Consider the following 72,089-nt stretch of genomic DNA (forward strand, 5'->3'; position numbering starts at 1 on the left):
CTGTCCACATCACGGCTCTGAATCCTGGAGGTTGGTGAATTATTTTCACACTGGTCTCACTCCAGAATGCAAGCAGTTTGTTCAGACTATGTGCAATGGAGAATTCTTTAGCAAGGAACCTGATGAAGCATTGTCATTTTTTTACTATCTTACTGAGAGCACACAACAATGGAACACTCGCACTGATCGAGTTTCATTGACAGCACAACCACTGAGGGCTATTGCTGGTGGGGGCAGATATGACACAGATGGCCAATACACTTCAACAATTCATGCAGATTTAGGCCACCACAAACAATCAGAACACTCAGGCCATAAATGACTTGTAGGGCATCATCAATAAAATAAACACAGCATTGAGCACTCAAGAGAGAGGAAAATTTCCAGCACAGCCTCAGCCTAATCCTTAAGTATACCAGCAACAACAACAACAAGTGCATAATGTCTCAGGGAAGGTTTTTGAGGCAGTGAAGGCCGTTCTTACTTTGAGAAGTGGAAAGGAAGTTCCCCAACCAAAGATGACCATGGACACACAAGTAGTTGCTCCTACACCTGTAGAGGCAAAAGAGACTGATGAAGCTGAAAAAGAACCAGAGGTAGTGAGACCAGAGTCGAAGCAGCCTGTGAGTGCAGATGTTGAAATTAGTAAGGGGTACCAACCTGTGGTTCCCTATCCTCAGAGATTGGCAGCTGGCCAAAAGAATAAATATCACACTGAAATTCAGGAGATCTTCAAGCAAGGAAAGATTAATATTCCACTCTTGGATGCCATACAACAAGTTCCTTCATATGCAAAATTTCTAAAGGACTTGTGCACAGTGAAGAGGAAGCTGAATGTAAAGAAGAAAGCTTTCCTAATGGAACAAGTCAGCGCATTGATATTGAGTGAGACTCCTCGGAAGTTTGGAGATCCCGGCTCTCCCAACATTTCCATTATGATCGATGAGTCACGCATTGGGAGAGCTTTACTTGATTTGGAGAGTAGTGTGAACTTGCTACCATTCTCAGTGTATGAGTAGTTGGGATTGGGTGAGCTGAAAAAGACCTCCATCATGCTATAGTTGGCTGACAGATCAGTTAAGGAGTTGAGGGGTATTGTAAAGGATGTGCTGGTCCAGGTGGACAAATTTTACTACCCAGTGGATTTTGTAGGTCTTGATATGCAGCAGCCAGCCTCCACTATTTACCAAGCTACTGTCATCCTTGGAAGACCATTTCTAGATATATCAAATGCTTTGATTAATTGTAGAAGTGGAGTTCTGAAGCTTACTTTTGGGAACATGGCATTTGAGTTAAACGTTTTCAATGCTTGCAAGATGCCAACACATTTTGATTATACAAGTGATTTGAATGCGGTGGAGAGTTTGACACCAACAAAATTTATTTGCTCAACTTTTCCTTTCTCTGATAATGATTTTATTTTTTAGACACCTGAATTTTTACTTGATGAAAAAACTGACCATGTTGATGAAGATGTCTTTGAATTTTTGGACTGTTTTGCAGATTCTTCTTTACCACTTGAAGTACAATTTGCAGGCGCAAGATGGAAACCCTAGTTTGAAACTCTACCACCACCAGACATATTTAAATTTTCAGAGGAAGAAGTTCCCCAGTTGGAACTGAAACCACTTTCTCAAGATTTAAAGTATGTGTTTCTTGGTCCTGAAGAAGGCACTTTTCCTGTTGTGATTTCCTCAAAGTTAAATCAGAAGGATGAAGCCCAGTTGATTGAAGTCTTAAAAAAGCATCGAGGTGCAATTGGTTGGACAATAGCCGACATCAAAAGTATTGATGCTGCTGTTTGTACCCACAAAATCCATCTTGAAGATGATGCTAGGCCAGTTCATGATGCTCAACGTAGGCTCAATCCTACCACGAAGAAAGTTGTTAAAGAGGAAGTATTTAAGCTGCTCGCAGTGGGTATCATTTACCCAATCTCAGACAGTAAGTGAGCAAGTCCAACTCAAGTGGTACCAAAAAAATCTGGTTTAACTGTTGTAAAAAATAATAAAAATGAGTTGATTCCAACTAGAATACTTACTGGTTGGAGAATGTGCATTGATTATAGAAAACTTAATTCAGCCAGTAGGAATGATCATTTTCTTTTACCATTCTTGGATCAAATTTTAGAAAAAATAGCTGGTAATGCATTTTATTGCTTATTGGATGGATACTCTGGTTATTATCAAATTGCTGTAGTGCTTGAGGACCAAGAGAAAACCACTTCACCAGTCTTTTTGGCACCTTGGCTTTTACCAGAATGCCTTTTAGTTTGTGTAATGCTCCAGCTACTTTTCAGAGATGCATGATGAGTATCTTTTCTGACATGATTGATGATATTTGTGAAATATTCATGGATGACTTCTCTGTTTTTGGAAAATCTTTTGATAGTTGTTTGCATAATTTGGCACGTATTCTCCAGAGATGTGGGGAAAAAAATCTGTTACTTAATTGGGAGAAATGCCAATTTATGGTTACCCAAGGCATTGTCTTGGGACATATTGTTTCTTCCGAAGGTATAAAGGTCGACAAGGCAAAAATTGAATTAATATCTAAACTTCCTATCCCTAGGATGGTTAAGGATATTCGTTCTTTTCTTGGTCATGCTGGCTTTTATAGGCGGTTTATCCAAGGGTTTAGTTCTATTACAAAACTTTTGTGCACTCTTTTACAAAATGATATTGAATTTGTTTGGACTGATGAGTGACAAAAAGCTTTTGATACCCTTAAAAAATCGCTTACCACTGCCCCTATTATGCAACCCCTGCAGTGGGACCTTCTCTTTGAAATCATGACAGATGCAAGTGATTATGCCTTAGGAGCTGTTTCGGGGCAGCGTGTGGATAATAAACTTTTTGTGATTTATTATGCCAGTAGAACCTTGAATGATGCCCAAAACAATTATACCACTACTGAAATAGAATTGCTTGCAGTGGTTTTTGCACTTGATAAATTTCAGACTTACATTCTTGGTTCTCCTGTTACTATTTTCACTAATCACTCCACTCTTAAGTATTTGTTGGCTAAGAAAGATGCAAAATCACGCTTGATCCACTAGATTTTATTACTTCAAGAGTTCAACATCAACATTAAGGACAATAAAGGAGTTGAAAACATGGTAGCTAACCACCTTTCTAGATTGCCATCATCCTCCTCTTCAAATGTCAGCCTTCCTCTTAGTGATAGCTTCCCAGATGAGCAGCTATTTGTGATTAATAGAGCTCCCTGGTATGCTGACATAGTCAACTATCTGGTGACTGAGCGAATGCCTTCTGAATGGTCCACCCAAGATAAGCGTCGATTTCTCTCTGAGGTACGACACTTTACTTTGATGATCCATACATTTTCAAATATTGTTCAGACCAACTGATTCGAAGATGCATTCCTGATGATGAGTTTTCTTCTGTGTTGAGATTTTGTCATATGCGTGCATGTGGTGGTCATTTTTCAGCAAAGAAAACAGTCGCTAAAATTTTGCAAAGCGGTTTTTACTGGCCCTCCATGTTAAAAGAGGCTTATAATTTTTGTAAGACTTGTGAGCCTTGTCAAAAATTGGGATCCATTAGCAAAAGAGACATGATGCCTCTTTCCCTTATTCTTAGCTTAGAAATTTTTTGTTGTTGGGGAATAGACTTCATGAGACATTTTCCAGTTTCCTTTGAAAACACATATATTTTATTAGCTGTGGATTATGTTTCAAAATGGGTGGAGGCCATCGCTTGCAAAACAAATGACCATTGTGTTGTCTTAAAATTTTTGCAATCTTTGTTTGCTCGCTTTGGCATGCCCAAAGTTATCATTAGTAATGGGGGTTCTCATTTTTGCAACAAACCATTTTCTACACTCATGAATAAATATAATATCACACACCGAGTTTCTACCCCATATCATCCTCAAACAAATGGGCAAGCAGAGTTGGCAAATAGAAAGATCAAAATCATTTTAGAGAAAACTATCAATCCTAATAGGAAAGACTGGTCAGTTAAGTTTCTTGATGCTTTGTGGGCTTATAAGACAGCTTTTAAAACAAATCTAGGGATGTTCCTTTATCGATTAGTTTATGGTAAAGCTTGTCATTTACCTGTTGATATTCAACATCGAGCTCTTTGGGCTATAAAGCATGTTAACATGTCACTTGATGAAGCTTTAGGGTTGAGAAAATTGCAGATCAATGAATTGGATGAAGCTCGTCGGGATGCCTATAACAACGTTCAGCTGGCGAAGGAACGCATGAAAATTCTACATAATCAAAAAATTCATCCCAAGCATTTCACACTTGGCCAGGAAGTTCTTCTTTACAACTCTTGCTTACATATTTTTCCTGGTAAATTGAAATCCCGATGGAGTGGGCCGTACATTATAAAGAAGGTTCATCCTCACGGGGAGGTAGACATTGTCAATCCGAAGAATGGCAATAGCTTCACTATCAATGGACAACGTCTAAAACTGTTACTGAAGGTCTTTGATCCACACGAAGAGATCTTGCTTGTGCAAGATTCCAGGGAAGTGTTTTGATCTTTTCACCCTTTACAGCTTTCTTTACTTGCATTTTGTTTGTTTTTATTTGTTGTTTTGCTTTGATTTTATATTTCATGTTAATTTGCTTTTTGTTTTGCTTTCTTATTTTTGTGCACTTTGTTTTCTTTCGTTTGATTCATTGAGGACCATGTCTCTCACTAGTTGGGGGTAGCGTGTGTGCACAGATTAAAAAAAATTGCATTATATAATGTGCATTGATACATATATGATTGACACACACTCCATTTCTAGTATTTTGTGAAATCTGAGCATCTTGGTAGAGTAGTTGAGTGGAATCATTTTGTGAAGATTTATTTTCAAGCTTAAGCATAGAGCATGATTTTTGATGCATCATATTTTGTTGATGTGTAGCTTCAAACATCGGGATGCTATACTCATTGAGATGAGACTTGATAAGATTTTTGTAGAACAAAGGGCAAATTTTGAAGGATATTTTGCACATGCTTACACTTGTAGTGTTCCTTATTTATTGTTCACTGATTTAACACAGGAGAAGTAAACTGCAGGACTTCCGAGCCATGCTTTCTGAAAAAAAAATCAAAAGAAGGATAAATGCGACTTAGTGAACTTTCTTAAGTAAAGGGCTAGAAACAGTTACCCAAGATTTTAGCGGTTGAGTGTTCAACCTTTGAAAACAGAGTTGGCGTGAAAACTGCTAGTCCACTAGGTTTTAAGGTAGTTAGAATCAGCAATGATTAATCTTAAGATTAAAAAATCCTATGACAAATCATGGCTAGTAATGAGAAACACACAGTCAATTTAGCTCCACACACACATTTGAGTTCTGAGTCATTTGCCTCAATTCTATGTGAAAGATTGTTGAGATAGTCTTGGTGGCTATAACCTCTGGGGGTTGAGTAGTAACATGTCACTTTTGTGAGAATTCAGAATTGTGTTTGATTGTTTCTGTTTGGATTTCGATCTTTATGCAATATTCATCTCAATTAATTTTCACTATTTTGCTCAAGGATTAGCAAAAAGCTAGTTGGGGAGTGTGATTGAGCTAAGTTATTGCATATTTTATACATTTAGAATCAATATATTTAATTTATTTCATTACATTATTATTGGTTTTAGATGAAAAAATGATTAAAATGAATAAATCCGAGTTGTGATATAAATTGGTTAATAACTTGTGATTTAATTGGATAATTTTCATTCACATGCACAATATATTTTTGAGATTCTATTATTCTTTTTTTTATTTTTATTTTATTTCTAATTTCTATTGTTTTTATAAGTCAAGAAATGAAAAGCTTGAGAAAAGTCAAGTTTACAGAATGGACATACTTTAGTATTTTAATCATAAATTTCTGTTCAAATATTGGAATGATATGATTCTTGATGTTGGAAAGTTATCTTAAAGGGATACAAAGTTATCTCTAATAAGTATTTCCAAATTCGAACTCCTGAAGTGCGTACATGGCTATCAAGTTGAGTCCTAAAAATTGAGCGATGTTGTGTGCGAGAATATGAAGATATTAGAGTTTCTTTCCTACCCTATTTAAGCATATCATTAGCATGAAATTGGGGGCCTTTTGCAGAGCAGCACCTCACATTTGAAGAACTCTTCCAGGATCCAATTGCCGCTCCAGCCGCCTCCTCCATTGCCTACCACCTCCATCTCCATTCATTTGGCTTGCTCTTTTCACTCTCTATTATTTATTTAATTTTAGTTTAAAATTTATGGAGTAATTTTGAGATTTTTGGCTTAGAAATTTAGGCAATTTATTTGCTATTTATTTTACTTAATGTCGCTATTTCTCTTGCTCTTTTAAGGTTTCATTGAACAGTGATTACAATTGTTATGGATTAATTTTGAGAATTTAAGATTTGAATACAAGGATGAACTCTAGAATCTTGATTTTGGGGCTTTTCAATTTTCAGTTCATATTTTGTCAATTACTTTCTAATCTAGTTTAATTCTTAGCTTAGTTTTATTAATCTCTTAGTTCCATTGCATATTAGATTGATTAAAGTTTAATTAGGACTTAAATAATTTCAGTTTTATTGTTTAATTTTCAGATTAATTAAGATTGTCTAGTTTAGTTGATTCTTTAATTGTTAATATCAATTTGTTAGTCTTTTATATTTCATTTCGACACTCAAAAATCTAAAAATATGAATCTAGTCCATGACTAGTACCATTTTCATTCTTGTTGCACTCTTCTATCCATTGCACATACCATCATTTTTATTTTCTCTTTGTGAATATTTTCACCATTTTAAAAGAGTTTGATTTTTAAGTAACTTTTCCTGAGGAGACGATCTAGGAATTTATTCCTAATTATTACGTGACACCCTCTTGCATTTGAGATAGCCTTTGTGCTAGTTATTTTTGAGTGAGTCATTACTATTCCATATTTAATCAGTCAAGAGTGGACAAAAAAGTTCCACCAGGATACTTCTTCATCCTAGCCTTTAGGATCGTGATAAAAATAATTTTTCATGCAATTCTTAAGAAAAAAAAAAAAGAAAAAGATTTCATGATATGCATAAATGTGGCACATTAAAAATGATAGTTGTATGCAAAATGACAAAAATGGAACATAAGATATGACATTTCATGCTCAAAATGACAGTTATAAAATGAATGCAGCATTTATCAATAAATCGTAAATAATCATCAAAGTGTAAGTTATAGGCCAACTTATAGACTTTGAAGTTGGAAGTGAGGTAGCGGCTGGGATAAAAATTGCACTAAGTTTGAATCTATACTGTCTTAAATAAAAATAAAATCTTCTAGATAAAGAAAATTTATGAAAATACCCCTAACTTCCAAATACTGCTACTAATGTAAATGTTCTCCATACTTAACCAGAATCCATAGCTCTCCTATCTTGCACGTTCTAAGATCGTCTATGCCTTAAAAATCAAAAGCATCTTAGCCAATTCATCCTCAATTCATGACACGCTTTCTAGTTGATGCCTATATGAAATTTTGACTATTGATCCTTATGAATGCAGGCATGAAAAATTCATCCAATAAAAAGATGATCACCAAAAATCCTCAATGAAATAAAAGCTTAACCTTGAGCAAACTCATCCCAACACTTAGTCATTCCTAGTAAAATCCTAAAATTCTAACTAAATCTCAAGGGATGCATGATAGGACCTCTCTATCAATGGCATGCTAGAATTAAATCATGTATTCTCCTTATCCCAATCAGAAGGCTTTCTAAATGCTCATATTTCAAGCCTAAGTAAAAGAAGTTAATTTCCTCAAATGAAGCATAATTAAAAGTAAAATCATACATGCTTTGAAGATCAACACAAGATAGAAATTAAAACCTATTATGGTATATTTCTAACCTCAAACTAAACCTTCAAAAATTATTCTAGGACATACTCGAATCATATTAGGAATTGCCAAGACATGCCATAACTAATATCTTCACCAAAAATAATTTGAACACTAAACCTATCCACCAATATTTCGGCTTTTAGCTAAACATGGTATCTCATTCTATATTCAACAAAGCTTAATTCTAACACTCAAAGACACAACTTAACACATAAATTAAGATCTAGAGAGAAAACATTACAATGATTTTGTGGCCCTCCTAAGCTTCCCACTCAAAACTCACAAGCTCAAGAACTCACTTAGAACACTTAAGAACACTTAAAGAACACTCAAAGGTTAACGGAAGAGAACTCTCAAGAGCACTCAAGGAAGGCTTGAGGAAATGAAGTGAGGAACAAGTAAAGGGGAAATAAGTTTATATAGGGTTCATAGGGGTGGAAGGGTGCAGTAATGGTGGCTTCCCATTGGGGGGTTTTGACGGTTAGTGATGATGTGCATAGATCCTCCTTGCCGTGGGGTGTGGTTGGTTGTTTTCCAACATGATGACATCTATGTAGGCTGATTCGGCTAGGGAAGAGGGAGAGTTGCTGTGTGGGAGTGGAGAAAAGGGTGGTGGAATAAATGTATGGCATGAAGGCATACCATCATGCCACCGGTTAGGGTGTTTTCCCAAGCCCAATTTTTTTTGTCTTATTCACTTGGACTCTTCTCCAATGCTGTTATGCCTATCTTAAAAGCACTCTTAAGTGTCCTACATAGGCCCAATGAATAAGGTGATTTAATGGTGGTTGCTGAGATACTCAAAGGTGCATTCGGATTGGTTCAAATTTCTTCATGATAATTGGAGGGGCTTTTGATGAATGGAAGTAGAAGTGGGTGGCATGGGGGTGGTGCATCTCCCATTACAAAAATTTTAATAATAATAATAAAATGCCATTTGGTTGCCTAATACTTGGTGCACTTGGTTTGGGGTTTCGGCTAGGGTTCTTGAAATCAATGTTACCAAAACTTGGTTGTATTTTAAGAAAGGAAATGAGATGTTTAAAAGACATAAATGACTTTGAGAAAATGGCACAAAAAGGTTAGAGCTAGGTGCACATTAGTTCATTGTACACAAGAGTACACATGGGTGCTGATTGGAGTGAATTCGAGTTTTGACATGTCATTATCTTTTAATGACATGCATAAATGTCCAACTAAAGTCCTAATATGATCTAAGAATAATGGAAATGGATACCCAAACAAGGAAATTTTAGAACAAAAAGATGAGAAATGATAAGAATAAAAATCAAGTTTAAAACATGGTTTTAAGATCACTAATTGTGCAGTGATCGATCAATGCTCTTAAACAAAATTTTAAACTTAATTTAATTCTTTCTAAAGCTCTTAGAGTCGTGGACTACTCTAATGAGCTTGTCTTCTAAATTCTAGTAATGATCTAAGAGTTCATCTATAAGGGTAAATAGGCGGGGTGTTACAACAGCCCCTACATGTGTGCCGAGAATCTCCATGACGACGGAGTTCGAGAACCCATAGGAGCCCTTCCCTGAAGATAGAATTGCAGAAGTCACCTCGAACTTCCAGTTGGAACCTTCGAAGGACAGAGATGCTTCACGAGCTAGTGATGAGTCGTCGTCACTAGGGCGTCGAACAACAGGACAAGAAGTGTTCTTAGCAACCATTAGAGTAGGAGAATAAGACTAGGGTCACGAAGGAAACAAAGAAGGAAGTGCAAAAGTAAGGGAACAAGAAAACGAATTCTATGGCATCGAAAGAGAATAAAGGCAGACAGACCAAAAATGGGAAAGGAGGGGGGTTACATTGCCCCCACATCAGTTGAACTAACCTAGGTAATGGGCAAGACACACACTGCATGAGGGAAGGTGGACGGGTGTAGGCCCTGTTATACACGCTACACGAAGCGATGTGGTAGAGGAATCAAGTGCCCACACAAGGATAGCTCGACAGTCACAATCGAGTGCACATCAGATCTGTCAGAACTGTGCCGCAAAAAAAAAAAAAAAAAAAAAAAAAAAAAAAACAACAACAACAACAACAACAATGGAATTGCTGCTGCAGGAATTGGCGAGGTAACTCGAAGTGGTATTTCCCACCCAACCCATCCTAATTGAGCCTGGGCCCAACACTGGGGCCCATTTCAGCCCAAGTCTCACCCTTCAAAAGCCCCAAAGTCACCAAAGGGGTTTAGCCCTCAAGATTACATCGGAGGAAGGAGGATGCATAGCTCAAGAAGCCAGATACAGGCTCTAACATCCCTTGCTGCCCCTAGCATTAAAGGACTTATATCAGTAGGTAAACTAGGACCAGAAGTGACCACGCCACCCACCCACCATCGAGATACGCTCTAGAAGCCATGTTGCATTAAAAACCCTGCCTCAGAATATCATGTCTCATTAAATATCCAGACTAAGGTAGACGCGGGTGAGACGACTAAGTCTTGACAAGGGGAATTGAATGTTCCCTCATAACTTCGTATAAAAGCTACATCTCAAGTACAAAAAAAAAAAAAAACTCTCTTTGAACTGAATTATTCTAAGCCAATGCTAAGAACGCATGAGACTAAATTAGGAGGCTCCCTGGACCACCCCGAGCCAACCTTTTTCTCTATGTTTGCAGGTGAAGACCCCGGCCCAAGTTGCTAGAACCATGTTCGGGTATACGAAACACGACATCAACAGTATTTATACATTACATTACAAAACACAAAATTAAAATATATGATGTGCAAAATTAGTAGCATGGTCTTCTGGGGCTCGTTTGTTTTCGCAGATGAGATGATATGAGATAAGATGAGTTGAGATTAAAGTTAAAAAGTTGAATAAAGTATTGTTATAATATATTTTTTAATATTATTTTTGTTTTGAGATTTAAAAAGTTGAATTATTTATTTTATTTTGTATTGGAAGTTAGGAAAGTTGTAATTATTAGATGAGATGAGATGAGATGTTTTCTGAAAACAAACGAGGCCTGAATCTCACACCAAAGAGTTTTGCTACATATAGTCACTTTTGCGTACTCCTTGCGCACTTTACTGATGTGAAATGCCAAACAGTTATTTTATATTTAAAAAAGTGACACAGCCAATCACATTAGTACAGTGTGCAAAAGTGATTGCACATAGATTTTTTGTATACCAAATAGCAACTTCAAGTAAGCAAAAAGAGATGTTCGGCCATATAATCCATTGTCGGTTCCTGCAGCCAAGAAGTCCAACCAATTTTGTGCTTTCTTTAATTCTGCCATCATAGACTTGAGACAAGAAAGACAACAAAGTTAATACATTATTTTAATCAAACTCTAATACACAACAGCAAACATGAACTAAGTAAAAGCATTTATCCTCACAACGCATGGTAGTGCTACCCTGCAATCAGGCTTGTTGGAAAATATATAAAAAAAATCAAACACCATAGCATTAATAGTAAAGATGCCTATTTTATCATATTCTAAATCACATTCAAGTATTATTTGATACATTTTAAGCCATTCAAAACGAAAATATTGAAAGAAGATACATAAGTGGAATTTATCTTACTTAATTAGTTAGTTAATTCTACAAAAAAAAAAAAAAAAAAAGGAAAGAAGATACTGCATAAACAATAATATTGGAGATTTTGGGGTAGAATTTGTTTGCTTTGTAGCTTTATCAATGCTTACTCCAAGATTTGCAGCCAAAGATTGTATTATAAGTCCAAACATCATTCCAATGAGTGCAACCCATAGTAGCTACAAATTCTAAATAGTACAAACATTCATATATAGTACTTTGCCTCTTCTATGAGCTGAATTAATTTTTCCAGCTTACTACTGAATAAAAGAGCATTAATATTTTATGCTTTCAAATTGTTATTAAATGCTTGTTCTTGAATGTTTTCCCTTGCTATTTGATTTAGCTCATATTTGGTAAGAATGCTAAACCCTCCAGTCCAAAAATATGGCTATTTTAGATATACATAGTCTGATAATTTAAATTTGATAGACCATTGTAAATAAAGGCTATTTGATGTTGCGCCCACCCTGATATGGACTTAGATAGTGGCAAAGCCGTATAAAGCAAAATTATGACTTACAAGTTTAGGAACTCTTAAGAAATACACACACACATGCAGATAAGCATTAACAGTCCCATGAGTGCAAAAGCTTACTTCCTCCCAGGCAGCTAATAATGGACAAAGAGATGCCCCAACGAAACTATTGGAGCATGAGATGCAACAAAGGAGGGTACAACACAGAAGGTGGCCTCGACAGATGCAATCACCTGAGTATAATGGTCCATGGTTGAACCAATGTCAAGGACATTTTTTCTCTATATATTCATTCTTTGTAGTGGAGTCATTAGTGCTTTGTTTAGACTTGTTTGTATGTAGAGCTGGCTGCTGCATAGCAGCATACACAATTGTTTTCTTTGTATAGATAGCTATAGGTGCCTTTGATACATGTTTCTCTATATATTGTATTCTATAATTTCATTTCAATTTCTAATGAGAAATTTCATAGCTTCCTCTTCCATTCGGAGCTATTTTCCCTTCTCCTATTTCTCTTCTTATCCTTTGCTTCTCAAGTGCTACTCTACACCTTGATTTCTTACATGGTACCAGAGCAGTAGTTGTTGTGAACAAAGGATGACAAATTAATCAACCAAAATAATCAGTAACATGTTTCACGATTCCTCAACTTCTCAGATCAAAGTAATCCCTATCGGATAGAGAATGGGGATAACACAACGGCTAATTTGGTCACTGATCTCTTAACCACATAAAACAATGTTACTTGGTCTATAGCCATGCGAAGAGCATTCAGGGCCAAGAACAAGATTGGCTTCATTAATGGAGACATCAAAAGGTCTACAAGTCAGGATGATGCTCTCATGGAGGCTTGGGAACACTGCAATGATGTAGTGGTGTCCTGGATTCACAACTCAGTAAGCAGCTCTGTGAGAACTAGCTTAGTCTTCATTGATGATGCTTATGCTATTTGGAATGAGCTGCAAGACAGGCAATCACAACATAGTGGGCCACATATTTTTTAGTTGAAGAAATCTTTGGCAAGTCTCTCATAAGGAGATGACTCAATAAGCATCTACTTTGTAAAACTCAAGACCATTTGGAATGAACTAACTCTTTATAACCCTATGCCTGAATGTAGTTGTGGTCAGTTGAAAATTCTGAGGGATAGGTACCAAAGGATTGTGTCATCCAATTCCTTATGGGCCTAAGTGACTCCTACTCTAATGCTGGGGACCAGATCATGTTGATTGAACCTATGCCTTCATTAAACAGGGTTTTCTCCATGGTTCAACAGCAGGAGAAACAACACCAGATGATTTCTAGTACCTCTTCCCCTGACCTTATGGCCATGCTCACTAAAAGAAATTTTGGCAACTTCAAATCTGTAAACAGGCGTGATAGGCCTTACTACACACATTGTAAGATACAGGGACACACTTTAGAGACCTTTTTTAAGGCTGGAATTGCCAAGACTCCTATATGTAGTCATTGTCATATGAATGGATACTTCGTTGACAAATGCTACAAGCTGCATGGGTACACACCAGGGCATGAACTGCATAATAAAGGTAAGGAGTCCAGTGCTTTTGTTACCCAATCGAACATCCCAGTTGAAGTAGATCAAGATATAGGGGATGGTGATAAAATGGCACTTACTAAAGGGCAATATCAACAATTTCTTGCTTTGCTGCAGCAAAAGGATCACTCAGTTAAGTCTTCTGTAGGGCAACATCATACCATTTTTCCCACTGCAGCAAACACAACCAGTATTTCCAAGATGTCTTGTATTTTTTCTTGCCTCTCAGCCTATACATAGAGACCTTCTAGTTTTTCTAGTGTTCCTTGGATTTTGGACACGAGTGCAATTGACCACATAATTTCCAACCCCTCATTTTTCAAGACAGTCACTGCAAATGTATTTTATTCAATTAAGCATCCCAATGGTGAAAAGGTACCTATCACACATATAAGAACTGTTAGAATACTGATCACATTATTTTACAAGATGTGCTTTATGTTCTATCATTTTCTTTTAATTTATTGTCTGCCAGAAAAATTGCTAAGGACCCTGCTTGTTGCCTTGTATTTCTGTCAAACTGTAGTTTTCGTCAGGACCTTTTGTCATGGACCACGATTGGGATGGGTGAAACCAAGGATGGGTTGTACCACTTGCTAACAATGAAAGTCTCTCCCTCAACATTGATGACTACTGAAAAAGCTTTCCAAGAATGATAGTTTTGTTTCTGCTTCTGTCATGAATAGTATTTCTGTTTCAGACCTTTAGCATTGTCGCTTAGGCCTTGTTTCAGATTCCAGGTTATCTTTGATCAATTATCCTATTGTACAAAACTCCTTACCTTCTAATAATAAAATGCCTTGCTATATTTGTCCTATGGCCAAGCAGCATAGGCTACCTTTCTGTCAAAGCTCTCATTGTTCTTAACATCTTTGAAATTGTTCACATTGATCTTTGGGCCCTTCATAGATTGCTTATGATGCTACTCGATTTTTCCTCACTATTGTGGATGAAGTTTCTCGAACCACTTGGGTTTTCCTTCTTAGGAACAAATATGACACAAGACAGTGCATAGAGTCCTTTCCAACCTGGTTGAGACCCAGTTTGGAACTAAAATTAAGACTGTTGGGAGTGACAATGGTTCTGTGTTTCAAATGAAAGAAGTTTTTGGTAAGAAAGGTGTAATTCATCAAAGAAGTTGTGTCCAAACACCTCAACAAAATGGGATTGTTGAGAGAAAATATCAACATCTTTTGAATGTTGCACGGGCTATAAGATTTCAGTCTAACATCCTTCTCAAATATTGGAATGAATGCATCCTTACTGCCATCAACATCATAAATAGAATTCCAGCCCCTTTGCTTAACAATAAAACACCTTATGAGACTCTTTTTCAGACCAAACCAACCTATGAACACATGAGAGCTTTTGGTTGTCTTTCATTTGCCTCCACTTTATCTTAGGGCAAAAAGCAGTTTGATCCTAAGGGTAGGAAGTGTATTTTTCTAGGCTATCCCTTTGGAGTGAAGGGTTAGAAGTTACTTGACCTTGAGAGCAAGAATGTCTTTCTATCTTGGGATGTCATTTTCCACGAGTCTATTTTTCCCTTTCAAAGGGATTCATCTCCACAACAGTTATCCATACCTACCACTGAGCAAGTTTTTTTATTTCTCTTTGGCTGAGAATTCTCCTCACTCTACTAGTCCTTCTAGCCATGACTAGCCACCAACTCTCCAACCACCAAATTCTGAACACCTCCAAACAGAAAAGCACCATTTCTCTCTCCATCAAGACCATCACATTTTCCTGACAGCATTTGCAACCCTGATGTTACCACTTCAGAACCCTCATCTATACCTGAAGCCTCTGAAGACAACCACCTTATACACTCTCTTGCTTATACTGATCAGGTTTTGGCATCTCCACCTTGAAAATCAGCCAGAACTAAGAAATCACCTCAATATCTCCAAGACTATCAATACCAGCAGGTCACTCTTGGTTCCTCCTCCCATTCTGTGGATCAGACAGTTCCACCCACTTCAAGTACACCCTTTCCTTTGTCTAAAACTTTGTCTTATCAGAAATCATCTCCTAATTCTCAAGCCTTTTCCACCTCCATTTCCACCCAAACTGAGCCACAAACCTATAGCCAAGCTGTTAAAGATCCTAATTGGTGCAAAGCTATGAAAGCTGAGTTAACAATTTTAGAGTTGAACAGCACTTGGGTCATTTCTAACTTACCATCGGGGAAGGTTCCAATTGATTGTAAGTATTTTTATAAAGTAAAGTGCAACTCAGATGGGATAGTTGAGAGGTTAAAAGCTCGACTTGTTGCAAAGGGATATACGCAACAAGAAGAGATAGACTATCATGAAACATTTTCCCCTGTTGCTAAGATGGTTACAGTGAGAAGTCTGCTTTCCATAGCTAGGATTGGCAATTACATCAATTTGATGTAAACAATGCCTTCCTCCATGGAGACTTTGAAGAGAAACTTTATATGCAAAAACCTCCAGGATACAATAGAGGGAAACCAGATCAGGTATGCAAATTACAAAAAAGTGTGTATGGCTTGAAGCAAGCCTCGAGACAGTAGTATTCTAAGCTTTCAGCTGCATTACTCGAGTTTGGTTTTAAGCAACAAAGGCTAACTATAGCCTTTGAACAATGAGAGGAACTAACTCATTTACTGCACTATTAGTATATGTGAATGATATCATTGTAGCTAGTGACTATTCAAAATCTGTTGCCCTCATGAAATGCTCCCTGCATCAGAAGTTCAAGATTAAAGACTTGGGTCAATTAAGATACTTTCTTGGGATAGAAGTGGCTCGATCCTCCAAAGGAATCCACATTTGCCAAAGGAAGTATGCACTTGACATCCTTGCAGACTCGAGCACCCTTGGTTCAAGGCCTATTAAGGATCCTATGGATCAAAACATTAAGCTAAGCAAAGACACTAGCCAACTGTTACCTGACCCTACAATATACAGAAGGCTCATTGGTCGATTGCTTTATTTAACAATTACATGACCTAACATCTCTTATAGTGTGCGTGATTTGAGCCAATTCATGGACTGTCCAACCAACATTCACCTCGCTGCAGCACAAAAGGTTCTGAGGTACATAAAAGGAGCACTTAGTCAGGGGATTTTGTTATTTTCCTCAGCTGAACTTCAACTATCAGCTTATTGTGACTCTAATTGGACCTCCTGCCCTGACACTAGGAGATCAATCACTGGGATTGTGTGTTCCTTGGGAGTTCCTTGATATCTTGGAAGTCTAAGAAGTAATCCATTGTGTCACGATCTTCTGCTGAAGCAAAATATAGAGCCGTAGCTACAACTTGTTGTGAAGTAACTTGGCTAAAGTATCTCCTCACAAATTTACAAGTACCTCATGTACAAGCTGCTACTCTTTACTGTGATAATCAAGCAGTCTTGCACATTGCATCTAATTCTGTATTCCATGAACAGACCAAGCATATTGAGCTAGACTTTCATCTCATCAGGGAAAAGATATTAGAGGGTAGTATTCTAACTACTCACATTTCTAATAGGTTGCAGTTTGTTGATGTGTTCACAAAAGCACTTCTAGCTTATCTCATCAACTCACATCTCTGCAAGATGGGAGTAGTCAATTACTACTCTCCATCTTGTGGGAGGCTACTGGAGCATGATAGTGAAAATGCAACAAAGGAGGGTACAGCACATGAGGTGGCCTCAACAGATGCAATCACCTGAGCATAATGGTGCCTGGTTGTGCCAATGTCAGGGACATTTTTCTCTATATATTCATTCTTTATAATGGAGTCATTAGTCCTTTTTCTTGCCTTTTTGTTTAGACTCGTCTGTATGTAGAGCTAGCTGCTACATAGTAGCATACACGATTGTTTTCTTTGTACAGATAGTTACAGGTGCCTTTGATACATGTTTCTCTATATATTGTATTCTGTAATTTCATTTCAATTTCGAATGAGAAATTTCATAGCTTCCTCTTCCATTTGGAGTTTTTTTCCCTTCTCATATTTCTCTTCTTATCCTTTGCTTCCCAAGTGCTACTCTGCAGCTTGATTTCTTACCAAAACCAATACCATCTATACATGAAATAATTCTTTCAAACTGCTTCCTATGCACCTGTGAATTAAAAAAAAAAAAAAAAAAAAAAAAAGAGGAGATTTTTCTATACATTAAATGCCAAACATGAGCATACAAATAAATTTAGATGAATTCTATGCATCAGTGACTATTCACTTTCACACCCCACATCTATAGTTTATTTTTTTACAGGATGTGGGGATGTTTTTCACAGGGTGTGGGATAGTGAATAGTGGCTAATGAAAATTTTTTTTCATAAATTTAATTCTCTATTTAAAACACAAAAACAATAAATAGAGCATATAGGCATTGATAAAAATTGGACCTCCCATTAACAAAAAAAATACAAAAAATATTATCAAAATTGAAAACAAATAGGTGAACAACTCTGGAAAAGTTCTGGAAAAAGTGCAAAAATTAATGTTGCAACGAATATGGGAAAATTTTGCTTTTTTGAAACTTGTGAAGGAAAATCCCTAATTTTGAAACTAAGCAACCAAGATGAATAAAAATACATAAATAATCTATACAAATGAAATCGTTAATTTGGTCATGAAGGCAACCATGATAAGATGCCAATTAGAAATCAAACTAGAAATCAATCAATAGACAAAACAATTGGGTTCATTTTGCAACGAAGATGGGAAAAAACAACACAACATCACTAATCATATAAAAAGGCAATCGAGATAAGGAAAAATTAGAAAATCATATATCAACAAAATGAAAATGGAATCCAAACATATTATAGACCCGAAAACCCTCAAAAACTGGGGAAAAAAAAAAAACCTGTTTCAAAAAAGAGAGAGCAGATCGAGCAAAAGAGTTGCATATACTTATATTCACATAATATTTGTTCAAAGACGAGCACCACCAATCCTTTCCAACATGCTCACATATTATCATGTTTATCATTGCTCACAAATCGGGAGAGAGAGACATACTGAAAGGGTGGCGACGAGAAAGAAATAGCAGTGATAGAGACGACAACAGAACCTTGAAGGCTAGGATTTCACTATTGCAGCACAAGAAAGAGAGAGCAGAGAAGAGAGATAGAGACAGATCACTAGGGTTAGGGCTTGAAGCAATTAAACATTAAGCATCAAACAATTTAATTTTTTATACTGATTTAATTTTTTTTGTATAAAAATGGGGTACTAGGTTTTAAACCTACTACTCAGGTTTCATAACCGTACTGGGTCTAGGTAGGGTTGGGTTGGGTGATTAAGTTTTTGGCCCGGGTAGAACCTGAACCTAAAACCGCATTCGGGACTTGGATAACCAAGTCAAGAAAAAATCTAACCTGAATGAACAATCTGAATATCAATATAAACAACCCTGAAGATCTATGAAGGACATTTAGGACTTGGTCAAGACATTTTATCGTAACATTGTGTCTGAGTAATAAAAAATAAATTTAGATCCTCTAGTAGATCTAATCTCTCATGCACGAAAATTTTAAGGTAAAATTCCCGGCATGTAATGAGAATGTCCAATAAATCTTGAGGTTATTTGGATCCATAGCACTAAGGCCTAGTTTGGATAGCAAAATCTCTTCCCATCTCATCTCATTTGAATATCTAAACACCACAAATAACAACACTTTTCACTTTCAAATCTTTAACTTTTTCATCTAATCATTACAACTTTCTCAAATTTTCAAACAAAACACAAAAAATAACTTTTTCAAATTCCAAAATGACCATAATATTAAATAATTATATTCTAATAATATTTTAATTTTATAATATTTTTATTAAACTTTTTCCTCTCATTTCCCAAAATCCCATAAAATGTTTTAACTTAAACCATTTCACTACTATTTATAAATTATCTTATTTCATCTCATCTCACTATCCAAACGAGATCTAATGGCTATGGAGTTTTTAAAATGGTAATGGTTTAAAGGGGCTGTGCATCTGAATATGGAAATAGATATTTGGATCCGTACCCTGATTTTTAAAACCAGGTAGAGACCCGAATTGTAATCAGTATTCGGTTTTAACTCCACTTTTTTAACTCTAGTTTTTGTACATGCAAAATGACACATTTACAAAAACAATGTCATTTTAAAATAAAAATTTTGATTAAAAAAAAAAAACACTAACCGTTAAATAACCGGATCCATAACTAGATCCAAGTGGGTAGAATAATCATCCAATCAAGACAAATAACCTCCTAAATTCACCTGAAATTTTAGGTTCCGAACCAAACCCGAAAAAAAATGTAACACCCCAACCCCAGAGGTCCAAGAAGTTAGCTCTGTCCTCAAATATCATGTCTCCCAAAGCAAATTTAATTTGCAAAGGCTCCAAAACAAAACATAAATTTATATATTTCAACCAACTACATAAATTCATCTACAAGGTCATCAACAAAATCATCCAATAAAATAAATCAATTGTTCCACAATCTCCCAATAACCTCCACATAATGAACTAGCAATTGCACAAGTTTCAACAAACCAAATAAACATAAGGAAATCTAGTCTACCAAATCAAATTCCTCTAATAGCAATAGTACCCCTTGGGTACTCAACTCCCTATCCTCAACTATTCATGCCCACACTTCCTATTTCTAATTCCCAGTTGAACCATCAAAATCATCTTAAAATACTATAAAGATAAGGGATGAGTTATCAACAATTCAGTAAACAGAGAACATATACTAATATATAAACATGAGCATTTTCACAGACTTTAGAATGAAGAAAAAAAAATTAGTTTCAAAATGTAGATCCAAAACATGTTATCAGAATATCAGAGCGATAGTTCAAAATGTTCATACTCAAAAGTCCTTTGGCAGAGCACAATTAAACATCATTATCTTATCATATCATATCATATAATATCATATTAGAATAGAGACCATTTTAACTCTCGTGGTAAAGGTGTGCTATCTAGGAGTGGCAATATGTGATACAATCTATTAAACCAATACGAACAGTACACAATAAAAGCAGGTTTGAGTTCAGCCTTAATTGGTTCGGATCAAAACGAGTTGAGCCGTTAAGACATGATTGCTTAACGGGTCAACCCGTTATGACCCGCTAAGAAAGTTGAATTTACATTTATATCATATTTGGGATTGTAACATTAATATTTTACAATGTGTATTTATCATACTTGGGATTGTAACTTTAATATTATTACAATGTTTATCATATTTGTGTAATTGTGTGTTTATCATATTTGGTACTGTTGAGATTTTAATGTCGGTGTTTTGATATGATGTGGCATCTGAAAATGTTTGGCATGATATTATGATTTTGTATCTGGTTTTGTTTTTGCTATGACCTTACCACAGGTATAAAATTGTGACCTCCGTTATATGGTTATTACCGACATCTCTATTTATGAGTGTACTCACTTTGGAAATAAAGTAATTTTTCTACATGGTCTTTTCTATATGCACATTCGGGGTTTCAAGAATGATAAGAGGAAGATTCACATTCTAATACTGCCTAATTTGATCATCAGGGATCATAACAGTGGGGGTGTCAAATTGTGTTAACGGGTCATGTTCGTATCGTGTAAAGACATGTACATTATACTTAGTGGGTTAACCCGAACACAACTTGTTAAGAATTTCGTATCAAAATCTCAAATCCTAACACGAACTGTTAAGATAATAGGTTGACACGACACGACTCGTTACTGAATACGAAATAGATTGACACGATACGACACGACCCGACCTAGCTCGTTTCAACTAGTTTACGATATTGGGTTGAATAGTCTCGTTTCAATCTGTTTGACTTGATTGATTTTATATAAATATATAAATATAAAAATATATCAATATCTATAAAAAATAAAAAAAATTAACTATAAGTCCAAAATTACAATATATTAGTATTGAAAAAAATCATATCGTTTTCACATAATCAAAACAGATTTAGAGCATATTCACATAACATGCAAAAACTTTCAGATTTCATATTCACTCTTTTTGCATAGTTCAGAAACAGAATGCCAAAATTTTTGCACATGTCTACACCAGTCCTGATAAAAATATTTTTCTCTTTTCTTATTAAGATACAATGAGTGATGTAGAACAAAATGGCCGAGGTTGTTTCAAATTTTCTTTTCATAACAAAAAATGCATATTTTTTTATAAATCAACCTCAGTCCATTTTTTTTTATGCAAAGTCTAGCATAGAAATTCCGCTTAGCTGAACTCTTTATTTTTTTTAACTTCTCTGAACTTATCGAAAATCGTGCCGAATGAATATCAATCATCACCTATACGGATTACTAAACGTTAATAAAATTCTAAACATACGTTCTAAAATTATCCATTTAATTAGATACAGACTATGGAAATAACTTTAATAATTATTTTCTTATATACCAAAATTAATATATACTAATATCGTTTAGATTCTATAATAACCTATCTACACTTTCAATTTACAACTTAATAAAATAATTATATCAAATTCAATTAACGTAAATAATGAAAATTCGTTCAGAAAGATAGATTTAAATCAGATTTAAAGTATTTAAAGTAAAAATCTTATTATTTACTACAATTCTTATATTTAAAGTAAAGCCCACACAAAGTAAGTTTAATATAAAAATCAGGCCTAACATGGAACCAGCCTAATGAGAAGGGCATTTTGGGGTTTAAACATAAAGATGCATGGGCTCTTTGAGAAAGCTGAAAATACAAACCCCTCCAAGACCAAACCTTGTAACAAAGAGGAGAGTTCCATGCCGAGAGAGACAAAGAGAGCGGCGAATTGCTGGCTGGGCTAAGGTTGAATGTGGTGAGCGCGGCGGTAGAGCACTGAGAGTGAGAGCAGTGGCTTAAGGGTGGTGAAAAAAAGGCAATGGTTGCTCCTGATGGGACTGCTCTATTTTGGCGAGAGGAAACAGGGGCCTCTTGGACGTGTGATTGTGGCTTGGGGTTCACGATGCAGGGTGGCGACAGTGTGAAGTTCTCGGCGTGAAGCAGTGGCTGGAACCGATGGACATGGGAGAGACTTGCGTGGTAGTGCTTCAGTTACTGGAAGACTATTGGTGTGGGAAGCATGAGGCGGTGGTCCTTCGCTTGGTTTTGCTCTGGATAATGGGATGTGGGGCACGACTGTGATGTTTTTGTTTTGGCCGTTGGCTGTGGGGGAAGAAACCAAGAAGGATTTATTTGGCTTACAACGATGACAGATGGCACAACACAGAGAGAGAAAAATAGAAGAGAGAGTGGAGAAAGTGGGAAACCAAAGAAAATCTGTGGGGATTGAGAAAAATTGTGAGAGTGGGCAGAGTAAAATGGAGAGAGAGAAGCGAGAGTGAGGAGAGAAACACGTGGAGGAGAATAACGTTGGGGGGAAAAAAGAGAGGCAAAAGAGAGTAGAAATTCTCTCACCAAACGACATTGTTTTACAGGCGGATGAGTTTCTCTGCGTGCTTGGGCCATATCTTGGAGCTAGGTGCTATAAAAAATCTGATCTGGATGTAAACCCTTAAGTTTAACCAAGACTTACCCAACAATTTTCGAAGAAGTTACTTATGTTTTGGGCCCATTGGCTAATTCCCGGCTTTGTTACACATGTTCGATGAAGCAAGCCCCAAAATGTCTGCCAGCACCAATGAAATCGAGCAAAGTCATAGCTTCTGATATGAATCCAACGTTGGAAACCCTAGCAGAGAAGAGAATGAGTGGCTGTGAGAGAGCTAAGTGAAGAAGAAGCAATGAAGTGTTGGGTTTCGAAGTGAATGTAAGGGGCTAGAACTGGGAACGACGTCGTGCGAGAAAGGAGGAAGTGAGATCGAACGGGGCGTTGCAACTTAAAGGCAGATAAGTGTGCGTGTGTTTTTGGGTTTTATTCTGGGTGGCACTTTTAATAATGTAATGCTCACCGTTCGAGTTATAAACTCCAAACGGTGCGTTTTGACATTGGGTTTTAGAGTCTAGGGAGTTATACGCAGCATTTGGCCTGTGTGCCGGGTGACACCTGCGTATCGTCTTTCATTTATTTCTATTCGTAGTTTGTCAGTTAGGTCTAAGTTTCTCAAGGTCAGTTTAGCAAATGCAAGAATTAGTTACATGTAAGAGAAATGTAAGAATAAAGAGGAAATCAGAGAGGAAGTGAGGCATCGAGAATATTGTAGTAGTGGAATTTTAGGAGGTTAGGGAGCCCCGTAGCAATCCATTATCTCTTTTGCATTTCATCATTCAGCTTGTGGCCTCTGTTTTTCCTTGCAGTAACAGTATACTTCCATTGCCATTTCCTTCCTCATTACACGCTGCATTACAAAGTCCTACAACTACCATCATTCCTCCATTCCCATCATCTCCATTGTTGTTCTTGTAATAACAATTGAAGGCTTAACAATTGGTACCAGTAGCCATACGGTCCTACCTAGAAAATCCCATCCAAATAGCCACCACATTACAACCAAACAGCCACCATTTCACACATAAACATCCACCAAACTCCATATAAATAGCCATTTTTTTTACATCCAAACAACCACCACACCACACCACACCACACCACACCACAAATTCTACCAAAAATCTATCTCATTACACCATGGCTGACAATACCTATTCTAAACATCAACAGCAGCAACAAAATGATACTCTACAGGCTCAAGTGGACCAGACTAAACAGGAACTCAGCGAGGTCAAAGCTGATGTCTAGGAAATGAAGGACATGCTACGAACTCTTCTCATCCAACAAAACAACCCTGCTCCTCCCCCTCTTCCTCCACCACCACCCCCACACCATCAATTCTAACTGGAATTTGAAAATCAGGACCCAAGAAGATTCAATTCCAGAGGTGTAAAACTGGAATTTCCTCATTTCCAAGGGTCCAACCCAGCTGCTTGGCTTTTTAAATCCAACCACTACTTTGAGTTCCACCAAACCCCACTCCCTCATCGTTTATTGATGGCATCTTACTACATGGAAGGAGAGGCACTTGTCTCGTTCCAAGAGGCTACAAATGGTGGTTTAGTCTGTGATTGGGAGATGTTCTCCAGGGCCTTACTTCTTTGCTTTGGTCCCACAGTGTATGACGATCCAATGGAAGCATTGACAGGGTTGAAACAATCAGGCACTGTTGCCGTTTACATGAGTCAATTCGAAGCACTGTCCAACCGCATGAGAGGTCTCTCAGATTCTCACAAGTTGAGTTGCTTCCTTAGCGGCTTGAAAGATGAGGTTCGCATTCCAATCCGCATGCTTAACCCTATAAATTTAAATGGAGCATATAGATTAGCAAAAATGCAAGAGAAATATCTTTATAGTACCAAAAAAGTAACTAAACCTATGGGAGGGGGAAATCCTTTCCAAGGTTCCTACTCTAGAAATTCATGGAAAAAACCTATGGGGGGTACTAAACCTGTTTACTCAACACAAATGGATGAAAAACGTTGCAAGGGCTTCTGTTACCATTGCGAGGAGAAGTGGAACCCGCTGCATAAATGTAAAAGCCCTAAAATCTATTTGTTGCAAGGAGATGAAGATGGGAGTGATGAAGAGAAAAAGCTGGACAGTGAAGAAAAAGCGGAGACAAGTCAGCACAAAGAAGAGCATCAAATGGGTGAAGTACTGCCCAACCATAAAGAAGAGCTAGAGATTTCCTTGGCTGCCATTTCAGGAACCCCCACAGTGAGAACCATGTGCCTAGTGGGTAGCATAAAGGGGGAACAAGTGGTGATATTGGTGGACTTGAGCAGTTCACACAATTTTATTGACTCTACTTTAGCCATGAAGTTGAAGCTGGTTGTCGATTACTCCATCAATTTGAGGGTGAGAGTAGCTAATGGGCAAGGCTTACACAGTGAAGGGATATGCAGATCTGTACATTTAAAGGTCCAAGGTAATTACTTCAACCTCCTCTCCATTTATTAGATCTTGCTAGCTGTGATATTGTTCTTGGGGTCCAATGGTTAGAGACCTTGGGCCTATAATGTGAGATTTTGCAAAACTATTGATGAGTTTTGTGTGGGAAGGGAAGCCAATAGAATTAAGGGGGCTGAAATTGAATTCCTCAGTGGTGGAAGATAGTGAAAAATTGTTGAGGGCCACTATGACTAAAGGGAAGGGCATTCTTTTACAAATTGTGTGTGAGGGCGGAAGGGAACCAAAAGAGAAGAAGTTGGATGGGAATGTTTCTGAACTATTGCAGGAATTCAAAGAGGTGTTTAATGAGCCTAAAGGACTACCCCCACCTCGTACCCATGACCACAGAATAATCCTTAAGGAGGGCACCCAACCTATAACCAATCGACCTTACCGATACCCCTACTACCATAAAAGGGAAATAGAGAAGATTGTTGCTGAATTGTTAAAGTCAGGAGTGGTGAGGCCCAGTTCTAGCCCATTTTCCTCACCTGTTTTGCTTGTTCGAAAAGCCGACGGAAGTTGGAGGCTTTGTGTAGATTATAGGTCCCTTAATAAGGAAACGATGAAGGCAAAGTTTCCTATTCCAGTCATAGATGAGCTGTTGGACAAACTATTTGGTTCGGTAATTTTCTCTAAGCTCGATTTAAGGTCGGGTTATCACCAAGTACGTGTGGTGCCAAGTGACATTCCCAAAACCGCATTTAGGACCCATGAGGGTCACTATGAGTTTTTGGTGATGCCTTTAGCCTCACCAACGCTCCAGCCACCTTCCAAGGGTTAATGAATGATGTTTTCAGACCCTATTTGAGGAAACTTGTCCTTGTGTTTTTTGACGCCTAGTAAATCTCGAGAGGAGCACTTGGAACACCTAAGGGAAGTCCTAAAGGTGCTTAAATATCACTGTTTATATGCAAAAAAATCCAAGTGCAGGTTTGCAGTGAATGAAGTGGATTATTGGGCCATGTAATCAATGATAAGGGGGTGATGGCTGATGCTTCTAAAATTGCAACAATGTTGGAGTGGCCGGAGCATAAGAATGTGAAGGCCTCAAGAGAGTTCCAAGGGCTCACAGGGTAGTACGGAAAATTCATCCGTAATTATGGGCTGATTGAAGCCCCTCATACCTTGTTACTCAAAAAGAATTCTTTCTTGTGGAGTCCAGAAACCAGCGAGGCTTTTGCAGTGCTAAAGCAGGCTGTTTCTCACCCCCCCCCCCCAAGTGTTGGAATTGCCTGATTTTAGCAAGCCGTATGTGATCGAATTTGATGCTAGTGGGAGAGGGATCGAAGCTGTGTTAATGCAGTGTGGGTAGCCCATTTGCTTCCCGAGTCAGGCCCTTAAAGGAAAAACACTGTTACTCTCAACCTATGAGACGGAGCAGCTAGCTCTAGTCACAGCAGTGCGAAAATGGAGGCCATATCTCTTAGGGAAACCTTTTATTTTTAAAACTGACCAGCAAGCTCTTAAGTTTTTGCTGGAGCAACAAGTGGGCACAAAGACCCAACAGAAATGGATCACCAAGTTGATGGGTTACGACTTTTCTATTGAGTACAAAAAAGGGAAGCAGAATAAGGTGGCCGACGCTCTTTCTAGAAAGGAGGAGGAGTTAAAAGGGGCTGAGTGCTTGGGTATGATTTCATTTCCAATAGCTACTTGGATAGAAGGATTAAAAATGAGTTACCAAACCTCCTTGGAACTTGCTGACTTGTGCAAGCAGCTGCATACTAACCAAGGAATTCCAAAGGGTTACTCCTTACAACAAGGTTTAATTATAAAGAAGGGAAGACTAGTGTTGGCTCCTGATTCAGATTTTCAAAAAAAGGTTATGCAGTAAATTCACCATAATCCTCAAGCTGGCCACTCCGGGTACTTAAAAACTTATCAACGGGCCAAGCGTGATTTCTATTGGAATGGAATGAAGAAGGATATTAAGCAGCTGGTTAGAGAGTGTAACACTTGTCAAGCGGTGAAAAATGAGACTACACATCCAGCGGGATTACTACAGCCTTTACCCCTGCCAAATCAGCCCTAGACTGATATAGCCCTTGATTTTATTGATGGGTAACCTAACTTTAAGGGATTCAGTGTCATTTTGGTGGTGGTGGTTCGCTTTTCAAAATATGCCCATTTTATAGCTCTAGCTCATCCCTATACATCTCAATCAGTAGCTGAGGAATTCATGAAGAATGTGTTCAAGTTGCACGGGTTCCTAGGTCTATGGTGTCAGATAGGGATCCCATTTTCGTAAGTGCCTTCTGGCAAGCTCTATTTCACTCCCAAGGTTCTTCCTTAGACTACAGTTCAACTTATCATCCTCAGACGGACGGCAAAACTGAAGCTCTCAACAAGAGTCTAGAATGTTATATGAGGTGCTATGCGAGTGTGAAACCTAAGATCTGGTCCCAATGGGTGCCTATAGCAGAATGGTAGTGTAACACCACCTATCACACCTCTACTAAAATGACACCGTTTGAGGTTGTGTATGGACACCTTTCCCTGACCTTAATATCCTATGTTCCGGGTACCATCAGTAATGCCACAGCAAATCAAGTTTTGAGAAGTAGAGATCAAATAATTCAGTTGTTAAAGAACAATCTCAGTGAAGCATAGAATCGCATGAAACAGTTTGCAAATAGAAAGAGAACATAAAGAACATTCGAAGTAGATGATTGGGTTTATCTGAAATTACAGCCTTATAGACAAAAAAGCGTGGCAATGAGACACAATTTAAAATTAGCCCCTAGGTACTATAGGCCCTTTCAGATAGAACGAAAGGTGGGTTCTGTGGCTTACAGATTGAAGGTTCCAGATTCTTTTAAGGATCCATCCCACTTTTCATGTCTCATGTCTGAAAAGAAAGTTGGGACCTAATTCAAGTCTTTCCCTCCTTGCCACCCACTAACCACATGGGAGAGGTGAAGCCGGAGCTTGAGCAAGTTCTTGAGCGGTGAATGAAACGGCAGGGAGATCGAGCCATCACGGAGGTCCTTGTGAAATGAGTTGGAATACCCACGGAGGTAAATAGTTGGAAAATTTTGACGAGTCTTCAAGCCCTATACCCACACCTTGTGGGCATGGTGCTTTGATGGAGGGGATTTTGTTATGAAGCCGACGTTAGAGACCCTAGCAGAGAAGATGAGTGGCTGTGAGAGAGCTAAGTGGAGAAGAAGCAATGAAGTGTTGGGTTTCGAAGTGAATGTAAGGGGCTTGAACTGGGACGACGTCGTGCGAGTAAGGAGGAAGTGAGATCAAACGGGGCGTTGCAGCTTAAAGGCAGAGACGTGTGCGTGTGTTTTTGGGTTTTATTCTGGGTGGGGCTTTTAATAATGTAATGCGTACCGTTTGAGTTATAAACTTCAAATGGAGCGTTTTGACAATGGGTTTTAGAGTCTAGCGAGTTATACGGCGTTTGGCCTGCGTGCTAGGTGACACCTGCGTATAAAGTCTTTCTTTGAGTCTATCAGTTAAGTCTAAGTTTCTCAAGGTTAGTTTAGCAAATGCAATAATTAGTAGGGGTGTAACTGGTCCGGTCCGGTCCGGTCCGAGTTTGGATAAAATCTAGGATTGAATCGGTATGTAGCGATTTTATATTTTCTAAAACCGATTACGCACTGATTACCCTCCTAAACCGGTACTTTCTGTTTTACCGGTCCAGTCCCATTTTTCGATTTTTTTAAAATGTAAGTTTCACAATTTGTCATTAAAAATTGATTTATAAAAAAAAATTGATTTAAAAAAATATGTTTTATACTTTATATTAGACTATTGGTATAGTTATAAGTTATATATTAGTATTAGTTATAAACCATATATTTAATATTAGTATTAGTTATAAACTTTTAGTAAAAATTTGTAGTATTAATTATAAGTATAACTATAGTCATTAGTTTATGTTAGACTATTTGTATTAGTTATAAACTTTTAGTGATTTAGCATTAACATTTTATGTAATAATTTATAAATTATAATAAGGAATTATTTCATATATGAATATATAAAATTATATATAAAAATTTATAATTACACATAAAATATAAAACTTATATATATTAATATATATATAATATTTTGTATAAAACTTATATATACAATAAATCAAATATTATTTTTTATATATATTTTTTATCAATCGGTCCGGTCCGATATGAAAAATCTTAAAATCGGAATCGGACCAGAACTGACCAGTTTTCACATTCTAAGAACCGGTCCCAGACCGGACCGATTCAAAATCAATAAAACCGGTCCAGTCCGGACAGGTTTTCAGTTTGAATTTACACCTCTAATAATTAGTTACATGTTAGAGAAATGTAAGGATAAAGAAAAAATCAGAGAGGAAGTTAGGCATCGAGAATATTGCAGTAGTGGAATTTGTAAGAAGGTTAGAGAGCCCTCCAAGCACTCCCGTAGCAATCCATTATCTCTTTTGCATTTCATCATTCAGCATGTGGCCTTTGTTTATCCTTGCAGTAGCAGTATACTTCCATTGCCATTTCCTTCCTCATTGCACGCTGCATTACAGAATCCTACAACTACCATCATTCGTCCATTCCCATCATCTCTATCGTTATTCCTGTAATAACAATTGAGATCTTAACAGCTTTGATCAAAATCTTTGTCAGACATCATTAGCTAACTGTAAATAAAAAAATTAAAGAGTTTTGCTAGGCAATTTAAAACGGGCCTTTTGAGTTTTGTCAAGTTCCTCCGGCCTGGGTCGATTCTTTTCCTTCTCGTTAGTGCCGTACGGTCATTTTTAATGGTTAACGCTGCGTTGAAGAAAAGTTGTCTCATCTATATTATTAGGTGCACGTGTTGACCTAACTCACCACTTCGAACTGTATACCAATTATAATAATACAAACAAAAACATTTGGAAGTGAGAATCCCGCTTCCAAAAGCTCCGAGTAAACCGACCCCGTTTGGGCGCCAGCTGGCGCTTGCAATTTTCTTTTATGGGAAACGGCTTTGGACGTTTGGAATTGTATTTTCCTTGTCGGTTTTGCTCGAATTGCTGAGTCATTCTTTTCGACTATAATAATAATCAAACCTCTTTTTACTTATCATCTTATACATTATATATTATACATATTTTTATTTATTTTTATTTTTATTTTATTTTATTTTATTTTATTCCTTCTAAATTAATTAAATTTTTCGACAAATCATTCAAAAAATTATATATAAAATGTGGATGATAAATAAAATTTTTAATAATTAAAAGGCATTAGAAAAAACTTATCCAAAACCAAATAAAAATTATCCATAACCAAGTGGTTAGGTTTGACCGAACTAGTTAGTTTTAGCTACCCCTCTCTCCTCACCTGAACACGGGTAAATTGGTTGGTGCCTGAGTAATGGAATGGTAGATTATCTATCTATCAAGCTTTGAAAACTCCCTTCATATGCACAGCCGAGTGACATTTCAGCTCATTCAAAATATCAGGCGAGTGTGCAAAAAAGACTGCTGCACGCTCACTCTTGGGGCAGCGAACCATGGGCTCTGCAGAATACCAGCCGCTATTGCTTGGGCTCGACTCACACGCTCGGATTCCCGACTTGTCGTCCGTCGCAATCGAAGAGTTCTTGGAGCACCGACCTGTTGCAAAACGATGGTGGCCTCGGTTAGTAGGGTGGGAGTCGAGGCTCCTCTGGATTCTCTCAGGGGCATCGATTATTGTTTCCATATTCAATTATATGCTAAGCTTTGTGACCCTGGCCTTTGCTGGGCACTTGGGGTCGTTGGAGCTTGCTGGGGCCTCTATTGCTAGCGTTGGAATTCAAGGTCTCGCGTATGGGATTATGGTATATATGACTTGCTAATTTTACTCCATAGTTCAGGACTGGCATTGAAACTATTAAAAAGAAAGCCTTTCTTCATGCATAAATTCTATCTTCTTAATTTGTTCTAGCCCTTTTAGGTCTGTTTTACTGTTTCTCCGTTTTATAAATTTTTTTTTTCCCCTCTCAAACCACAGTTGGGTATGGCCAGTGCTGTGCAAACTGTCTGTGGACAAGCATATGGGGCCAAGAAGTACGCTGCAATGGGTGTCATATGCCAAAGAGCAATAATTTTGCACCTGGGAGCAGCAGTTCTCCTTACTTTTCTATATTGGTTCTCCGGCCCAATCCTAGTAGCAATCGGGCAATCGGCCAGCATAGCTGAAGAAGGCCAGATTTTTGCCCGCGGTTTGATACCCCAACTGTATGCCTTTGCAATTAGCTGCCCGATGCAGAGGTTTCTCCAAGCACAGAACATTGTAAATCCTCTGGCATTCATGTCTGTTGGGGTATTCCTCGTCCATATTCTAATAACATGGTTAGCAGTTTACGTTTTGGACTACGGGCTTTTGGGTGCTGCTCTGACGCTAAGCTTCTCTTGGTGGCTTCTGGTCATTTTAAATGGGCTTTATATTCTGTTAAGCCCCTCCTGCAAGGAAACTTGGACTGGTTTCTCAATCAAAGCCTTCAAAGGAATCTGGCCTTATTTCAAGCTTACTGTGGCTTCTGCTGTCATGTTGTGGTGCGTACAAAAAGTTTCCCTCTCCCTTTTGTCTTCCGTCATTTATTTTTTTTCTAATTTCAATAATTTAATAGAATTTAATCATAATGTTAAATGCAGTTTGGAGATATGGTACAACCAAGGATTAGTACTTATATCAGGGCTCCTCCCCAATCCTACAATCTCACTGGACTCTATTTCTATTTGGTAAGTCAAACCTCTATCACTGCTTCCTCTTTTTTATTTTTCCCTTTTTGAAAACATTGTCAACTAACTTGAATTTTTCTAATATGTCAATGATTTCAGTATGAATTACTTGAACTGGGACATGCAATTCATGTTGGGCCTCAGCGCAGCAGCCAGGTCTGTCTGAGACAATAAAAATGGTTTAAAACTAGAATAGATGTTTTTCCTTTGCTTGTCCTATATTTTCCTTTACCACAAAGATGAGCAGTAAAATTACAATGGAATAAGCATGTGTTTTCGTGTGCCTGGTTGCAGTGTCCGAGTCAGTAATGAGCTTGGAGCAGGACATCCAAGGGTTGCAAAATTTTCAGTACTAGTGGTGAATGGAACCAGCATCCTCATTAGCATAGTTTTCACCATCATTGTTCTAGTTTTTAAAGTTGGATTGAGCAAACTCTTTACAACTGACACTGAGGTTATCGAGGCAGTGTCCGAGTTGACTCCATTGCTTGCCATTTCTGTTTTCTTAAATGGCATTCAACCTATCCTCTCAGGTAACAAATCTAACATGCTATCCTCTCAGCAGATGAAATAGAAGCAAACATGATGGGTTTTTTTTTTTTTTTTCTTTTTTTCTTAATCTTCAAAATCTCAGGAGTGGCAATTGGGAGTGGATGGCAAGGTGTGGTTGCTTATGTTAACCTCGCCACATACTACATAATCGGTCTTCCAATTGGATGTGTTCTTGGCTTCAAAACTAGTCTTGGAGTAGCAGTAAGTTGAATCTCACGCTCAGTTCTCCCTAAATCTTATATCTTCTGTTGTCGTTTAGTAAATATATAACAATGGAGTGGGATGATGCATGATGGCATTGTTCAGGGGATTTGGTGGGGCATGATTATTGGAGTTCTTTTGCAAACGATAACTCTAATTATTCTTACGGCCAGAACAAATTGGGATGCTGAGGTACTTTTATTTCTTTACCATTATGTCATCGATAAGTACATTTATCATCAGATTTGAATTACCTTTGCAAGTGTTTTCATAATTTACAATGCTTGTGTAGGTTCAAAAGGCCGCGGACCGGTTGAAGAAATCAGCAGACGAAGATGCCTTGGATTTGGTGTCCGACATATAAGACGTTTCAGTACTGATCTATGTATTGCATATGCATCAATTGACCACAATTTTAGCCCCTTTTTTTTTTTTTAAACAAAACTTCACCTATAGATTTCTCCCTCTGTTGAATTCTGTATTAACCCCGAATTCCAAATTTTGATCGTCGAAGAAAGAAATCGCTCTTGCTCTATGCCATTAAGAAATCAATGTGTGGATTTGAGGAGAGATGTTTTTCCCAAAACAGAGTCGCTCTAGAATGGGTAAGGTTTTTTTTTTTTTGTTTTTTTTGGATCAAATATGCATTAAAATAAGCCAATGGTACAAGGGGTAAGCTGTCCTAAACATGTTGTATATAATATAAATCATACTAAGAATAAGAATCACAATCATTAAATCATAGTCTAGAAAATATATCTGTGGAAGACATCTTGAAAGCAAATCTTGATACTCCACATATGTTAGCAACCAAATCTCTCTCCTTACTCCTCACAAAAGTATTAGTCTATAAGAGGTTAGTCTATAATGGGGCAAGTCAATAGACACGTACGGAGAGGAGAGGAGAGGAGAGGAGACCTAGCCTTATATATAGAAAACTTATGGAGTTCTCCCATTAAAGACTCGAATCTCAGTAAGGTTTAAGAAATTTTCAGAATAAAACCTTTAAGCTTTCCCGTAAGGTTTAGGAAATTTCCAAAATAAAGCATTTAAGCTTCGTGGCCTACATACGTAATTTACCACATTAAATAGGATATAATCCTATATTACTAAGGTACAAAAACCCCAAATGATTATTCAACATATTGGGTTTAATTAAAGTACCATTATGAACTATATATCTAATCCGTTTCTATAAAATACAAAATATGCAATCAAATGAAGTCCACATTTTGAAAATATTCTAACAAAACAAACATCCTATTACAATACTTGCAATGAAATATAAAAATAAACAGGATATGCAATTGAACCTTAAAACTAAAGTACATGCACTCGGAATAATAATAATGAAGAAAATGCGCTCCTATACATGCAATGTAACTTTATATATCTAAGTAGGACAAGTACTACCAATCATCTTTAATGGGTGAATGGTACAAAATCCAAACTTTCCCCAACTCTAGGTACATGCTAATGAGTTGGATAATCATGTTTTTCTAACTCATGCAACGGACTCGTTTGTTTTTACAATATATCTCATCTCATCTCATCTCATATAATCATTACAATATTTTTAAATTCTCACATAAGATAAAATAAACAATTCAAAATTTTCAAATCCTAAAACAATAATAATATTAAAAAATATATTTTAATAATATTTTATTCAATTTTTAACTTTTATCTCAATTTATCTTATTTCATTTGTAAAAACAAACGAGACATTAATGCCTTCTTATTCGTATGTAAAAGAATGTCCTAAAAGGAAAGTGAATTTTGTTCCTACTATTGTTGAGGGGCAAAATTGTTACTGTCAATGTTCCTATATCTACGGAAGTAGCCCCACTTAAGAGAACATCATCGAAGGTTTGCCTCTTATTGTCGTCATTGTGGCAAATTTGGCCATATTATTCAATCTAATTACTTTAGGTTTCACCCCAAACAGCACAAAAGAGATATTTTTTGATGAATAATCTCAAGGGGTTGGTCAAGAATATGAGTGTGATTGCTGGCTTTCCGCTTAAGACTAGACTACCTGAGTACTCGAATTTGTGAGCTTACTAGTCAACACACCCATGCTTTCGACTCTGTATGGTGAAAATTCTAATTTAAGAAAGTTAGGTGGACCCTAGGATTAGGATTTCTATATTTAAAAGCAAATTTTGGATTTAGCCCAACAACTAGGGCCGAGCCCACTAAGACCAAGAGAGGGTATGCTGGCATCCCTAGGATAACCTAGTCTAAATCTAAAACCCTAGGATGACCTAGTCTAAACCAAAAATCCCAAGATGACTAAGTGTGACACCCCCAACTTCTGCTTGGGATGGAATGGAGGCTTAGAGCGTCGGGACATGTAATTCAAGGTTACATACCCATGTACATGACAATTAATATGTAATGCATCTTATAAATGCAACTAGCAGAACGCAATATTCACAACGGATTAAGGGTGAAAATATAACTTTATGCCAGAATAACGAAAAATATCCTCAATGCATTAATGATCATCATAGGTTCAAAACCACATAGTAGCATAAGCTAAGCATAAAAGTCTCTAAAGTTAATTTAAACGCTTCATGCATTCTAGAGTATGAAGAACTAAGGTTACAAACATAGGGGTCAAGTCCAGTCTCTCCTTGAGGTCTAGTTCCTCCTCAATCTGTTGAATCCAGCACTTCATCCACTCCGTCCTCTTCAAATCCTAGCACAACTTCTATCATTCTAAGTGGAATGATAATGAGTCTACAAGAGGTGAGATTTATATGAAATATCAATAAGTTAACAACCAACTTGCACAAAGATAAAATATGCATAAAGAATGATAAATATGAAATATAGGAAATGCAGGAAAATGTGCTTATCTCCCATCCAGGTTCCTCATCATTTTCAGAAAAACTTTGATGCACTTTCTCTTTCAGAGAACATTTTCACTTTCTCATTTCAAAAACATGACATTTCTAAAGAGACATTTCATACCTCATTACTTTAAAAAATTATAACATTTCATCATTATTAAAACCCTCATTAACATACGTATGGTAGCAACACAGTTCCTCATATGCACCGTGAGCACATGTCGATGATCGTAGCACAACTTATGATGACAATACGTCTTTGTCTGTAGCCATCATTCTCAATGTATTGATAATATAAAATAACATAATTATAACATCATAACATATACACCAACCAGTATTAGGTGTCATAACATTTGACTTCACTCTGTCATTCTTTAAAAAGAACTCATTCGAAACTCGTTGACTGTTCTTCGTTAATCCAGGAGTTACCAATCCATTTTTACTCACTCCAAAGTGGACAGAGGAGTTCCATTAGGATAATTCTCCATCCTAGCCTTTGTGGTCGTGAAAAAATTTATTTTTATGCAATGCTTTGAAAAATATATTTCATGACATATGCATAGTAATCTTCATGAAAAATGATATTTATATATGCAATATGCTAAAATGGTAAGAATTTCATATGTCATGTAAACAAGTAATCAAATACTCAATGATGTATCATATGATGTTTCATGCTTAAAATGACATTTAATATGAATGTGACGTTTAACACAAGAATCATAAATAAATTATCTAAGAGTAAGTTAGCTTACAAACTTTCTGAGTTTGGAAATAGACGTAGCGTTTGAAATCAAATTCATACTATGTTAGGATTAAAACTACTATGGATGAGGTTCATAAACAAAGGTTTCAAAAATGGATATTTATAAAAATACCCCTAAACTTTCCAAAATTGTCATTAAGGCCCTAAATTTTTACTATTTGCAAACAAATCTCAAATTTAACCATACTTCATGTACATCATATTTTTTTATATTCTAAAACCATCATACTCTAAGAATTATAAAATTCAAAGTGGAACTAACTCAAACAATCCCAACCTGTGGCATGCACTCTGGTTGATGTCTAAATGTGATTTCAACTATTAATCCCTATGAATGCATGCATATGAAATTCTCTTTAGTCACAAAAAATCACTATAGTTCTTAATGATATGATAAAGACTAATTATTAGATAATCAAGTTCATCCCAACCCTTAATCATGGCTAAGAACCTTAATCTTCATTAATCTTTCATCAATCAAATTTGATGTTCTTAGTGCAAATCATCAAAGTATGTTTTCAAAACTTAACCAAAATATGGAAATTTCATTCTTATCCCAATCAGAAGGTTTCTATATGCTTAAATCATCAAGCCTAGGTGGAACAAATGAAACTTCAAGCCTTAATCACAATTTACTTAAAACCTATGAATATTTTGATGATCAAAACAAGATAGAATCAAAACCTATCATGGCATGCTTCTAATAAAAAAAATCAAACCTTCCATGATCATTCTGAGACATTAATAAATCATATTAAAACATACTTAAGACATGCCATAGCTAAATTTCCACTTAAAATAATTGAAACACTTAATCCATCCTTAATGAACCCGATTTTGAATTAAGCATGTAACATTTTCTAAACTCAACCAAAATTCACTCCAATACTTGAAATCAAGGCTTCAAATGTAAACTAAGATCAAGGGCAAGAAAACTTACAAATTTCGTAGCCCACTCAAGCTCCTAGCACAAGAACTCTCAAGAACTTCCAAGAATACTCAACTCACTCACCTTTAAGTTTTTCTCAAGAGCAAAGAGGGAAGATTGCTCTCTATGCTCAAGGGGAAACTGTAGAGGAGGTGTGAAAGAATGAGGGGGTGAATGGGCCTTTTATAGATGGCCAAGAGGGTAGAGGCATTGGCCTTGGTCCAACGAGATTGGTTGAGGTGGGAGGTGGTGTAAGGGCTGATTTGTTTTTTAGATTTCAGTCCATCAGCTTGTGCAGACCAAAACAGTGCCCTAAACCACCATGATTTCACCTTTATAGTTACTACATTGCTCCTATGGGGGCTACTCAAGTCATGGTGCAGATGAGAGATGAGAAAATCATCAAAACCACCCAAAGGGGCTGGCAGGTTCAAGTGGTTTCCATGGGTAGATTTGATCATTACTTTGACTCATTTCCTTGGCTTTTCTTCAAGACAGAATTGTGCAGAGGTAAGGTCATTTCTTGAAGGCGTTTTCAGGTGGTAGAAGATGGAGAATTGGCTATCATGTGATCATGGAGGTGCAGCTCAAATAAGGTGATGCAAGGGAAGTGGTTGCCAAGTGGAGTGGTCTTGGATGCCTTCAATTTTGTGTCTTCTTTGGGCCAGAAAACTAAGTCAAATGGTCATGATGACCATGAGGACCTCTTGGGTATTGGGTGGTGTTGGAGGTGGCATGGGGTGGTGGCTTAACCATGGCAGATGGGTTGTTGAAACTCAACCAAATCAGTTTGCAACCAGCTAGCTTCCTAGGTGAAATCGGTTTGGTATTTTGGTTTGGTTCTTAAGACCAAACTCATCCAAGGCTTGGTCTGGGTTCAAATGGGTATCATGAGGTGTTTAAGGACCATAATGACTTTGAGAAAAAGGCACAAGAAGATTGGGCTTAAGGGCAAAATAGTCCATGCACACAGGGCACACATATGTGCCGATTGGTGTAGTTTTGGGATTTGATATGTCATTTCCTCCAATGACATATGTGGAGGTTTATCTAGGGTCTTAGTATGATCTAAGACTAATATAATTGAGTAATAAAATAAGAAAATTTCATATCAAAAGGTTAAAAAAGATTAAGTAAGAAAATTAAACTTTAAAACATGGTTTAAAGATCACTAATCTTAGGTAAGTTGATCAATGGTCTTAACCCAATTTCAAAACCTAATTTTGGTACTTAGGGTATGACATGGGCTTGAGAAAACCCATGGTATGATGTATTGGCCTTTCAAAATGAAGAGTGAAATAAAACAAAACACGGTTTTGGGCCTTGTGGGCTTAAAAGGGCCTTTAGTGTGGGTTCATGGTTCATGGGCTTTTGTGTTTGAGTGAATGGGGGCCTTGTTTCCAGATTTTGAGGGATTAAAAGAGACCTCAAGATCCATAAAGACGGGAGTTGAAAGGCTCACATTGATATAATTGGGCTATGAGTCAAATCTATACCAATCTTGGCCTAAAGGCCTTATGCCTTCCTCATACTTGGGCCAAGTCTATTCTACCAAGTCTTGCACTCATATGAGACTTGTTTTAGGGCTTCTAAGGATTGACCCATAAATGTCCTAAGGTTCTAAAGGCCTTAATAGAATTACTAATGGGCTTATTTCTCTAATCTTTCATGCTTAATAAGTTGGGCCTAATACCTTTCACTCTTACTAAGTTAGGCCCAATAACCTTATGTCCTTTTCATTGGGCTTACTTTCTAGTGTCCTCCAAGATAGACTTAAAACTTTATATCTTCCAAATTGGGCCTAAGACTTTTTAACATCTTAACCTTAATCCATCATATCCTTAGCGCATTAGGGCCCTTAAGTTTTATTGCCTCTTTTAAGCCTTTATACCCAAAAAGCTTGGGCCTTTAGTAAACCACTCTTTGGGCCTTCTCCAAATCCATCAAATATTCAACCCAAATTGCTTAGCCCATTAATGTGTCATTCTCTTATGGGCCTCTTGGCTTCTTATCCTCAAAATTAATAAAGCACTAAAAAATTCTCCTAAATAATATTACTAACCAATCAAGCTCTAAAAATTTCATTTTTCCTCAAAAATCAATATTGCACTAGAATCTTATACTAATTCTTCTAAACCCAAAGTATACGGTCCTCTTATCAACTCAAATATCCAAATTTGTTCTCATTCTCAAATAGTCCAACTCCTAATTAATTGGGATTGAGGCTACTAAGGTTAAGGCCTAAGGAGCTTTTTAGGCGGGGTGTTACATCAAGACCCCAAGCCTATTCTAGATTCCTCACTAAGTCAAAACACTAGGAGTCTCATCTCACTTGGACTTGCACCCTACAAAATCCTATTTATAGAACCCTAGAACTCACTTTACACCTCAAGATTTATGTTGCACCCTTGCACCTCTACAAGTCACTCATTCGGCCACCACACCCTAGCCTCCCCACGTTGTGCATCACCCCACTTCGTCGGTAAGTCTTCTTTCTTTTCCCTCACACCCTCTCACACACACGTCACAGGTTAAACCACCACACATTCGAGCACTCACACACACGCCTAGCACACCACACCTGCCACCAACACAACCATCATAGCACCATGGCCCTCAACCACACATCCAATATATGTCTCAGCCACCAAGGTTGTAACACTCTGCTCCTTCCTTCTTACATACGCTTCTTCTTTCTGACGTAAGTAAATTTCGAGGACGGAAATTATGCAACAGTCTGCTCTTCTCTCTAATGATTGTGAGCCTTGTAATGCGTACTGAACCTCGATGGCGTGTTTCAAAAGATATTATGTGATTTCTAAAGTACGCCCAATGTTTTAAATGCATTGAAAATATTTAAATGAGGTATTTCCAGTGTTACTGAACTAAACTTGATTTTAAATAAGACAATTATAATATTTTTGAAGAGCTCCAAAACTATTATAATTGTTGAAAATTATTTTAATATTATTATTAAAATGATTTCAGTTATTTAAAATATTATGACATTTAAATTATGTTGAAAGCTTTAATTAATTAAATAGTTTATTCTTTTAAAGATATTAAATTAGACTTCATCATTTTATTAATGATGAAAGAATATTATTTTATAAACTAAAGTTTAGTTTAAATAATATTCTACCTTATTTCCTCTCAGTGCTTTTAAATAAGTTAATATTTACACATTTTCAAATCAGTGTTTTAATCCTCCACTGTTAGATCGTTTTGAAGATCCCAAGATAAAGGGATCAGGATTAAAATCCAGACTCTCTTTCTTTCTCCCTCACTTTTCCCTCCCCTCTCTCTCTCTCCTCCCTCTCCACTTGAACCCGATTGAAACCCCCTCCCCCTAGCCGAATTCTTTCTCAGCCCAGCCCAACCCAGCCCAGCCCAGCACCGCCGTGCCCGCTTCGTCTCATTGCCACAACCACCGGCGTCCCCTCATGCTGGCAAGCTCCTTCCCTCCACTGGTGAACCCCACGCACAGCTCTCCCTCTCTTTTCAAGATAAGTTAGTCGAAATGGGTAAAACCCATTTCTCTTCCATGCACCACTGTGCGTGGCCACCCACGGCCACCCAAAGCCTCCATGAGCTCCTCCTTCCCTCCGCTTCCTCCTCCCCTTGACTCGAGGCCCATAGCCTCCCTCACACGCAGGGGCTCTCCCCTCCCTCATGCACGGGTTCTCTCCTTTCCACCGCCGTACGCCGCCACCCATGATGGCCAGCCACCATCTCAAGACTCCTCTGGCCACCATCAGCCTACCCCAACCACCCATAGCCCCGATCTACCCCTCACGCATGCTCACTCTCTCTCACTTTCCCACGGCTCCTCTTCGCCCATTAGCTTAGATTCGCCGCCATAGGCTACCGTACCGCCTCCACCTTGCCACCACAGCTCCACCAGCAACCTCCTAAGCTCCCCCATGGCCAGCCACGACCATCCAAGCTCTTCCCTCCGACTTCCATGCCTTGAGACCCACGGGTTTCCCTTGGAAACCCACGGCTTCGCTGTGCTTCGCCACCCCAACCACCACTAGGCCACCATGAGCCCTTCCAAGAGCACGACCCAGACCTTTTACGCATAGATCCGCACTCGTAGCCATCTCCAATGGCCAAAATAGCCACTATACGTGGGTTAGCCACCACATAAGTCCCTTCCAATGTCATCAATCGTGATGGTTAGCGAACAATGCACAACTCAACCCCGTCGATGGTATAACCCTCTATCCCTCATTAATTATGTTATTTGTTAGTTGATTAGGTTGTGGACTGTGCTGTTAGTATTATGAAGTTTGTTATATTCTGATGTGCTGTGTAGTGAAGTGTTGGGCGTAGTTGGGAAGTGTGTTGTGGACTGTGTTGTGTAGTGTGGTTGGGGAATATGTGTTGTAATGGTGACATGGCGTTATGTGGATTGGGAAGAGAGTGTGTACTCTCATGGTGTAGTGTGACATAAGGAGAGTATATGTAAAATATACCATCCTGGTGTAATGTGGAATGGAGGGAGTACACGTGGAGTGTACTCTATGTGGTGGAGTGATGCACCATATGGCGGGTATGCCATAATGGTTATATGGCATAGCATGTGTGAAAGGAGTACACGTGGAACGTACTCCATGCGATGGAGTGATGCATCATATGTTGTGTATGCCATAATGGTGATGTGGTGTAACGTGTTTGAATGGAGTATACGTGGGGTGTAATCCATGAGGTGCAGCGATATAGCGTGTGGCGTGTCACAGAGATAAGGATGGTTGTGGGGTTGATGGGTGTAGAGCATGATGAGTAGTGTCGGGAACTGTGGAACAGTATCCTGAAGTAGCTGTGATGTGACCTGTAGTCTGAGGTGACAAGTGTCATGGTGATTGACTTAAGGCTAGGAGTATGTGTGAAGTGGCAGAACAAGTGTAAGAGTGCGCAGTGGAAGCATGACTGGGAAATGTCACGAAGTGACATGGTTACTGGCAGTCGTGCTTGTGATGGGTAAGGAGTTAGTGTTGGAATGGTGTAGCAGAAACATGACGAGATGTCACGATGTGACAGGAGTACGCGAGGGACTGTACTCACGATGAGTTAAGAGTTGGCATAGAGATAGCGTAGCGGAATGTCAAGTGACGTGACACGGTCATGGTGTAGCTTAGAAGTAGTCTCGAGCTATATGCCGTGATGTAAGGCGTAGTTGTGAATAGAGTCTTGTCGTGTTAATTGTTGGGATGAACTGTCAAAAAGGGACGGGTAGCATGAAGAGTCATGCTAGCCAGGTTAAGAGAAGGTTGGTATCAGAGTTTGACGTTGTCCCTACAAGCATGTGATCAACGTGTTATGTGTTGATCTTAGGTGATGAAGGGGTAAGGTACATGTGTAGTCTGGTGAGACACATGTACCGGGCGCTTCACCATATGTAATGGGTAATCTGTTCTAAGCATAGTTGCATAGTGCTTAAGCCTCAGAGTTGGCTTGGAGCCGTGTGGCTTGCATGGATGAGAATGAGGATTAGTGTGAGCTAAGATGCATGGAGGCAGTGACGGGTGTATTGTCTAGGATTGAGATGCGTGATTCAGTCAATCGGAATTATACGTCTGAATGTGGTCAACAGGAAGAGTAAGACGAAGGTCCTAGTGTATTAATCCTAAGGTGAATCATGGGTTCACTTTAGTGGATGAGCACTCGAGGCAAGACCTTGAGTTTGGAGGATGTAGTGACCGTAAGTAGATCCCGAAGGTTTTAGCATAGTAAAAGACACGTAAGAGCACGGGATAGAAGGAGAGTGTTCCAATTGGAGTGTAGCTCTATTTCTAGTTTAAGTTGCTTATGCATTAGATAAAGTATGACGTCAAGGTTATGTGTATGCATGTAGGTTGCCATCTGACACGCACATGAATGGACTGCATGATATGAAAATAGCATGGAGTCTAGGTAAGTATTGCATTCATACTCTTCTAGAGTTTCCTAAAATAGATGAAAATGAAAACGAAACGCTTTTCTTTTACGATGCCTTGCAAAACGACGTTTTTGCGAAAGCATGTTAAGTGTTTGTTCAAATGTATAAGTATGTAAAGGCCTCTCCTTGACGGCCCCTTTTTAAGCACCCAAAAGTATTAATTGTACGCATGTGAATGGATGACTATATGCAGTATCTATTGTATGTATTTTTCAAGAAAAGAAATGTCGAGGCTTGTGTCTGATGCTTTAAATGATGCAAAGAAAGTATGTTGTTTTAAAAGGTCCCTACGAACTGATACTTTTATGGATGCCATGAAATGATGTTTTACGGATGCCATGAAAGATGGTCTTTAAGCCCATGCTTTTAAATGACGTTTTCCACGAACGAACTGTTAAATGAAAGAAAGAGCTTAAATGAACTAAAAGAAAGGATTGAACGTTTAATGTATGAAAATACGTAACGGCCACACGAATGAATGAAAAGGGTACCAATGAATGGGCAGATTGCAATGACAGGTAAGTGGTACTGGTAGTGCACCCAGTGCTGCCTCCTGACTGAAAAGGGATTCCTAACCCGTGGCTTCGGGCGGAGTCCGAGTCTAAAGGAAGACCGCTAATCCCAACACATGGGGTGTAACAGTGTGTACATGCCAATGAAAGTGATAAGAAAGAATGTATGAATGTATGAATGTATGAACGTATGAATGTATGAATGCATCGCACTCTTGAAGAAATGAAGGCATTGACGAGAGAAACGTTTTACAAAAAGAATGTCCATTTTTAAAGAAAAACCCCATCTAGTGACGTTTTGAAATGAACGCACGCATGCATGTTCGATTAGTATGTATGTATGGAATGATGAATACATGACTGAAAACCTATGTTATTATATTTTAACTGTATAAAGTAATGCTTACGAGTCATCGACTCATTTTAGTTTTTATATATACCCCTCTCCCACAATAAATAAATGAGCAGTACGCATTAGGACGGACACGGCCCATGGAGAAGAGCACGGAAGTCTAAGCATGAGAGTTTTAATTGCATGAGAGGCCTCTTTTATTCTCAAAGTACATTTATTTTATAACGTAGAGTCTTGCACCCTGGGTATGGAAGTAAAAAGTTTTAAATCGAACGGTAATTACTATCGTCTTTTCTAAAATCATTTTATAAAAAGTCCCACCACAAGGACGGGCATTACAGAAGTTGTTAGAGTACTTCCTCCACATGCCATACAGACTTGAGGTTACAAACACTAACCCTCTCGGCCTCCACCTTTCCTTTGTATGACTTGGTTTGCCTTAGTTAAACATCCTCTTCACTAGATGTATTAAAACCCTAAGCATGCCATGATATATTAGTGTAAATAGGAGAGAGAGCGAGAGAGAGAGAGAGAGAGAGAGAGTCACAGGGGCCCTATACTAAGCAAGCATTTCTGGGCTAAGCCCTAAACCGAGCAAGCATTGCTCAGGCTAGCCCTAACCTGAGCATGTCACAAGCCTTAGATCGAATATGTCATAAGCATTAAACTGAGCATGCCATAAACATTGCACCTGATAGGTGAGGAATAGTGACCGCCAGGAGACTTCGACAAATCGAGAAATCCATACTTGAAATATAGTATGCATAATGATTAACAATCGATAGGTTTGGCTGAGAGATTTGGAGAAACACATGATTAGTTTAGATTGCATAGGGCCTGAGGTAAATAACTACAATCATGTTTTTCTACACATTGCTTTATGGTAAACTATAAGGTCTCTTCCAAACGTACATATGTAGTACATATTTTATAAAAGTATTTATGCATGTATGAGCCCTTCATTGATAGCCTCGTTTCCCAAGCCCTATTTAAGATCAAATATGTTTTATGATTTTAGAACTACATGACTGATGTGTGACTAAATACCATATAGTATGACTATCTATTTCTTTTAAAAGAATGAAAGTTAAGGCAAGGTTATAGAAAGACAAGAAAATGAATGATATGACTACATGTGTTTGATTAAGTTAATGAACTGGCCATATGAGGTTGGGATGTATGACAATGTCAGAATGCATCACTGGCAATGACTATGGCTATGGCTAGAACCATTGATCGCAAGAGTCGCTAACCCTAACACGTGGGGGTTAACAGTGTGTAAATGACCATTAAGAATGAGGTTACAATAAGAGTGATTAATGATTGAAGTTAAGAAAATCAATGCTTATGTTTCGAGGTTGGGTAAAAGAATGTTTCTTAATGCTTAAAGGTTAATATTTCTGTATGCTTAAAATTAATGGTATTTTAGAATGTTAATGTTAAATAAAAACCCAATGTTTTATATTATGTTTACTGCATGATATTGTTCTTAATGAGTATTTGACTCATTTTAATTAGTTTTAAATATTTTTCCACCTTAGGTGAGGAGGATTTTGAGGATTCTGCAAGCAAGAATGTTGTCCAAGAGAGTGAGATTGACAATGAGACTTGAGGCTTAGAAAAAAGATTTAGATTTTTATTCTTTACTATTAATTGATTAATATTTCCGCAATGTGTAGCGCAAGTTAGACTAGTATATTTAAATAACTCCTATTGAATAAATGTTTGTTTTAAGAGATTTCTTTTATTAAAATATTCAGTGAAAATCTTATTTGTGGGATCTTTATACCTGGCACAAAGAAAGTATATTTTAATATTAGGAACATCCGGTTTCTCTATCTTTACAAGCCTTAGTGGGACGGGATGTTACAATCTAGGTATATGAATCAGACAAATTTATAAGAACAAACAATATGTATCTTAAATTATCACAAGCAACATGAGAATCAATCAATTCAACAATGAATTTTATTTTCCTTTTTCCTTTTTTTCTTCATTCTCATTAAGTAGTTGAAGGTATTTTACTCAGCCTCTTCGGTTTAGTTAATTTCTCAAAGTGATTATTATAAGCTTCCATAATGTCATCCTTCTCCCCAGAATCATCATTAGATTACTCATGTCTACTAGCATTGGAGGCGAAAAAAGGCCATAAAATCCTATTCTTCATTGCTGAAGAATCGTCACTTGACCATGTATCAGTGAAAGTATATTGTATGGAACTCTTTTCTTTGGACTATTCATAACCAGGACATTCTTCAAGACCAGCTACACCCTTCAACACGCGCCCCACCGGGATGATGCCTAGCCTCCGATCTTCAAGAACATTGAATCCAGTGTCCATCGGAGTGGAGCGTAGCCCGCACACAAGGGAAGAAGTTCCAGATCTCGTTTGCGCTTGGCCATTAAGCGACACGACACCGAGGAGCCTTCTGCTGATGCCATAGTCGGCTTCTTTGGAATCCCTGACTTCGGGACTTCTAAAATTGACTGTTGACTTTCCTTCCAAAGTGATCAGTGTACTGTACGCGCCACCACTAACGCTATGTGCACTGTTCATCACTTTCATTTGTAGTATTTTTGTTGTTGTTCTGTTTCGTCATTTTGACCGAGTGAGGTGTTGAGCCTTTGGGTCGGGCACAATCTAGGGCAAGAGATGTTCGAGACAGGCTAGCGATGCTATGGTTGGTGGTCGTACTACCAGTGCTCGTGCGTAGGTGTTGCCTACGCAATGGAGGTTGTTTGCTCATGTGTGAGCTGGGTACTCGTGCCGTCGGGGCTCGAGTTGTCGATACTTGCAGTAGGTGTGACGTCCAAGTTCACGCAGGTTCTTGTGGCTTTGTAGTTGGTTGTGTTTTATTTGTAGTTTTTTTGTTAATTTAGTTAGTAATATAATAGAAATAGGCTATTGGTTTTGGTGTCCATAGCAGGATCCCATACTCTTCCTCCCTGGGAGGACAAAAGGGACCGTGAAGTTTATTTTACAGAGCGTTTTCTCTGTTAGGAAAGATTTTTTTAGAAGCTAAGACAATATTTGCCACAAAGGAATTTGTGTGTGGGGAAGCCCCATAGCTGATGAATAATTTGGCTTATAGTCTGGATTTTCCATGTATTGATAAGTCACATTTGTAACTTCGGTTCATTAATGAAATAAGTCTGTTTCCATAAAAAAAAATAACCTGGACATTCTGCCATAGCGTATCTAAAAACATAAATGACATGTAATTTTCTTAGGCTCTTACTCCCCTCTTGCTCACACCAGAGTCACCTTCTTATCAATTTTTTTTCTTAATACTTCTAATATTTGCTACTTTCTTTGTCCTAAAGAATTTCTTGTACTTTTTAGTTGTTAAAAATTAAGGTCATGCCCTCGTCATCCTTAGGCCTGGTTTGGATAGCAAAATCCTTTCAACCCATCGCATCTCATCTCAATATATAAACACCACAAACGCATTCACTTTTCAATTTCAAATCTTCAATTTTTTCACCTAATTATTATCTAATTAATACAACTTTTCCGAACTTTCAAATAAAATACAAAAAATAATTCAATATTTTCAAATCTTAAAACAAAAATAATATTAAAAAACAATATTCTAATAATATTTTAACTTTATAATATTTTATTCAATTTTTTCTCTATTTTCCCAAAACCTCATAATACATATTAATTCAAACTATTTCACTACTATTTACAAATCATTTCATCTCATCTCTATAACGCCCCGTTCTCGAAGGTCCGGAGAGTTAACTATTAATACTTAACATCAAACTTCAATAACACAATTATAAATAATCCAAAAACTCCATAAAAATATTCATTTACTCAAACCAAATATCTATGTTCCTTCATAAGGACAATACATAAATTCTTAATAAAATAAATTGAAACTCTCCAAAAGACTCGAAAATATCCTTAATCCATCAAATCAAAATAACTGAAAATAACCAAATTACTAACTAAGACTCTCAAATAAATACTTGTACCATCGGGTACTTATTCCTCTGCGAACATCAAACCTCTTTAACACTGCCTACTCTTGCTCTCTAGTAGAACCATCAAGATTATCTGAAAAATGTTTAGAGATAAGAGGTGAGTTATCAACAACTTAATAAGCAGAGGACATATACTAGAGTGTAAACATGAGCATTTACAGAGTTCATAATGCAGAACAAAATATTTTCTTTCAGAATGTAGAATCAGAATAATGCTTTCAAAATGCAGCGTCAGAAACATGTTATAAAAAATATTAGAGTGAAAGTTCGAAAATATTCATAATCAAAATCTCTTTGGCATAGCATAAACTGAAACATCACATCTTATATTATCATATCAGAACAAATACCATGTTTAACCCCCGTGGTAGGGTTGTGCAAACCCTGGTAGCTAACCGAACAAAAATAGAATGTGAATTTTCCCCTTATTCATTCTCGGAGCCCCGAATATGCACATAGGAAAGACTACGCAGAAAACCACTTTGTTTCCAAAGTGGGTGCACCAAAAATAGAAAAGTTGATACCAACCCAAATAGAGGCCACAGTTTTACACCCGTGGTGAGGTCAGAAAGGAACAGAAACAGAAACAGAATGTTATGCCAGAAGTTTTCAGAAATCACATCAGATCATATTAGAGTACAGAAAATCTTCAGAACAGAACAAAATCATATCACAACAAAATTTATGCACAAAATTTTATATTCGCTCTCTTTTTCAAAGTTCAGAAACAGATTGTAAAAAATAAGCTCATGTCTACACCAGTCATGACAGAAAATACTTTATTCTTAAACAGAATCTCATGAGTAGTGCAGAACAAATAACTGAAGTTATTTCAGATTTCTTTTCATAACTAAACATGCACATTTTCCAAAAAGGACCTCAGTTCGTTTTATTTTTATGCAAAGTCTAGCATAGGAACCCCGCTTACCTGGACTTTTTAGCTTTTTTTTCAGAAATTCTTCACAAAGGTACTGAACGAAAATCAATCGTCACCTATAAAAATTTTCACGTACTTTTGTAAATTTTTAATCAATTATGTATGTCGATATTTAAGCCTAGAATACTAAAATAACCTATTTTTCCCAAAACTCTAAAATTCTCATAACCCAGTGCCTTAAAACATTACTCTCCATACCCATTGTTGACCACTTAAGCTTTTCGAATAATATATTTTTTTTTAAAAAAAATATCGGTCGTCAAAATTTCATTCAAGCTACTTAATCTAAAATTTTAAACAGTTGAAAATATAATTAAAACTTCATTTATTCTCTTATATATAAGAAAGACCGTTCAAATAAAACCGATGGTATTCTGGAAATTTTTCAATGGCAGCTTGGGCTCTTTTAAAAATAAACTGTAATTTAATCAAAAGGGTTTCTCGAAAGCTACACAACTTAGAGAGGATTTAAGGGTAGTTTAGTAATTAATAGAAAACTTGCTTGCAATACGTAAGGACTGAAAACGGAAAATAATAAGAGGATAATTGGCTTACGAGAGAAGAAAGCCGTGCGACCTGAGCACTCCGTCGAAAATGACGTTGAGCACGGAGCAGAGAGACACGGTGGCTAGGGGATATGCTGGCGAGCTGGGCATGGTGTGAGAGAGAGAGAGCAAGAGGGTCACAGCGTGCGGGGGAGATATGTTACCGAGAGGAAGGGTGGTGGTTTGGGGCGGCAACAGTGCAGAACGGTGGTGCAGCGCGTAGCAGGAACTGGTTGTGGACGTTTCTGGCGCGTTTGGCTCTTGGTTGTCATGGTTGCAGGGGCTCACAATGGAGTGGTAGATGCTCTGTTTTGGAGGGTAAAAACAGGGGTCTTTGGTTCTCTATGCAAGTGGTTGTCGATCTCGCGTGGACTGGGCACAGAGGTGAAGGGCGTATCCTCCGTGGAGTGACTCTCGGTACGTGGTGTAGGTTGCGGCTTACGGTTTCTACAAGGTGGTGGTCGTGTCATATGGCAAACGGACAGAGGAATCATGCAGGTTTAGGCAAGGAGGTTGCTGGTGGCAGTTCCACGGTGGTCCTGTGGTTGACACAAAGAGATGCGGCTGCTGGGCTTCAAGCGACGTGCACGCTAGAGGATGAGGGAAGGAGGGACGTGATCGAAACAGACGATGGTTTGTGGATGGAGCTTATGTACGTGCGTGGGTGGAGACTACCGTGGGAGCTTTGCAGCAGCTATAGGCTTGGTAAACTAACATGCAGGTACGTGTATATATATATATATATTTATTGGCGATGGAAAAATCCTGGAGAAATGAGGGAGACGTGTGTGGGAGTGGAATCGTTCGTGGTGGCAAAAATTATCATAAAACGGATAGTTGGTTCTTATGGTTCAAAAACAAATGGGTGTGGCTTGGGTCTTGGGCTTTTTCTTGAGTCATGAGTCTCGACTCAATTTCTAAAAATAATCCAACTTGTTCTAGAAATTTCTCAGCTCAATTATCACCTTAAATTTCTCGGCTAATTATCAAGCCGAATAAAATCATAACCTGCCAAAACAAAGATTTTAGGCTCGTAGTCTAATAAGAAAAAAATACTTAAAAAAAGTAAATAAGCTCTTCATACATATATGTCCAAAAACAAAACTTTTATAGAATGGCTTGTTGCTGAACCCGGGTGTTACAATCTCACTATCCAAACGAGGTCTTAGACTCACAATATGAAAAATCACTAGTATCTGCATTCACAGTTTTGAAGCAATAGATTTCTTCCTAGAATGTAGCAATGCATGCTCATACGACTGGAGATATTCAACTAACTTTTCCCTTTTAATTGTGTTTAAATCCTTGTTTTACCATTTGGGTTTGACTTTAGGTCTGAATCTCTGGGTAAACACCATTGGATCTTTCTAACAATCCTAGCCTAGGAATCTTCTTACCTAGGCTGAAACTAAAATTTAACATATAATTTAGTTTTGCATAAACTCATCAAAACCTACATAATCTATCGGCTTTCCTCCAAATTGGTGCTTAGTGTTAGGGATAAAGTTGATTGGGTCCAGCCTATTGAAAGCCCATCACTAATAATAATGGAAGAGATAAAACCAATAGATAAATCATGAAGAGATAAGGCAAGTTCACTCAGACTCCTAAAAGAAAATGACTTCATAAGGCAAGTTGATTCAGACTCCTAAACGAAAAGGGTTTCATAAGGCAAGTAAAACTCAATCAATCCAAGTAAGGAAAGAGACATCTATAAAAGTAGGAGATCTCTACAAATCAGGAGGATCTTCTCTACAACTTTTCTATGCCTAGACTCTATCACGCACAACGACTCCAAATGATCTTCTCTCAAGAGAGACATCATCTTTAACCTCTCGAAATCCTAAATTTCTCTATTGTATTGAGAGATATGTGAGGCCATGAGAGATTGTATAATCGCCCATTATATTAGATTTTACCCCAAACAACCCGTGGGGATTTTATCATGAACCACGTAAATCTATATGTCTTTTAATATTTATTTATTTTTTGCTTATTTACAATTTATTTCATAAATGAACGTGAAGTGAAGGGCATTGTATTGACTCTCGAACCATCATCATGGGTCGGGGATAATTCTTTCCTCCATTTTGGCCTGTTGTGCGATTTTTGGCATTAACAATTGCCTCTGTCTGTGGGATCGATTTTTTCTCTATCGGAAGTGGGACGAGGATGATTTTCCAACTTACAAAATATCTCTGAAGGAGCAGATAAACTTCCTCTCAAATAAGTGTTCTCAACTATTCATCTCTTATTTTTATTAATACTATTGCTAAAAAAAGAGAGGTGAGAACCAACTACGCAGGCAAACACTGTGCACTTAAGTGGACTGCAACACTCTTAACAAAAATGGGCGAGAAAAAGTTCCTTGCCCAAACTGTTAAGTGCACCCATTGTTCCATGCCCGAGGGGCCTTCCTTGCCCATACAACTCTGTACACTGCACTTGACTGCACTGTGCGTAAAGCACGAACACCCACTGTGGATGGTGTAACAACCCACCAAAAATTCAAGAGATGAATTTATTTAGGTTTTAGAATTCTCGTGAAAATCCAAAATTTTTCACGAATCAACTCAATCACATTGGTTTTAATCTGTCAGCATAGTTAATGTTGCCATTCACTATGGTGCCAGAAGTGCAATTTTAATTATTTGAGGTACCTAAAAGTGTTAGAATGGGATACGGTTTGCGCTATTAGTTTCGTTTGAATATTTAGAATTTTATAATGCAATAAATTTATTTTCAGTTTTCGGATGAAACGCTTGTTCGAAAACGCGTTTTGATTATTTTGAGACATTTCAGAGCCGAAATTGAATAAACGATTTGCACTCTAAAGTTAGTATGATTATTTCAAATTTTGTAGTGCAAAGTTATTTTTCACTTTTTCGAAGTGAATAGTAACCTCAATAGTAGTACCAAGTGTAGTGTTTTTAAAATTGAAGTATGAAATATCTAAATTAGGTTAGAGAAGTTATATTTGGATGCATGGCAAGATATTAGCGATACTTGGTGAATAGTATTGGATACTTAGCACCAAAATGAACCTTGAGATGGAAATGTTAAGGAAATTAGTTTTGAGTTTGAATATTGAAGCCGAAAGTTTGGTGCTAGATCTTGTGAATTTGTAATGTTCGCTTGATGATTCAAAGCATGATAATTCTTAAAAGTGTGTTATGGATATATTGGAAGTGTATTTTTGGACTTTTAGTGTTCTTGGAAATGTTTTAAAAAGAGACAAAACCTTGAGAATCAAATGTTACGTTTTTTGTTAAAGCTTGGAGCTTTGTTTTAAAAAGATTTTTGTGATTTTTGTAAAGTGAGTTTTGTCGGTTGATCTTGTATGATTTTTAAACATAGGATGTGATCATCCATGTTCCAATGTTTCGATTTTAAGCATGAGGAATAAGGTTGATAGAATTGCAACAAAAATCAAGTGTTTTTGCATTTGAAGGTTCTAACCTTGATGCGTTTGTTATGGTTGTGATGTGTTTTAATTTTTCTCTAATTAGATATTTGAATTTAGGATGAAATTTAAATGATGAATGTAAATTTTGGTGAGTTTCGGAGTTAGAATGTAAAATCCTTAAGTTAGGGGTAAAATGATCATTTTCTCATATATAAAGGGTAAAATATTAATTTTACTCTAAGATAGTATTTTCATATTTCTAAGTTATTAGTGATAAAGTTTCTAACATTTAAAAATATCTACTTACAGTTTTTCGTGTTTCACACATTTCCTTGTAACATGACAATCATTGTAAGTTAGCTTCTAACTTACTGTCATATTACTATGTATATATGTATGTTAGTAAGGAAATTATTGTTTACGTACTTATGTTATCATATATGACATGCTATGCCCTGCCACTACATGTTTATCTATTTCACAAAATATTTATCTGTCATACAATATTCGATCACACAATATTTATCTGTTGTATAATATATTTTGTCACTCATTGTTTATCAGTAACACAATATGTCATGACACGAAATGTTTGTCTATTATATGTTATCCATGTCACGTAATGTTTGTCTATTTCATGTTACGTTATGACATTCATCTCACACACATGTCATGTCATGTTACGTCAAGTCATCTATCTTTTCATTCCATGTCATGTTATGTCTCAAGTACAGTTTGTGTAACTCAAGAATAGTTTTTCCAAGTCAAGTCAAACCTATTTATGTTTATCACGGCCTTAAGTGCTAGGATATGGTAATATCCTAGTGAAACTCCTTTGTTCAAACTTGAGTAAATTAGTATGAAATTCCATGAGTTGACAAGGTAAAGATCAACAGACTTCGAATGGGGTCTAGTTAACTGGTCATTGGAGCTAAGTCACGCACTAATGCCGATGGTGCCACCCACATTTCAATTTCATTTTATATGTACTCGTGCAGGTGAACATACCTGACACGGGATACGTACATTATGTGTTCCACTACAGGTGCAGATACCTGTTATAACATCCCTTTAGAAATTCAATGGTGGAATTTCTATAGATTTTAGAAACCTCTTGAAAACTCCGTAAGCTTTCAAGAATCGACCAATCGCGTAGGTTTTAGTCTGTCAGCATAATTAGTGTTGCCACTCACTATGGTGCCAAAAGCACAGTTTTATTTATTTCAGATAGTTAGAAGTGTTAGAATGCCATATGGTATGCGTCATTAGATTCAATTAATTATTTGGGATTTTATAGTACAATAATCTCATTTTCAATTTTAGGACGAAATGCTTGTTCAAAAACGCGTTTTGTTTATTTCAAGGCACTTCGAGATTGAATTTTGATAAACAAATTGCACCATTAGTTAGTATGTATATTTAAAATTTTTCAATGCAAGTTTATTCCCCACTTTCCTAGAGTGAATAGTAACTTCAATAGTAGCACCTAGTGTAGTGTTTTTAGAATCACAGTATTGAATGTCCAAATAATTAGGTTAGAGAAGTTTTATTTGGACACTTGGCAAGATCCTAGCCATACTTGGTGAATAGTACTGGACACTTGTCACTAAGAGGAACCATAAGATGGATTGTGAATAAAATTAAGGTGTGAGATCATGCCACCTAAGTAAAATCCTATTCCATCCAACTATCCAAATTGTGCCAAACCCTAGTGAAAGCCTAAATGTTTGGAATCCAATTGAAACACCAAAGTCTTGGTTGAAACTGAAAGCCTAACCGATTTCCCCAAACCCTAAAATTGGCCTCCAAACCCTATTTGATCTGATTTCTAGCATTCTATTCAATCACTTGATTAAATCACTTAAACATACTATTAATTCCTCAAATTCATGTTATGACATGATTATCTAACCCTTTAAACCTTGAAAATTTGATTAGGACAAGAAAAATTAGATTTGGGCTTTACAACATCTCAAACCCTAACCAAACCCTTTTTAAATCCCAAATGAAACCCACTTGTTCAAGGCCCATGAATTTTGGCTACATTGGCAAAGCTTCTTGAGAAAGTTTCCATGGGGGCGTCACAGGGTGATATCAGAGTAATACGTCTTTGGGTTAAATCCACATGTCCCTGGGAGTTGTACCAGAAAATAGGATTGAAATTTTAGTGTTCTTTTTAGGCTTGAATTTTCAATATTTAAGCTTGAACGAACTGAAGAGTTGAAGTTGGAAAGCATGACAACATAGGCTGCAGAATAGAGACAACATGGCTCAACTATCCGGATCATGGAACGGAAATAGAAATCTCAAATGGAGGAAGTTAACGATTTTGGATTATTCGGAAGAGTTAAGGTTTTAGAATTAAAGACTTTTAAGGAAGGATTCCTTTTAGGATAAAAAGTTTCAAGTTCGATAGGCTTGATATATAAGTTTACTCATATATGAAGTTATGGGTCTACAACTTTAGAAAAAGGAGTTTAGATTGAATCTGCTTTTTTGAATGGGAGACATTAAGGGATGAAGCTTTATGAGAGTCGAAGGTATCGAATCCACGAGCCTTCAATACAAGGTGATATATTATTGGGAGTGCAAGTTTGGGAGATAAATATGATCTGATTCAAGGTTGTAGATTGTCTAAACTTTAGGAAATTATTCAATCGAATCTCTGAATAAAGATGCAGCTAGCCAAGATGAATGATGTATTTATTCATTGGTAGAGGATATGATCAAGCTAAGATAGGACTCCGAGCATTGCCTTATGAGCTTGAATTTTTTTTTTGGAATTCGAAAGAGGATTCTCAATCTGATAATCGTAAGCATGTGTTTGAGGAAGTAACACATGGTGCGTCAAAGGCTACCAATAAACCCCGGTGGAGACAACGACCAGTAGGAACAGAATCCTCCAATAGACGGAGGACAAGGGATAGCGAAAGATCTTCATTTACTAATAGAGGTGCTCAGACAACAACAACAACAGCAGCAAGTGCTCGTACACAGACCCGAAGTTAGGGGTTGTCTCTACAAGAAGTTTTTCGTGCACCACTACCCAAGCTTCATGGGCAACAAAGGGCCTATGAGGGCAGACAAGTGGATAATCAACCTCGAAAGGAGTTTTGAGATATGTGGTTGCACTGAGGACCAGAAGGTGATGTATGCTGGGTATTTGTTTCAAGGAGAAGCCTGCATAGGTGGGATACATGAAGGCAACTTTTGATTAGGGAGTTGGGAACCTTGGCTGCCTTAACTTGGGAAAGATTCAGGGAGGAGTTTGATAATCATTTTTTCCCAAAATCGATGAAGCAACAGAAGGTGTAAGAGTTTGCGTCACTAGTACAAGGCAACATGTATGTGGAATAGTATGCTGCCAAATTTATGGTGTTGGGGAGTTTGCACCTCACCTAATTTCTACTGAGAAGATGCAAGCCCAGAAGTTTCAAGTAGGTTTGCAGCCATGGATCCACATCCAAATGGCTTGTCTCCGGATCGAGAAATTCCAGGAGATGGTTAGTGTGGCAACTATTGCTGAAGCAAAGTATAAGGGCTTAATTGCCCACAATAATTTGGAGAAGAATAGAGCTTACCCATTCGCCATCAGTGGAAGCTCTGATAACAAAAGGGTGATGATTGGAGCAAATAAAGGAAGGGGCATCATGACTAGAGGACAAATGCCCATTCCACTACCCGCCTGTAGAAAGTGTGGCAGGAAACATGGAGGCGAATGTAGACTCTCTTCAAGGGCCTATTTCAATTGTGGTCAGTTAGGCCATATGAAGAGAGATTGTCCCAATGAGGCTCAGGAAAGTGGAATTACCCCCAACATTGACAGCAAACCAAAGCCAAGACACCATGTACCTATTAGGTTGTATGTTGTCACTCTGGGAGACGCAACTGTTGACGTCCCAAGAATAGAAGTAGCTGGCATCATCCCTGGTGTCTCTATAGACCCTTTTATCTTCAAGCTTAGCTAAGATTAGTTTGATTATGATTAGTAGTAGTACTGCTTCATAACTGAAGATTATGCAATGCCAAACCATTGTGGTTTGTAGCTTGTACGTTGTTTGTTTCAAGTGAGTCACTATTTTTAGTGACTAAACATTGCACAAGAGTTTGGTTCACCAGCCGAATAGTCACTCAGGTGGTAAGAGTAACAATTCTCATCAGGAGTATTATTGTTCATTCCTATGTAGGCACAAAATACCCTTTAGTAGTACGAGGAAGGATATTGAAGGTCGACTAAAAAGTATTCCACGTATTGGAGTTTGTTTTGGTTTTGAGGATAAACGGACAGAACGAACTATCCAACTTAGAGGATGGAATGAGATGGTTTCAAAGCAAGGATGACACGAGATGGAGCTGAGCTAGATGAGCGGCAGAGGAGCGCGTCGTAGCCACCAACGCTGAGCTCGCAACATCAGGATCATCTATGTCATCGACTCACAGCAGACGTTTTCTTGTAGTGGCCACGTACCTGATACCAATAATTGAGCAACACCTTGGCCCTGGACAATTTGGTAACATGGCGCACGATGTGGATGATGATGCATTCTACTACTTGTCATAGCACGTTATGTCGATGAACATTGACTCACCACCACCAGCACCGACCAACGACGATATGTCTAGTAATGGACAGTAGGCTTGGAGAGCTACATCTTCTCCTTAGTATTATTGACTGTTAGTACTTGCGTCGATTTCGAGGATGAAATCTTCTTTTAGGAGGGGAGGATGTAATAGCTCGCTAGAAATTCAATGATAGAATTTTTAAAGGCTTTAGGAACCTCTTGAAAACTCCGTAAGTTTTCACAAATCGACCAATCGTGTAGGTTTTAGTTTGTCAATATAGTTAGTGTTGCCACTCACAATGGTGCCAGAAGCGCGATGTTATTTATTTGAAATAGCTAGAAGTGTCAGAATGTCATATGGTTTGCACCATTAGACTCAGTTGATTATTTAAGATTTTATGACGCGCTAATCTCATTTTAAGTTTTCGGACAAAACGCTTGTTCGAAAATGTATTTTGTTTATTTCAAGGTACTTCAGGTTGAATTTCAATAAAAATAAATTGCACAGTTAGTTTGGTATGTATATTTAGGATTTTTCAGTGCAAGCTTATTTTTCACTTTTCCGGAGTGAATAGTAGCACCTAGTGCTGTGTTTTCAGAATCATAGTGTGGAATATTCAAATTTGGTTAGAGAAGTTTTATTTGGACACTTGGCAAGATCTTAGCCACACTTGGTGAATAGTATTGGACACTTGTCACCAAGAGGAACAATGAGATAAATTGGGAAGGAAATCAAGGTATGAGATCATTCCACCTAAGCAAAATCCTATTCCATCCAACCATCCAAATTGTGTCAAACCAAAGAGGGTTTCAACCCTAGTGAAACCCTAAATAGTTAGAATCCAATTGAAATCGCAAACGCTTGATAGAAACTAAAACCCTAAAAGGTTTCCCCAAAAACTAAAGTTGGCTTCCAAACCCTATTTGATCCGATTTCAAGCATTGTGTTTAATCACTTGATTAAATCACTTATACATGCCATTAATTCCTCAAATTCATGTTGACATCATTATCCAACTTTTTTTTTTTTAATAATAATGGACCACATTCCATTCATTAATAGAGGACATACAAGCTGACTTAAAAACAAGTTAATTACAAAAAAACGTTAATAGCTTCCCAACACACTTTCATGACTGACATTGTCTAATCCAGATGGCAGATCTCTAAAAACTGAAGTCTAAGAGATAGTACAAAGTCTAAGTGATAGCACAAACTCTATCCACGACAGAGTTAACAATAACCTAGTAACAAAACTCCATACCCGACTAATTGGAATATGGAGCACTAACCCCACCATAAGCACCGTCTAAGCAAGGGGGGGGACAACTCCATTTGGACTAAGGTCTGAAAGCACTATGTTTTTGGATTTTTGTTTTTTTGAAAATAAAGACAGTACATAAAATGAACTACATTGTGAAAACACTATAAAAGCAGAAAAATAGTGCAAAAAACGCTGTTGGAGGGAAAAAACCAACGGTCGATCTTGGGAGATCCAGAGTCGCCGGTTCCAGAATAGTCGTGCGTTGCAGCAGCAGAGCACTCCTTGGTGGCGTGTGAGGGCTACGCTCCACTCCGGTTGGGGCCACATTTTATGGTCATGAAGATTGGCGGTGGGGCACGTGTTGGCTATTGGGTGCCGGAACGTCTCGATCTGCAATTCTCCCTTTATTTGGCCTAAAAAAAAAACATAAAAACAAAACCTAAACACTACACCAGAAGAAAACAGAGAAGGGGAGGGAAGGAGCCTAAGCTTCCACCCCTCTAGCCGATTCTGAAGTTTGGGGGAATTTAGAGCGAAGGGAGAGGGTTTAGAGAGAGAGAGAGAGCTTTTTTCACGATCTTGGGGAGCATCATTATCCAACCCTTTAAACTTTGAAAATTTGATTGGGCCAAGAAAAATTAGATTTGGGCTTGATAGCATCTCAAACCCTAACCAAACCCTCTTTAAACCCCAAATGAAACCCACTTGTTTAAGGCCCATTAGGGCCCAGGAATTTTAGCCACCTTGGAAAAGCTTCTTAAGGAAGTTCCCACCCATCCATGGCAGGCCATCTACTACACCTAACAACCTAGAAGTCATGCATAATGTGAAGGCCAAAGGCCACCTCACCACCACCCTTCTCTTGGAAGTTTCCTTGGCTAAAAACCACTCACTATTTGCACCTTTTTGTGGCCTAATCACCATACCTTAAGATGTCACACAAGGCTATACCTCCCTTTTCAAAAGTAATTGAGGCGTGCAGGTCACTACTTCCCTCACTTCATCACTTTTCACCCTTATTCTTGAAAAGAAACCCTTAGAAGCTCTCTCGGGTAGATTCCATATGCCTTTTGCGTGCCATTTTTGAAACCTTTGTAAGTATCATCTAAAAATGATTCCTTCATTAAAGGTGGTCTTTTTTGGAGTTTTGTTTTCGTGGGTATCTTTATTGTTTGATTTTATGGTCGTTTGGTCAGTCAAAAGTTGTTTTAACCGTGGAAAGGTCAATTTGGGCAATAATATGGACAGTGTGTTGTGTTTTGGAGTTTTTGACCAAGCTAGTGGATAAATCTTATTCCAAAATGCTTATGCAGTATTTTTAACTTGTATATATGAATGGTTGTTAGAGATTAGTTGCATGATTAAAGCTTTTGTTGAAAGATTTTCTCAAATCTAGAAACATAGAAACTGGAAGTTTCTTTTTTGAGAAAGTTTGAGTATTTTGTGGTTTAATCTTACTGCAATGGCTTTGCTTTTTTTATTTGATGATCCTAAGCCTTTTATCTACTTGTTAGGATGTTAGTTTGAAGATTTTTGGTTTTAGTTGCATATATGTGAAATTTTATGCAAGAGATTATACGGTTGGGTCAAAAGTTCGATGTTTTTAGTTAGATTCATGTTTTGAATTATTTTTTAGTCATGGATTTTATGTTTAATGCTTGGATCTACTTTAGAACACATTTTTAAATCATATGATGCTTTGGTGATCTCGCCATAGAATGCCTTGGATCAAGTATTTGATCAAAGCTAGTTAGGAAAGAATTTTTTTTTTTGGCTAAGGGTAGGAGGAGCCGAGTGCTTCATGTGTTGATTCAAAGCATGTTAGTTCTTAGGATGTTGACTTTTATGTGTTGATTCAAAGCATGTTAGTTCTTAGGATTTGTGTTATGAACATGTTAGAAGAAAGTTTGGATTTTTGGAGTTCTTGGAACTGTTTTGAAATAAGTCAAACCTTGAGATTCAAGAGTTGTATTTTAGTTAAAAAGTTTGGATCTTTTTACTAAAGAGTTTTGTGATTATGTGAAGTATAATTTTATTGGATGTTTTAATCATGTTTTGAAACTTAGGATATGAAAATATTTATTGCAATATTTCGGTTTGATCATGAGTTTTGGAGTTGGATAAAATTGCAATAAAAATAAAGAAAATGACATTTGGAAGTTTCGGCCCTAGCATGTTTCTCATAGTTGTATTTGGTTTTAAATGTTTCTAAGTTGATATTTGAGTTTAGAACAAAATTTATATGCGGAATGTAAATTTTTGTGATTTTTAGAGTTAGGATGTGAAATCCTTAAGTTAGAGATAAAATGTCATTGTTCCACATATAGAGGGTAAAATGATAATTTTACTCTAGTTAGCATTTCTTCATGTTTCTAATTATTAGTGATTAAGTTTCTAACATTTAGAACTCCTACTTACAGTTTCTCGTGTTTCATTCTTTTTCTCATAAAACGCAACAGTCACTGTAAGTTAACTTCTAACTTACTATCAAATTACTGCGTACGTATGTTGTTAAGGGAACCACTATTTATGTACTTATGTTATCCTATATACCATGCTACATCATGTGTGTTTGTTACTCATGTTATATTCTGCCACAATATATGTATCTGTCACATAATATATTCTGTCAGAAATATTTATCTGTTATACAATATACTTGTCACATAATGTTATTTGTTACATAATATTTCCTGTCACGAAATGTTTGTTTGTAACATATTATGCCATGTCACGAAATATTTGTTTATTACATGTTACGCCATGTCATGAAACGTTTATTTGTTACATGTTATCCCATGTCATGAAATGTTTGCCTGTTTCATGTTATGCCATGTCATTCATCTCACGTACATGTCACATTGCCTTACGTCAGGCCATCTATCCTTTCGTTTCTTATCACGTCATGTCTCGAATACAAAGTGTGCCTCAAAAATAATATTTTCATGTCAGTCAAGTCAATTTCAAATTTCAATTTTATGTTCAGTTTCATGCATTATTAATTCACGTGCAATTCGAAGTCTTATTATTGGTTAATTTATACTACAGTCAAGGAATATATGATTTGCCTGGTATTGCAGTCAAGGCATATGCACTACTCGATACTACAGTGAAGGAATATAATCTGTTGTAAATACAAAAATGATACTCATGGTGAAGGTGTATGAGTTACCTGATTACTCCAATTTTCATAATCAAAATGCATAATTTTAGTTACATGAGCTAGCATTTTCAGTTCAATTCAAGTCACGTTTAGTTTATTTCAGTTCATGTTTAGTCTCAGTTTATTTCACATTTAGTTCAAGTTCAATTCATGTTCAGTTTCACATACAGTTTTATGTCATGTTTAGTTCACGTCAGCTCAACTCTTCTCATGTTAGCTCAAGTCATGTCAGTACACGTCTTGTTAAATGTCAAGTCACATGAATCTTATTTATGATCATGTATGCACTCATGCTTTTACTATCATGCATGCATATTTAACCTGTATGTTAAGTTATCTATTACTTTGTTGAGATTTATAATCAAATCGATTGGACGAGGTCGAATAGAATGTGGAGCAGATAAAGAGTTGGAGCCTAACCCCCCATTTTCTAGACGTCAGTTTGGATATCATAGTTGAGCTACGTGAATGGCTCAGCGAATTAGTACAACAGTTTTTATTTCCAAACTGTAGTTATGGAGCGCTATCTCTAATACTCTTTATGTTACAGACCTGGTGGACAAGTACTGTAACCTTTTGGATACTAGTTATCACGTGAATTTTATGAAGTATGTATATGTTTTGGGATATATTACTTCTGGTACATAGTATTGCTAAAAGAAAAAAATTATTCGCTGCAAAAATTGCATATTACTAGATGCTTGTTAGTCCCAAGCAGAATTTGGGGTGTCACACCCGTGAATTGGCACGTATGTTATCGCACTCATAGCTGGTGTAGATTCTTGTGTTGTGATGCGGTAATTGATAGGAACACACTGATCAAGGGGAACCGTGTAGAACCCATATGTTCACGTTAATTAATCATGTCCTTTTATTGAACAAGATTTTAAGTTCATGTAATTCATGTTCTTGTTCATGTTATTCAACATTCAGTTCAATTTGTGTTCACTTTCAGTCAGTTCACGTTTAGTTTAGGTTCATGTTGTAACATCCCATTCCAGGAGGTCCGGAGAGTTAGCTCTTAACACTTAACATCAAACATCAATAACACAATTATAAGATCCAGAAAACCCCATAAAATGTTAATCCATTTAATCAACCCAAAAATCTATGTTCCTTCATGGGAACAACCATGAAATTCTCAATGACATAAATTAAAACCCTCCAAAACTTGAAAATATCCTTAACTCATCAAATCATAATAACCAAAAGTAAAAAAATTTTCTAACTACGACTCTCAAGTAAACAATTGTACCTCGGGCACTTATTCTATTACGGACATCACACCTTGCTAATACTTCTTACTCTTGATCTCCAGCTGAACCATCAAAATTATCTGAAAAATAATTGGAGATAAGGGGTAAGTTATCAACAACTCAGTAAGCAGAGGACATATACAAGTGTATAAACATGAGCATTTATAAAATTTAGAATGCAGAAATAAAATATTTTCTTTCAGAATGCAGAGTCAGAATAACATTTTCATAATCCAGCGTCAGAACATGTTATCAAAAAATATCAGAGCGAAAGTTCGAAAACATTCATAATCAAAATCCCTTTGGCATAGCATAAACTGAAATATCACATCTTATCTTATTATATCAGAACAAATACCATATTTAACCCCCTGTGGTAGGATTGTGCAAACCACGGTAGCTAACCGAGCAGAATCAGAATGTGAATCTTCCCCTTATTCATTCTCGGAGCCCCTAGTGTGCACATAGGAAAGACCACGCAGAAAACCACTTTGTTTCCAAAGTGGGTGCACCAGAAACAGAAAAGTTGGTACTAACTCGAACAGAGGCCACAGTTTTACACCCGTAGTAAGGTCAAAACGAAACAGAAACAGAAATAAAATGTTATGCCAGAGGTTTTCAGAAATCACATCAAATCATATCAGAGCATAGTAACTCTTCAGAGTAGAAACAAATCATATTACAACATAATTTATGCACAAAATTTCATATTCGCTCTCTTTTCAAAATTCAGAAACAGAATGTCATAAATAAGCTCATGTCTATACCAGTCATGACAGAAAATAATTTCTTCTTAAATAGAATCTCATGAGTAATGCAGAACAAATAATTGAGGTAGTTCAAATTTTTTTTCAAAATCAAATATGTATATTTTCCAAAAATAACCTCAGCTCATTTTATTTTAATGCAAAGTCTAGCATAGGAACCCCGCTTACCTGGACTTCTTAACTTTTTCGAAATTTTCCTAAAAACAATGTCGAACAATAATTAAACATCACCTATAAAATAACCATGCAATTATCGTAAATTTTCAATTAATCACATATTTCAGTATTTAATCCTAAGCTTTTAAAATAACCTATTTAATTCTTCAAAACCTAGAATTCTCAAAATTCCCAAAATACCATCAATATCCACTTAATCGAATTCGTACCGAATAAGAATTTAATCGAGTAAGTATTAAGATAATTATAGAACTCAATAGAAATTAATATTCAAAATATCTAAAATACCAACAGCATTTTATAAATAAATAGAATACATTGTCTACTAAAATTTTCATAAAATAGGTCATGAAAAACTCATCTCTTAAGAAAAATAGGTTTACTTCTATTAATTAACAATATTATCAAAATACAATATAATACTTAATGAGACTTAAAGTAAAACCCATTTAAATATAAACCCAAAAATAAACAAAACTTCTCACCCGAAAACGTTAGGTTAAAACTACCTTCCATATATATATATATATATATATATATATATTAGGTTAAAACTAGTAAGTACCCAAGTTAAAACTTTACTTATATATATACGTACATATATATATATATATACACATAAATACACCTTAGGAAAATAAAACTGGCGATGAATATAAACACAAGAATAATAGTTGTGCAGCGGTGGCAGGGACTCACCGAGTAGGTATCGTGCGACGACGCAGTGCGCGATGGAAGGTGGTGCACTCGATGGCTATGCACTGGATGAGAAAGAGAGAGAGAGATGCACGGTGAGAGAGGGACAAAGTCATGATATACAGAGTGAAATACGGCGTGCATGGAGGTATTACTAAGAGTGTTACGCGGGGTAACGGCCTGGGTGGCTATCGACGGTGGCACAGCTAGGCGTGGCTGAGATGCTGGACTAAGGGTTCCCCTTTGCACCGCGGAGGAGACGTCCGAAAGGGTTGGTCAAAATGTAAAACATGCCGTGCTTGGAGGAGCAACCAACTGCTCTGTTTTTGGAAGCTAAAACAGAGTATGTCGTGTGTGTTTCTCCGTCAATGGTTGGGTGACGGTTGTCAGCTTTCCGTGGTGGTGAGGACGGCTGGAGGGTGGTGCGCTGTTTGCACAGAGGAGTTGCTGGCTACGAATTTGAGTGGCAGAGCAGCAGCGTGAGGCTTTTTCGCGCAGAGGGTGACTCGTGATGATGATCTCAAACTGCTGGTCGTGCGTGGAGGAGTTCTCCGAAGTGGGTTATCTTTCGGTATTGGTGGTTTGCAGTGGAGGTTTTAAGGTGGCAAAGTCGACGAGCAAAGAGCCAAGAAGGTGGAGAGGCAGTGAACAAGAGGGGGTGAAACGTGGGTTGCGTCGATTACGTATGGGGGCAGTGAGCGTAACAGAGCAGGCCAATGTGTGTGTATAAATATGATGCGAAAACCCTAGAGATAAGAGAGACGTGTGTGCAGATGAAAGCTGAGTCATGTGGGTGAGGGAAACTGCTAGCTCATAAACCGATAGGTTTTCAAGGTTTAAACAAGCGGCCAAGATTCCAAATAAAAAAAAAAATCATCGATCCATAACATAAAAACCAAAAGAAAATAAATAAACTAAAATTTTAAGCTCAAATAAATAAATAATAAAATAAATATCCATAGTCCATCCATACAAATTCTGGGTCTTAGTGTTACACATGTCATGTTAAGTTCATATTCAAGTCAGTTCACGTTCAAGTTCACATCATGTCAAGTTCAGTTTCAAGCTCAGTCTATGCTCAAGTTCAAGTCATGTAAGCATATGCCATGTTATATGTCAAGTCACGTCATGCTTGTTTGTGATTATGATTATGCATTCATGCCTTCACTACCTTGCATGCATCCGTAAACTATATGTTAAAGTTTCCTGTTAACTTACTAAGATTTGTACTCAAATCTCACCGTGCTGGTCCCAACTACCATTCCCCCCAAATCGTAGCCAATGTGCCAGCATCAAGAGATGGAGCGGTGCTTAGCCGATTGAAGGAGGACGATTAGGTAGTGCCAATGCGATGCAAAGCTCATGATCTCCATGATTAGGTTTCTAGATAGCATTATGGTGTCCCTAGTCGAGTTACACCATTTGCTCAACGGACTAACTTAGTAGTTTTATTTCGGTGAATGTACTTATAGAGCTCTATCTCCAGTACCTCTGAGATTATAAATGTTTTGGACTTGTGTTGTAATCATGGTTATGTATAACTTTCATGTTTCATGTAATGTGTTTCAGAATCATTTGGGATGTTATTAGTTTGATGTATAGTATTGCTAAAAAAAAAAAATATCTAATGCAAATACTGCATATTGCTAGATGTATGCTAAGTGCATTGCATCTTTAACTACCATGAATGGGGGAAGGTAACCTTATATTGTATGTCTCGACGCTTCAGATGTCCATTCTATCCCAAGTAAAAATCTGGAGGCGTCACAGATGGCATGCACAATGGCATAATGGGTGAACGAGTACTAGAGGCCCCCAGCGGCAGATAGGATGCCAGCCACCCTTCGCGAACGGCTCTTCCAACTACCACCCACTCCAATAGAAGACCAGATAGAATCAACAGAGGTTGCTCCCCTTGGTTTTCGCCATGCAAAGTATAAAGGCCTATGGGAACCATCTCGCCAATCAACAGTAAGCCGATGAGGAAATCGCAAGCCACCACCGTATGTGCCAACATTTTCTATCACTGATACACCAACCCACGCCAGCTAAAGCTACAAGTTGGAACAAGGCCCATGCACCTAATTTGCACTAGGCCATTCCACGTAAAGGAAAACCACCATTGGAAGACTACATCTAAATGCTCGTGAGCTGGTGTGGCCCCAATTTATCACTTCCTGACACCGCCGACGTTTTTTGTCGCCTGTGAGGAAACCCTCAGCCAAGGATTGTCCTTCCACTACCTTAAGACCTAACCATTAGCTCCCTTAATCTCAGTTAGCTTTTTGGGTTATATTTTTTTGGATTATTCTTAGCATTAGAGTCATATTTCAAACTTAGCTAGAAGTGTTGGGATGGTTTTTAATACATTATTATGGTTTAATTACCACAGGACCACTAGTGAAGTGACATTTGGGGCTACTTTTGGTTAAATATGGGAGGTTTTAGAATTATGCCCAAGAGTGTCTTGGGAGTTGTCCTAGGCCAAGAGTAGGAGCCTTAAAACCTAAACCCATTAGAATTTATGGTGTAAGAGGCATTTCTTGACGAGAATTAGGATTTAGGCCCCACTGTGAGAAGGACTTGAAGCCTTTGCGTTTAAGTTGGTGCTAGTAAAGACCTGAGGCCCAACCTTGGAAAGCCTTTGGGTTTATGAAGTTTGGTTAAATTTGGACTTTATTTGCAAATAGTGAAAAATCAGGACCTTAGTGGCAATTTTTAAAAGTTTAGGGGTATTTTTGTAAATTCTCATTTATGAAACCTTTTAATTATGAACATCTTCCTTTGTAGTTCAAATCCTAACTTAATACAACTTTGATTATAGCCACTACGTTTTTTTCAAGCTCAGGCAATTTGTAAGTTGGCCTCTAACTTACACATTGATAAGTTATTTATGATTTATTGATAAATGCCACTTTCATGTTATAATTTTCATTTAAGCATAAAACATCATGTTATATGATACATTGAGTACATAACTACTTGCTTACATGACATGTGACACTTTCACCATTTTTAGCATATTGCATATAAATGACATTTTCACATGAAAGCTTGCTATATATACACATCTCATGAACTACATTTTTCAAGCATAGCATGAAAATAATTTTTGTCACAACCCCAAATGCTAGAATGGGGAATTATCCTAATGGAACTCATTTGTCCACTTTGGAGTGAGTAAAAATGGATTGATAACCACTGTGTTGACAAAGAACAGTCAGCGGGTTTCGAATATGTTTTTTTTTAAAGAATGTCGGGGCGAAGTCAAATGTTATGACACCTAAAGCTAGTGGATGTACATGTTATGATATTATAATGATTTTATGTTATGTTACCAATGCATTGAGAATGAGTTTGTAGATAACGAAGTTTCAACGTGAGTTGTACTTACGTCACCAACAGGTACTCACAATGCATATGGAGAATTGTGACGATACCATACGTTATGATGTTAATGTTATGATTAAATGTGAATTTCTAATAATGATGAATCGTTATGATGAAATATATGTTTTTGACAGTTGAAGTGAAAAATTTTCTTTGTAAGAAAATGTGTCTCAGTTTTCTAAAAATGTTCACGAATCTGAATGGGAGACATACTAATTTTTCTACATCACACGCATTTCATATTTATCATTCATCATGCATAATTTATCTTTATGCATGTTGGTTATCTGACTTACTGAGATTTCAAGTAAATCTCACTCCTTGTGGACCCACTATCATTCTACTTGGAATGATATAAGTTGTGTCAAGACCTGATGAGAACGGACCAAATGGACTGTGGCTCCCCCAGCCCCTGCTTGGGATTGGACGGTGACTGAGACGCCGGGACATGTAACACAAGGTTCAAACCGAAACATCATGTTGCATAAACCATTAACCTTAAACAAGTAAAAACTGAAACTTATAGGAGTATTTCATGGCATTTTCATTACAAATTCGAATCATATATTTCTTTCCATAGATTTACTCAAGATCATATTAGCATATTCAAACAAATAATCAAGAGATAGCAAACAAAGCAATCGAAACAATGAAATAATTTATACAAATATATACAAGCATTAACCAAGAGTAAGTTGAGTATATACTTACAAAAATCCGCGTATAGAAATACTATCAAGCTATAAATCTGAACATAGTATATTAGAAAGAGTAACTAAAAACCCTATCTCATGTTCTTGAGTGTGTGTGTGGATTTCTAAAGCATCACTTGATCTTAAACTACTCGGCTTCTAGGGTTTTTGGGGTAAAACCCCTTCATTTCACTCATGAAATAAAACAAAACCTAAGGTAAAGCAAAGATACATGTGGTGGTCAAAAACATGGAGGATGAACTACCTCCACTAATTGGTTTCAAGGGTTTCTTGAAAACCCCAAGTCATTTTTCCAAAAAATTGATAGAAAGTGTGGGTGCTCTATCATTCTCGAAGTCTAGTGAGGTTTGAATCTCATTTTTAGGTTGAGAAAGTGACATGTATGTGCAAAACTTAAGATGAAACCGATCCTTACCTTGTCTATTCTTGATGGTGACGAAATCCTCTTTCTTGAAAGGATCTTCCTTGTTTGGTTGGAAACAAAATACAAGAAAGTAAGGGAACCTTTAAGTGAACACGTGAGAATTGTGTGGAGAGACTAAGAGTTCATGCAATTTCCCAAAAAATGGCAAGGGAAAAGCCCCTTGGCGTGTACCCCTTCCTTTTTATAGTAGACTCTTCACTTCCCTCCTTGGTTTCTTTCAAAATATTTGCATGGATGACAAGTGACATAGGTTTCTTCTTCCCCTTTCTCTTTTGCCGAAAATGCCTTTTGGAATTCCCCACTTGGATTGCATTGGGAAATGACATCTTGGGGGTGGCGTGTAGGGTTTTTCTTCCCTTGGCCGAAATTCCCTTCTTTCTCCTTTATGCCCTTCATTTCCTTAAGCAAATGAATATTTTTCAAGGGTAACTTGGTAAAACATTACATGCCTCTTCCTTTTCCCAACAAGTAACCTTTGGTATGGATGACAAGTGGCATTGGACGTGTGCCATAGCCCTAGCCGTCCATTCCTTCTACTTTTCCCAAGTTGATGCTTCATCTTCCAAGTGTTCCTTCCCTAGGTGACATTTCATGTGCCATTGGTCTAAAATAATTTAAGTGACAAGTGGCAAGTGAATTGGGTGCTTGGGAGTGTGCTAGCCGAAATCCTAAGGGCATATTTATCCTTGATACAAAAGTCTCTTCACATATTCTTATAGAAACTTAGTGCATGCTTGACACTTGGCAAAAACTGACCAAATTCGAAATCCTATGTGCCTCCCTTCGGTTTTCCATGCAAAGTTTCTAAAAAAGTTTTATTTCACTTCCCTAGGCTTCTCTTCCCAAGAAATCTATCTTGGAACTCGAATTTTGGGCAAGACAATGGGCTAGGCGTGTGGGAAGATGGGCTAACCGAAAATCCCTTAGTCTTCCTAGGTTCCTTTTAACCCTTGGTTCATTTAGAAGGTTTCTAGCAAGTTGACAAGTGGCAATTCTTCTAGGGTAGGCGTTCAAGCCATTTCTTGGTGCTTTCCTACACCTCTCTCTCCCCCTTAAACCACTATCAAGACTAGATTCAAAGTGTAACATTTTCATGACACATGGCACTAGTGACTTAAGATTTGGGTCATGGGCCTAAAGCAATTGGGCCTGGGGTTTCTAAATAGGGCCGAAAATTACAAGGTAATCTAAGGTCACTCTCCTCTTGGACTTAAGTTACCAAATCAAAGACTCTAAGGCCTTCCAAAGTAACTAAGGCTCCTAAAATGCCATGGTAACCTAGAATGAATTCTAAGTGCCAAGTCTAGACAAACTCGGGTCATCACATGGACAAGTGGATCTGATTGATGAATAGGAGACGGATCTCGACAAAATATTAGACCTCATTTTGATGTTTATAGCCCTAACCGTTCGTGCACTAGAATGCATGAAGCAGTTGATTTAATCATGGAGACTTCTTATCAAGAATAATTGTACTAAGATTATGTTACCTTATGATTTGAACTTATGATGATTATGAATGACATTGAGATGTTTTAGTTTATTCTGGCATAAGTTTTACTTAGTCACCCTTATTCCATTGTGGTTATTGCATATTGTTAAATGCATTTATAGGATGCATTACATATTAATTGCCATGAACAGATGTAAGTAACATTGTGCTACTGTCTCGACTCTCAACGCTATAAGTCTTTGTTCTATCTTAAGTGGAGGTTGGGAGCGTCACATCTATAATGGCATCCTCCAAGCCCCAAGTATCCTCACACTGGCTCCTCTACTCCCAATAGTCAAGACCATCATCTGTCTCTTGACACCTCTTCTTTTGTGCATAACCCCTACCAAGGAGAGAAGTCTTTGAATTTTTTTTTCCACTTCCTGGATGCTAGTGCAATGAAAACCACCCCCATACAAAAATCCTTATTGACATATATTCAGCACACCGCTCATATAAAAGCCTTCAACGCCAAAATTACCATAAAAAGAATTAGTAGCATGTATTTACAAATCAACTTGTCTGTAACAGAGTTTTTTGTACAAAAAATGCGGAAAGTATCGCAACAATTTGGTTGCCAGAAGTTGCGCCCCACATTGGTGCAAAATAAGGGTAATGATACCCTTAGCTACCCGTTTACTACCCACTTTATTTTTTTATTTTCTTTGTTTTCAGCTCTGCATTCTTAGAAGCTTTCTGCTCTCCTACCACATGAGATTTGACTTTCAGGAGCTTCCAGTGTTTTTGACGGTATGAAAATTTATTCAAACAAATCATTTCCTTTAATCAAGCGCCATTTTCCCCTCCCGCGCAAAACAGCCCCCGCCAGTCAGTGCGAACTCCCATCTCAACGGCGAGCCACCGTAAACAGGACACGAACTCTCTCTCTATCTCCTCTGCTCTACTCTCTCTCTCTCTCTCTCTCAAAAGCACCTCTTTCTATCGTATGGACTCCGCCCAGCCCCGCCCAACCCAGTCCTTGATTGCAGCCATCGAGCCCACCTCCACATGCATCACACCTCCAGCGGTGAGGATTATGTGGAGTCCTCACCATCATGCCTCCTGCTGTATGGAGAAATTACCTATTTTCTTCTAACTTGAACTTGAATATTAGTACAAGTGATTTTAATATCAGTACAA

General features: G+C 37.4%; 1 protein-coding gene across 1 annotated transcript; it reads left to right on the forward strand.

The window, feature by feature from the left end:
- The first annotated feature begins 30,763 nt into the window (after nt 1–30,763).
- Nucleotides 30,764–33,374, forward strand: LOC121250668 (protein DETOXIFICATION 41-like). The gene is made up of 8 exons (XM_041149852.1): nt 30,764–31,147; nt 31,321–31,865; nt 31,965–32,051; nt 32,151–32,207; nt 32,346–32,584; nt 32,686–32,804; nt 32,910–32,996; nt 33,097–33,374. Exons 1-8 carry the CDS (start codon nt 30,839–30,841, stop codon nt 33,166–33,168), a joined length of 1,515 nt encoding a protein of 504 aa, XP_041005786.1. The 5' UTR covers nt 30,764–30,838; the 3' UTR covers nt 33,169–33,374.
- Nucleotides 33,375–72,089: the final 38,715 nt, after the last annotated feature.

This window comes from Juglans microcarpa x Juglans regia, chromosome 2D, assembly GCF_004785595.1.
Source record: "Juglans microcarpa x Juglans regia isolate MS1-56 chromosome 2D, Jm3101_v1.0, whole genome shotgun sequence".
Taxonomy (NCBI): domain Eukaryota; kingdom Viridiplantae; phylum Streptophyta; class Magnoliopsida; order Fagales; family Juglandaceae; genus Juglans; species Juglans microcarpa x Juglans regia.

What these genes read in the sequence shown, in the direction of transcription:
- LOC121250668 (XM_041149852.1), top strand. Translation starts at nt 30,839, where the DNA reads ATGGGCTCTGCAGAATACCAGCCGCTATTGCTTGGGCTCGACTCACAC. An exon ending in GCTTCTGCTGTCATGTTGTG is followed by an intron (nt 31,866 to 31,964) that starts GTGCGTACAAAA and finishes TGTTAAATGCAG; the next exon opens with TTTGGAGATATGGTACAACC. An exon ending in CTGGACTCTATTTCTATTTG is followed by an intron (nt 32,052 to 32,150) that starts GTAAGTCAAACC and finishes CAATGATTTCAG; the next exon opens with TATGAATTACTTGAACTGGG.